Here is a 72,089-nt window from a genome sequence, read left to right as displayed (position 1 = left end):
TCTTATCTCGAAGACAATATGACTTTTAGTTCAATGTATGTATTACGGCTAAGTGTACCAGAAAATTGTTTTTTCTCCCAACGTACTTATGCCTGGTTCTTTAAAGTATACTTATGGCTAATTCTACCAAAAAACCGCCGGTGTTTAAAAACGTTCTCTTTTATCCTCTTTGAATTAACCTGCCAAATTGTATGTTCTCTGTGCAAGAATGTACATTGCAACTGCTGTTTGAACTGTATAAGGAACGCAAGCCTCGTCAAGCCCAAGATGCCTATTTTTCCTGTGCCCTTAGCATATCGCATATCCAATGTTGAAATAAACACTGACTTTTACTTTGACCTTGACTTTAAATTTTACATGTATTTCAAGTATGCAGCCCTTTCGGGGCCCGGCTTGTCGTCGTAGCTCACTCTGGATCATGCTGTCTAGCCATGAGAGAAACGCGCAACGCGGCCTCACGCACCCAAACAGAGGCTTCAAAAAGGTCACCGCTTCCCCTGGTCGGGATCGCAGCTAGGCCCCGCGAGTTACGAAGCCGGATTCATTCTCATTGCGCAACACAGGGACCAGTTAATTATATGCAAAATGTTGGGAATAATCTTCGTGCTGCGCCATTGCGATGGCGTCTGCCGGTGCTAGGCCTCAAGTAAGTATACAGTGATATAAAATGATCCAAAAATCCTGAATAAATGCATTAATTACGAAAAATTACTTACATCTCCACCCAGTGTCTCTCTATAAGCCTCCCCGCACGGGGCACCTTGAGTACTTATGATGACGGTGAGCAGCGACACCTCGGACCCCAAGCTGCCATACATAAGCGGTGTCAAACCGTGGCGAGCTGTTGAAAGGTGAAGGATAGAATCCGCAAACGGTGGCCGTCGGAGCCCTGGCCAAGCTCCGGCCGAATGGCTATCTGTCGTTCTACCAGGCAGGCAGCTCCGGGACATCATAGACTACCAGGGTAAGGTCAATGAAGAAACAACCACCGTTCCATGCTTTATACTATGGCGCATGGTATTTTCAAAACCCCACTCTTCAAATGATCTGGCCCCAAAAAGTGGCCGCACCGAAGCAATTTTCAAGCCTCTTTTAAACCTGCTCTTTACAAATCGCGACAACTTTCCACGCTTTCGGGTAATGCAGGCAGCTGATAAGGCAACGCCGATTACCAGCAGGTCTGTGTTCTTAGTATCAAAGTTAATTGAAAGTCTCGTAGGCAAAAACTACCGAGCGAAAAAAACTAAACTCTGGAGACCTGCTTATCGAAGTGAACAACACGGAGCAATCGAACACGCTCCTGAAGCAAACGAAGTTAGCCGATTTTGATATAACTGTAACCTCCCACCACACCCTCAACAGCTGCCAAGGTGTCATTTCTGAAGCAAAACTAATAAATGAAACTGACTCGAACCTCCTTGAAGGTTTGCGCGAGCAGGGGGTATCCGCTGTTCGACGCATCACAATGAGACGTGACGCAAAGGAAATAAAGACAAGGGATATCATATTAACCTTTGATCGTTGCACGTTGCCAGAGTCCGTCAACGCTGGCTTTATTCACTGCAAGACCTTAGTGTATATACCCAACGCGCGCCGCTGCTTAAGTGCTAACGGTATGGGCATGAAACCAATGGGCGCCAAGTTAAACAAACGTGTGTTAAGTGCGCAGGACACGACCATCTGCCTGACGAGTGCAATTCAACACAATTCAAGTACAGCAACTGTGATGGACCCCACGCAGCATATTCTTGATCTTGCCAGAAATTCAAACAAGAAAAAGAGATCATCAGCCTCAAAGTCACCCAAACTCTGTCATTTCCAGAAGCGCGTAAACGGCATGCACTGCTCTATTGAGGGAGCTACGCCGACGCAGCCCGCCGGGCGGTAGGTCGGCGTCCGCTTTCCGCGGGTACTCAGGTCAGCGAAGCTGACTTGGCCCCGCTTCCGCCACCCGATGCGCTACATTTGGTAGCCCAAAACACTGTTGCAACTCCTGCTGCGGTTGCGGGTGTTGCCCGAGAAAAAAAAACATTAAAACTGGCGTTTCCGTCGCCACTTCCCACACTCCGGTCGCCGAAGCACCGGTGGCAATGGATGTGGAAGCGCGAGGCCACTCTTCCGCAGCCATGTCCAACATAACAAAAAAGGTGGTGGCGGGATCTCCTGCCCTTCCATCAAACATGTTGCGGGGTGGGCGTCGTAAGATGTCAATCTCGTCAACGCCTCAAAACTCCGAAGACGACATAGAGACTACGCCATCTCGGCCTGCATCCCCGTCGTCAAAAGAGCATCGCAGCAGTTTTGGTCGCGGGAATGAACCCTGAGCTCCCCGAGTCACGGGCCCTGATTCACGCTCAGTTACGTAGGTAGCATCACTCAGAAAACCCCATTCACAGCAACGTAATCCTCGTCGTCTTTTATGGTAACCCAAAGTATATTGCAATAAAACTGTAGGGGCCTAATGGAAAACCTTGATGACATCTAGGAAATCCTCCACAAGCACCAGCAAAATATTATGTGCGTACAAGCAAAACACCTAAAACCCACACAAACCAACTTCCTTACTTAAAAAAACAGTATTCAGGAAAGACAGAGACAGGTGCACTCACTCCTCTGGTGGTGTAGTGATTGTCATGCAAAAATCTGTCGCCTGGCAATTCCTTCAGTTACTTACTCCTCTCCAAGCAGTGGCTTTCCAGGCAATAATTTTAATAGGGTATCACAGCCTGCTGCTTGTCATTCCTCCTGACTATTGCCTATCAAGTTCAGATTTCTAGACGAGCTTCCACCAGCTTTTTTGTTAGTACTCGATCCTAATGCTCATTGTGAACTCTGCGGGTCTGAACGTACAGATACCGGGGGCCGGTTGCTGGAAAGGTTTCTTTCATCATCCGGTGCTTGCCTATTCAACAAACAATAGCCGACATACTACTGTCAAATACACCAGACACATTCTCACATCAATCTGGCAATTGGTTCTTCCAATCTTTTTCGCTCGGTTGAATGGGAGTTCGACACTAACCCCTATGAAAGTAACCACTTCCCAGCTACCCTCAGATGTATAGAAACAGGCTCCGGCAGTTCCATCTCACGTAAAAAGTTCAGAGAATCCGGTGCCGACTAGGAAATGTTTAATGAAAAATCAAAACTCTCTTACGCAACCTTCAGTCACTTAAGCATCGATGAATCTTGTAGTTTTCTTACTTGTCATATCCTTGAGACTGCCCGAAGTTCCATTTCCCAGGCATCTTGTGGTACTTCTAATCTGAGGAGTCCTTGGTGGAATGAAGAATGCAGGCTTGCACGACGAACACAAAATAATGCCTGGGGTGTTCTTCGTAGATTCCTCACTCCCCAGAACCTCATATATTTTAGGCACCCCAAAGCCATGGGAAAGGGCATCTGCAAAGAAGCCAAAACCAACAGTTACAGGTCTTTTATATCATCTATTAATTCTTACACTGACACAGCCAAGGTTTAGAATCGAATAACGAACCCCAAAAGACACAAGACAAACAATTTATCCGTTGTCAGCACCAGAGGTAACACGCTTGAGCACCAGGCAAACACGCTTGCAAAACACTTTGAACACGTATCAAGTTCATCACACTACACGAGCACATTTATGCAGTATAAAAAATCCGCTGAGCACAAACCCATACGGGACAACAAGCAATCGAAGGGCTTTTACAACTCCCAATTCTTGCTCCAGGAGTTTCATTCTGCCCTGGCCACATGTAAAAAATGAGCACCTGGCCCAGACCAAATCTCCTACAAAATGATATGAAACCTCGACGCGGAAACAATTGATGCTCCTCTTTACCTCTTTAATAAAATTTGGTCTCTTGGACGCTTTCCACGGGCGTGGATAGAGTCAATAGTGATACCAGTTCTGAAAGAAGGCGAGGATCCTTCCTCCCCATTTAGTTATCGTCCCATTGCCCTTACCAGCTGCCTAAGCAAGTTGTGGAAAAGAATAATACAGGACGACTTATGTACTTAAAATATCACGGAATCCACGATAGCTGCCAGGCACGATTTCGGTCAGGCAGATGCACGACTAACCAGTTGGTGGCCTTGGAGTCGTACATGAATGATGCATTCGTTCACAGGCACCACTGCATGTCTATTTAAAAACGCGTATGACACTGCCTCGCAATGCGGTATCCGGCATGACCTGAAGTCATAGTCTGTATCAGGAAACACGCTGAACACACTAGAAAGCTACCTGTCTGAGCGTATGCATCTTCTGAGTAAGAGTTGGCGCAGCACTTTCGGAAATACACACACAAGAAAACGGAGTTCCACATGGCGGGGTACTCAGCTGTACACTATTTATCATTAAGACGAAGACTCTTCGATAGGCACTGCCGCCAACTATTTATTACTCCGTGTATGTGGATTATATACATATTAGTTTTAAATCATGTAACCTATCCATGTTTGAGCGGCAGGTCCAACTGGGTGTGAACAGGCTTGCCAAGTGGTCTGATGAGAATGGCTTTAAGGTACCACCCGCAAAGAGTACCTGTGTTTTGTTGTCGAGGCAGCGTGGTATGAGGCCTGACCCTGATATTATACTCAATGGGGCGGCCACTCCGTTAAAAAAGAAGCATACATTCCTTGATGTTGTGCTAAACGACAAACTTACGTTTATTCCGCACATTAAACAACTAAAAAATAAATGCATCAGGCCAATAAGCATACAGAAAATCTTGCCCCACCAGTCCTATGGAGCAGATAAAACGTGCCTTCTGCGCCTCTTCAACAGTTTGGTGAGGTCGCTCCTGGACTATGGCTGTGTACTATATGAATCCCCCACTAAAACAGCCTTAAAAATGTTGGATCCAGTCCTCCACCTAGGGCTCCGGCTTGCGTCGGATGCCTTTCGGACAAGTCCCATCCAAAGCTTATATGTTGAGTGTGACCAATGGTGCTTAGAGCACCCGCGGACGTATATAGCAATAACGTATGCTGTCAAGATTGCATCGTTGACTAATCCTCCATGTAATATTATAATCACTGACACGACGGCTCGCAATCTCTATTTTAACCATCCATCAATCACCATGCCATTCCTCTTCCGAACGAGAATGGCGGCTCGGGAACTTGGGGTCTCATTTATTGACTTATACAGGACTGCTCCCACCGACCTCGTAGCTCCTTGGGACCTGCGCTGCGTCCAGTGTCCTGTGATGTATCTTTTAGATAAATCAGCAAAAGAAATGCACAAAGAGAAGCTATTTTACAGCACTTTTTACACTTAAAACACACGTACCCTTACACTACTTTTTACACACATGCTTCGAAGTCTGCTTCTGCTGTCTCATGCGCTGCACATGGCCCCACCTTCACTACTACAAAGACACTGAACGCAAACTGCAGCAGTTTTACAGCAGAAGCATACGAAATTTTCAATATGGTAGAGTACATCACCGAAACAAATGTGCAAGTCAGTTATCTTTACAGATTCTCTCAGTGTCGTGATGGCATTACATTTGGGAAAACCAAGTAAAAGCCGTGTATTAAACCATCTCATTAGGAACATAATGTCGGCTCATGTTTCAGATATGAGGATAGTAGTTTGCTGGGTGCCGTAGCACAGCAGCATACGGGGAACAAAATCGCCGACTGGTATGCTGCGGAAGCTGCTTTTCGCACTCACGTGGATGAACCTGTGGTTCCATATTTGGACATAAAACCAGCTATACGACGGAGACTTCGTGAAATGTGGCAGCAGGAATAGACCAGAGAATCCAACAACAAATTACAAACAGTTAAACCTTACATAGCGAAATATCTCACAGCGAAACAATGCATATTCACAGAGGTATTCATTTGTAGACTGCGAATACGCCACACACACGCCACACACGCACTCCCACAGTTTGTGAGAAGTGTGGGGAACGGCGCTCCGATCTCTACGTGTTAACTCAGTGTACGTCCACGAATGATGCCAGAAAACAACACTTCCCTAAACCCTACACACACAATATTCAACAACACCCTTCACTATTCTTAGGAGACGAGCCGATGTTCTCTTACAATTGTCTTTTTCTTATCTTGCAGATGTTAATTTCTTAAAACTGATTTCATACAGGCCGTGACTTCGCACCTAAGACTCTCTCCGATTTCGGGGAGGTTCTGAAGAATGTTTTGGGTGCACAGGGAGCCTGGCTACGCAGCATGCTCTGAGGCTGCAGGCGTCGTCATGTATCAACCCTTGTTCCTCTCCTCCGCCATTATAAGCATTTTTATGTTTTACTCTACGGGCCCTCAACACCCATATATACATTTTTTAAACAGGGCCATATCCATGCTCATTTCCTACACATTTTATGCACAAACCTGACATAGGCGGATCATTTGACATAGTCTTGGCGCTCGTTGATCGCAGATACCCTTGCGCACTTAAAGACAAATATAATGAAATCTTTATAAGCCTTTCGGTTGCTGCGTCGCCGACTCTGCACTAGTTGCGGCATCAGCACCAGCGTGATACTGAAAAATTACTCCTACCTCCCCTCGCAGGAACCCCTGTGTAAATACGACGCATAGGGGGTTCCGTTGTTGTTTTCGTTAGGTTGATTCTCCCATCGCGTGAAACGTGCCGTGAACCCACTCCGCGGCTATGAAGCAATGTGGCACGGCTATGTCGAAACACAATCCAACACAATCCACTTTAATCCAATCCAATCCAAATCCAACCCAATCCAATCCAATCCAAGCCAAGCCAAGCCAACTCAAGCCAATCCAATCGAATCCAATCCAATGCCGCTCGTGAGAGAGTGGTCGCTATCGGAGAGGAGAGGGGGTGAGCGGCGGAGAGCGCAGCTCGCGCGGCGAGGAGAATGGGGGAGGGGTGTGAATGGACAACAACAACGCCGTATGGAGGGACAAGGCGAGTGAATGAGATGCAGTCGCATCTAAAATAGTCAAAATACGGCGCCCCGGCCGTTTTCGCCGTTTTGGTAAGCCACTGCTCCACACTTGACAGCTTTCACGTTGACTAAAACTACTTTAATGCTCTTATTTAAACTGTACGTAGTGTTTGATTTAGCGCCATTTACGTACGGCACACCGGCATAAGCCGGCAGCCCTATCTGTGTGTGCTTCTTCTTGACTTGTACTTTGTGCTGACGCCAGTCCATGCGTCGAATAAAGCAGTAAGCCACTGCTGCCGTGTCGTCGTGCTCCCGTCATTTCCAAACCCTACAGTGTACATCTAAACCATTACAGAAACGGATTGCGTTAGCATCTACAAGTGTTTATTTTCGAGTAAACACAAGGTTTTGTAAAAATTCTTTGCTACTATTTACCTCTATTTAGGCTACTGTAACGACTAATTATATTAGATCAGCGAGTTGTGAATTTCTGTCCACATGCACGGCTTTGCACAGTTGGCGTACTGCGGGTGCGCGCCAAAGACTTCTGTGCTTAAAAAACTCATTAGCTGAGATTGACTTTGCATACTCTTTACAATAGTCATCAGGTTCTGAATGTAATTTTTTTGGTCTTCTAAAGTTTTAACGGTGATATTCCTTTGGTAGTTTTTTTTTGGGCTACGTGAATACTAACATTCAGATGTACTGTGAACGGGGCGAGTTGATACTGCTTCATTATATACCGTGTCCTTTATTATGTGCTTCTTTCTTCGTACCGGCTTTATCCCGCAGTTATATAAAGGTTGCATAACAACATTCCTACGACCATGAAAGTTTCTTGCATTGATTTGTTCGAAGAAGGTGGAAAAGAAAGTTTTTAAGGTACTTTTGAAATGCAGACAAGCACTAAAGTTTTTTTGTTATTTGAAAACAAAAAATAAATAAATTTTGCAGAGAATTTTGGTTGTTGTTTTATCGGCGAGTACAAGGACAATTGTGCTTTTTGGGCTTACGCCTCCTCTCCCCTGCATTTCACGAAGACAATAAACTTGTCTTTCATTCAAGCCAACTGCGTTATCGTTGACTTTGTTACAATATGCAGTAGGTTTTAGACGCCTTCAGGCGCACTCTCAACCAGGTTAGTTAGGTTTTTGCGGTTTCTAACTTTTTCTAGATACCAAAAAAGCAACCATTGAAGGTTACTAAGTAAATGGTTATTCGCTGTGTGCTTTTTGCCAGAGAAGCCATATGAATTTTATTCGCCATTTAAAGTTACAGGATTGGGAGACCGGTGCATAATCAAAAATTTATTTCGTGGCCTTTAAATGTACGCCTTCCAGCGAGACATATCTAGGTCCCACTCAACAGTCAATATTATTTGATTGAATTAAACGCAAAATATTACTCGTATTTGTGGACAATAAACAACGAGGGCGACAGTATATTTTGGTAAGTATGACGGCTTATGCACCCGGTAGACAGTGACGACAATATATTAACGTAGAGTGTTAGGTTGAGGGATGATTGTTTCCCCTAGAAGTGGTTATTTGCATTGTACCTTTTTCTACGACAGAAAGTTTCTTTGGACACGTCGAACCAAAGTGTGACGTAATTTCTTCAGGTCGGTTGAAAAATTAGTCAACTAATTGCGAGTATGGTTCATGCGAAACAATTCCAGATTGTATGTATTTTTATCGCAAAAAATGACGACAAAAAACGCGTAAATGGTTACGCCATTGATATGACTGAAAATCGTAATTAGCTTTTTAAAGCGACAGCTGTGAAAATTCTGGCAGACAGTGATTTGCATGCGGGAAAAGGCCTAGTTCGCCTCAGTAACGTAAGTCAGATTTCTTATTATTTCTACTGAAATGAGGGAATGAAATTTCGTACATTTTTTACCTTAGTGTTTTGGTCTGCTATGGATCCATTGTTTTTTGTAAATATCTCCTTCTCTGCCACTCCCTCTCTTGTAAGAGTCCTGTTCATAGTGGCGCTGCGTGCAAAGCTTTCTTATGAACCTACTGGAAAAAATCAAGATAGTGAATTCAATTGAATTTCTCGGCGAGTCGTTCGAAACCGTGGGCACATTCGAAACTAACATTCTGTAAATATAAAAACAGCTATAATGGGCTGCAAGCATAACGCAAGTGTGTACTGACTGCGACTAAGGCTTTTACATTTAAATAATGCCAATTGCATTCTTGTGTCCCCGAACTGGCCGTTACAACCATTAAAGCAAACGCTTGCAGCAATAACTATAGCCACTGCCCTCGTTTGCAGCATTGAAAAACAGTTATAGTCCGCTTTTGGCAGAGCAAGTAGACGCTTTGTGGGTGTAAAGTCATCGTACACAGGAACGATGCTTATGTGCAGGAAGAAAGCGTTCGAACAGTATAGACTAATACCAGAACCGTGTTTCACAAAAAAGGCGATTTATGATTTTCGCATCTCTACGCGTAGACGTGTCAGCAATATTGCAGTGGCCATGACATAACTACCATAAACACTTCATATCACTTTCACAGGTGGGCCAAATAAAATGCGCTTTCAATGTGATATGAGCCCAAGGGCTCTCATATGACCTGGGCTAAGGTGAAGTAGAGGGCGGCTGTTTCGGAAATGCCGGATGTGTTGTAGTCAGCCTCGCCTAGAGAGTTGTAGGCAGGGTGTCGAACCGGAATTTTTTCGGGTTCGGTTCGGGTTCGGGTTCAAGCCTTTCGGGTTCGGTTCGGTTTCGGTTCCAGAACACCATTCCGTTCCGGTTCGAACCGGTTCAAACCGGTTCAAACGGGTTCAAACGGGTTCCAAGGAAAAAAAAAGCAGGCGTGTTTTTTTTTTTTTTTTGTTAATTTTTTGTGCTATTTTTTTGTTTCCTTATCAAGTCGGCATAAAAAAAGTCATAATAAAGGTTTCTTTGTGCAAATATTTTGTCTTGGCCAAATAACACTTTTTTCAACTGTTTTTCTAAATCTTGAGTGCTTGCGGAAAGTAGTCAACCAACACATCCTGTACTTAGATTAGGGGGCCGCAAAGTGCCTCAGCCAAAAAATTTTGCTCTCTCCTCATCAGAAAACGTTTAGAAACTTGCTTAAAATATTTTTCACTCCTTCCTGGTCTTGGCGCTCTTCGACCGCTGAATGATGTCATTACAGCGGTGTAGCGGCTATTTGCCGGCTTTCCTTAAGTTGCAGAATAGAACGCATTTGATAGCCACTTTAAAAAGAAGGCCACAAAAGCGAAGAAGAAACGGAAGGTGTACCTGCAGTGCGTTGCTCAGTGCTGACAATAGCTATAGTTTTTGCAGTGCTTCCAGATGCGCAGAAGGGTGAAAGCGTTTATTTATTTATTTATTTATTTATTTATTTATTTATTTATTTATTTATTTATTTATTTATTGTTGGGTTTAACGCGCCGACGCAACGCAGTCGATGAGGCGCGCCGTAGTGGAGGGCTCCAAATTATTTTGACCAGCTGAGGATCTTTAACGTGCGCCGAAATCTCGTACACACGGACGTTTTCGCTTTTCGCTTCCATAAACCCGCGTCTGTGTGCTCAGCAGCGCAACGCCTTAGCCATTGAGCCACCGCGGCGAGTTTATCTAAAGTGTTCAAGAGCTTATTTAACTGTGCAAGCTACTGCAAAATGTTTTCTATGGTAGTGTGACGCGTATGTGCCCCCCCTTCCCCCCCTCCTCCCCAATCTTCGTTGGTCGCTAAGTTCGGTGGCCCTGCCAGGCTAGGTGGGAAACGTTGTGGACGGCTGGCAAATAAACATCGACGAGTACAGTCACTCGCGGTCAGTCACCGTCATCACCAGCACGCTCCGGGTCGTCACTCGGGTGGAGGGTACAACGACCCTCCCACGTTCACGAATGCGGGCCCAATCTACAGGTAGGTCAGCGATTACAACAATAGCTGAAGCGAAATAAATGGTTCGTTGGGACACTTAAAGCTGCCTATTTGTAGGAATGTGAAAGCATTACTCTTTATGTCCGCAAGTTTACCTTAATTAAAGGAGCACTGACATGAAAATTTCATGTTACACTTTTATTGCTTTTATCGATGCTTTGTCTATCGAACCTGAAACAGCACTTAAAATACTTTAGCGCGCGATAGTTAATTACATTGAACGGCCTGAAAATCGTTTGTTTCAAATTCCCGCGCTTTCATTCCGAACGGCGCATATGACAGAGTCCCGGTTTGACCTCACCGCTTTGTGCGGACGTCACCAGTGCCCGCTTGAGAGGGTGTTGCGCCCGCTCGCCGCTCGTGGGGCCGCGCGCGTGAAGTGACTTCACGAGTTTTTGACGAGCGCTGTCGCGTCACTTCTTTTTCCTCTCCTGGAGTGATGTCACGCTGATGTCCATTTGCTGAGTGCCGCTCCGCGCGCTGCTCCGTCGGCGCGATAAATGAGATCCAATTGAACTATGTTCTTCGCGTCGCAGGCCGCTCATATTTCAGCCAGCGTATTCTGTTGAGTGAAGGAAGCGAACTGTGCAATAATATTAACGCCGAAAATTGGTGTCAGTGCTCCTTTAATGTAAGTTCGTTCATTTTCATGATTTATTTTATTTTATTCTCGGCTCATACCACTGCAGTTTTATACCCCACAGTTATTTTTTTGAGGAAACAAAAAATATGCGAGACCATTACGGTAGTCGCTAATTTGAAATTTGAGTGCGGCGTGAACTGTAGTTTTCTCGGCTACGGCGCATAGCTACTGCGTCTTAGGAAGTAGTGATCGCGTCCTCAACAAATGCACGATGGCATGCGGTATACTATGTCGTTATCTCGTCGTGGCTTCCGTGGAGCATGTCTCGCGCTGTCTGGAAATTTCGTCCTCCCCTCCCACTTCTGCCATACTTTTGTCCTCCGGTTTCGTGCTCGCTCTGTCTTCGGTGGCGTCTTCGTTCCCTCGGTTACAACGATGCCGACGCTGAGAAACTACGCGAAACCACAAGAGCGGGCGCTTAAGGGCTGCGCTCTAACGCATGGTTGTTCATAGCCACCGCTGTGCCGCCCTGTGATCCACTCCCTTCGCCGACCAGTGACATCGTCTCCAAATAATGCCTCCTCGCCACAGTTTTCTGGAAAGCAAGCATGTACCCTCGGTGCCTCCGGCGTCTCCCCCATCGGTGCATCTATAACCAGAATCTTCTAACAATGGGCAGCCTCCCTGCAGGCTGCCTTTTGCCTCGTCCTACTAAGTAGAGGACCCGTCCATCCACAATCGTTTTTTGGTGCCCTTGAGTGTCGCCGTGGTGGGGCACTTTGCGTCTCCCCTCCCTTCCCCCCCCCCGCATCCCTAGGGCGGCTCGTGGCGGGCCGCCCCTCGTCCCCAAATCTTCCATCGTCACCAGAATGTTCTGTCTGGCAGGCAGGCAGGCGGACAGGTAGTTTACTGGCAAGCGGGCGGTCTCTTTGGCGGGCAGTTGAGCCTACGCGCCTGCCATCTTTTTTTGGATCCATCAAATGTTACACACGCACGCACGCACGCACGCACGAACACACGCACTCCTATTTTCGAAATATGAGGCAAAAAATTTGCCTTGTAAATAAATCGGCTGGTCTGCTGCGCTTTTCATCTACCTCAAGTTTCAACGGCGCTTTAGCTTTAACGCGAAATCATTAGCAGTGCTAGAAGTAGAAAACAGTCCGGTGTCAGCGTCAATTTCCGACTGCCAAGCGTGGCAGGTGGCATTTAGAGCAATTTCCTTCTGCTCATCTTTTATCTGCTAACAGAGCTGTTAGAACGAAAGAACGGCTATACAGGCTTATTGGACGGCGTTATAGGGCGGCATTGGATAGGGAACCACCGGAGATAGGAACTTGCTAATGGCCCTTCAGCGACCGGTGACAGCGATTGGGCTCTAGGAAAGATGACAGCCAACTGAGGTCAAAAGCAGCAATAATGATCACTTGTAGACAGAGAGAGAAAATAAAGTTTAATTAAATCGAGGCAAGGTTTCAGAGAGGCGTCCTCATTCGAGGGGGCCGAATCGATAGCCGTTTCCATCAAGAGTAACTGATCTTCCAGGCCGGAGCTGGCCATGGCTGTCTCTCAATTGTCTATGGAAATGTGGAGGTTGGATGGATCTACGGCACACTTGTTGCAGCCGCCTACTATGTGTATGAGGTTCTCAGGCTATCCACAGAAGCAACGAAATGGAGAGAGTTGTGTCCTGTCAAAGAGGTGAAGTCTGGTGGTGTTTGGGAAGGTGTATGGTCGCAGGGCACGGAGTAATCTTTCCTGGTGGTTAATCGGTAGCGGTTTGGGAGAGGAGGAATACGTTCTACGGAAGAGGCCATAGTGCTGAGTAACTTTCTGGTCTGTGACTGCAGGATGCATGCACTCGGGCCCGGCTTCATCAGCGCTGGCTAAGCGGGTCAAATCTCGAGCCACGGGGCTGGTGATCTTGTTTTCCGGGGATGCCAGTATGAGCTGGTGCCCACACAATCGTGACTGGTCTCGTTGGTGGCCCCTGATTGATCATTGGAAGTGTTGTAAGATGCAATCGATCGTTGGCAAAGTTGGGCCACGCCTGCTAAGATTCTGTTATGAGAGTTTTGGCGCCGCTTTGGCTAAGCGCACGTTTATCGCCGCTTCCTCAGCTTTGAGGGGGCTGTGTTCGGGGGTTGAGATGCTACACCTGTGGGAGGCTATAGAACGGTAGCACAAAGAAAGAGGAGGTATTGAAGAATGCTATCGAGAGTCTCTTGCATCAAACCAGTTGATCGTTCCTCCCTTTTTTTTTCTGTCAGTTTAGTTTCTTGCCAACTGTCTCCCCTCATATACATACACGTTTTTAAAACCCTTTGATGAATTTGAAATATGCATTAGGCAATCATTTATTAACTTTAGTGCGAGATGTCAATTTTAATATAGAAACAACATAACAGAGCAATACAGGCATAAAGAAAGACCTTTAATAGCACTAACGTGGTCATCACATAACTTTGCGGCTACTTTGTGCGTGGCAAAATTTCCTAATTGGTCGAGAAGGAGAACGCTGCAAAACTCCCAAATACCAAGGACCCCAAATATATCATTTTTGGTCCGACCATGATCCGCCTTAACTGACCCGCTAATTCCTGTAATCCAAATTAATCAACACACCAGTCCCACTAATTCACATTAGCTCATTCACTCACATAAATAATCCAGCCCAGTCTACCGGATAACCAGTATTAATCGACTTTAATTCATTTGCCTCTTAAGTTTCAGGTTCAGCAGGTTCAAGAAAACATAAAAATGCTATCAAATATACTTTGAAAGTGGAAATTGGGATCCTCCATTTTTTATATCTCATGTTCTCTTAGAGCAGTAACCAAAGGACACAACGGCACTGTATACAAGAAAATGTGACGTTAATTTTGAGAACTGCGAGTGTTTGTGTCGCAGTGCTGTTTGTATACAACTGCCCATTCAAACTAAAATGAGTGGAAGATATGGATTTATTGTTTATAGTGTCCCTGAAGGCCTTCACAAGCGGACAGGGATGCATGCAAATTAACAACACATTGAAAACTTTACACGATTTTAAACATCATGCAGATAGAAACCATGAAGAATATTCCATGATATGTTGCCTCGGAATATGCGTTCTAACTTAAGTTATGCTAAATGTAAAAGATAATTGGGAGAGATGGGCAGTACCAAACGCAAACTGATAGCATATACGGACAACTTTACATTAAGTTGAGGGCAATAATTAGATGACAACATGATGGGCCTTGGGAACTGCAGACTATGCAAAATATGTCATGGTGCTGTCTGGCGAGTGGCAAAATGTCTCCAGACGCAAGGTAGGGTACCGAAATGGAAAACTAGAAATCACATTTTTGAGGCCCCGGAACCGGTTCGGAACGGTTCCTTCGATTCGTTCCGGTTCGGGTTCAGTTCCAAAATGGCGGAAAGAATACGGTTCCGGTTCAGTTCCGGTTCCGGGCAAAAATTCGGGTTCAGTTCCGGTTTTCGGTTCGGTTCCGGTTCCGGTTCGACACCCTGGTTGTAGGCTCAGCGATGCTGCGATTCCATTGTGGTTAAATTTCAGCCAAAAACTAGGCATTTACTATTTTGTTTTTGAAAATCTCTACACTGCTAAGACTTGATGAACTATTAAAGTCTACGATAAAATCTATGAAAAGCCTATGTTTGCATTTTCTTCCTTGGTGACTCAGCTTGTTACTCACGCTGGTACTTGTTTAGCAAAATGTTTTGTGCAAGCACTACGCGGTCTGCGACGCTTTTTTTACGTAAACGGCAAGTTGCCCCAAATACGCTCATGCTCCAATTCAGTGTTTGGGGTTGTTGCTTACGGGTGCAATATTTATTGATTTGAAAATTGGTACCCGTGAACTGCTTGTGTTCTAGTTTTAATAAGACCGCAGTCCGAGTTAGTTGGTACATGATCCTCAACCAGCTACAACCGCGGCAATCCAAACTGGACAAATGACTGTAGAAGCCTGTAGAAGCTGGCGGTGACTTTCGTGTAAATAATTTTTTCTGAGTTGGAGTAATTTTTCGCACTAAACGTAACAGGGAATTTTAGGTACGCAAAAAGCGGTTGATATTGGTCACAGTTCAGAGTTACTAGTTAAAAACACGAGAAGAAATTTATCTCACTTCGTAATGGTGGCAGCAACTAATCACTGATACAATTTTCGTTCGCTGTGCGTAATTGGCTCCGACAATATCTCTGTAATTCTTAATAGAGTCCCGTCTACAACAACACTCAAGTGAAAATGTCAACCGTATAGTTTTTTGAATTTCCTAGAGGGGCTCAAATAAATATTCTTTTCACTGATTATCCGTTCGGTAAAGCCTTGCTTTATTTTAAAGGCCGAAAGAAGAAAGATACCATGCGATGTTTTCGGCGGCCACAACATCTACATCAGTGACGCTAAATGAAACGAACCCTTCGTGGGATGTGATTGAAGAATGTTGACGACATAGTGTTGAATTCATACGTACTTACGGCTGCGTCGATGTTATTTTTAAAGAAAAATGGAAGTACTATCGGGAACAGGCACATGTGTCCGAATATAGTTCTTGTGGTTTATGTTTGGCTAGTTGTTCAAGCTAGTTTCGGTCGCGGTCTGGGCTCTTCTTGGATGGGTTCGAACGTTATTTCAGATCGCGCATAAGCCGTACTCTTGGAATATCCACCACCCACTAATATATTGTTGTCTATCAGATATAGGCTCGAAAAACCTACTAGGACAGATTCGAGCGAGCACGTTTAACTCCATGCAGGGATGAAGGACGAGCCCAGCAATCCGCCGAACCGAGCATCCTCCGAGCAACCAGAGATGCTCACGCGGGGAGGCCTTTCTCTTGCACCTTCGGAGCTCCCCTGTCTCACCTCTCTTGTACATGCCGGGTCAAGAATTGCGAGTGGACACAAGACGAACTGTTGTCCAATTAGAGAAAAACTGGCCGCGTAGCTGCTCGCTTCGCTGTAGTTGTCGTCGAAAGGCGATAGTCTTTTACTTCCCTTGCCACGGAACCACCTATCCTTCCTCGCCGCCCATCTCTCACTCTCTCCTCCTTCAATTTCGGTCCTCCAACGATAAACAACGTGGAGATTTCCTCAAGCCAATTCAATTTTCCCACGTTCCAGTGCTCACGTGCCAACTACTGGAACCTTCCGTTACTGTTGAACTTCTTAGAACACTACCACCGGGTCAAGATTCAGGCGTGGTTCCCTTTTTCATTTTTACGTCAAAATATCTTATTCAACTCGTATTTTCAATTATCTCAAACGAGAAGTGTACAATTAGTTTAAATTACAGGACATGGCTTAGAACCAGTTACGTAGTGAAGTTTTGTCTCGAATATTCGTAATGTTTTAGTTTTGCTCAACTGTGTTTACAAGTAAAAAGTATGACACCGGATTGTTTGCTCTGTTCGACCCTAAAGCACCCCCTTATCAATCACGAACTATCGTAACGCGCTCCCTGCCACTGCTGAAGAGGCGGCTTTGCGCTCACTCACCAGGCCACCCCAACAATTTTTATTTCTGATTCGAAAACGCCCATTCGATATTTAGCCCGTGGAAACATTTCCCGGCAGGCTCTCAAAATTCTTCTTTTAAATCCTCCCACTTCCCACGCGGAGCTGATTTGGACTCCAGCCCATGTGGGGCTAGAAGGAAATGAAGCGGCTAACCTAGCAGCTCGAGAGCTAACCGTCCGAGCTGGGCCAAGTCGCACCCCTTCCCAGGCCAATGCTACTTTTTCTAGTTTCGGTTCTATTATTGCGCACCTAGAGGCAGTGGCACTGGGGAAACATTCCTCCTCTTTTTTTTTTTTCTTTCCGCTTCTCTCCGGGGCGCTGGGGGCGCGCATGCGCGATAATGGTCACCGCACTTGCTGCTTCCGCACGGCGAGCAGCGAGGCCGACCCCGAGTGACGCCGACGCGCGTCTCATGTAGTGGGCGATTTCTCGTATGTGCTCCCTCGGACATTACGGTGCTACAAATGGGACGCCAAGAACACCAGGATGAATTGTAACGCGAAGACTCTGAGTGCTGTTAGCAAAAGGTGAGAACGTCGTTCGTATGCCGTACGTGAAGCTGAGCTGAAGGATAGGACTTGTGTTCTGCGTGTGCTGTGCTTGAAGACGGACAACCTTGTCTGTGTTGTATTGGTCATCGGTGTCTCTCGCCGCACGCCGCGTTCGCGCACGTAACGCGAATAAAGTGTTCAAGTGATATTCGAGCTGGCGTTGTTACTGCTCAAACGGCGTGGCTTCGTGCCGGCGGAGCGAGGCCGGCGAGGCTTGCCCGTTGGAGGCAGCGGGGTGGGGGCGGCGGTTGCCGGGTGGGAATGGGGGGGGGGAACATGAGGAGGGGGGAAGGAATTTAACCGGCATGAGAGGGGACAGCGTTACCTCTCCCCCACGCAAGCTGCGCGCCCTCCCATTGTTGCCATGCCAATTATAACGCCTTCAAGGCCAACATGGCGGTGGTGTTGCTAGGGCAACAACAACGCAGTAATGTTCCCCCGGTTCACCAGCGGCGAATATGCCGCTTGAGTCACGATTAGCACGGACGCTGGGTTGAAGGCTAAGAGTCCGCCTCCTGCCCTTCCCATGGAGCGCAATCAGCCCGTGATACCCTGTTAACTTTCCAGGAAATTACCTGCCACTAGCGCCTCTCTCGCAGGGGCTACCCTCCACCCCACTGGTCGCCTTCTATCGCAAAGTAACGATACTGGGGCCTTATCCAAACCAATACCCTCCATTGTCGCACCAGACTACATGCAATTTATCCCTCAATATTTTCTTCTCCCCAATTCCACGACTTCGGAGCGCCCGAAACAGTCTCTAATATCATTTGACAATGCCCCCACAACTCATTCCCTTTGATCTCTTCTGCAGAGCACTGCGAGGCGGCGTTTCGCAGCTCTGAGTCTCAAGTCCAGCAAGGACTTGCTGAACGAGCAGCTCAGGTCACCGGCCCCTTTCAAGCGCTGGTCACCACTCGTCGTTAGACCAAATAGTGCTCAAATAAAGCGTTTTCTGTCTTATCGTTTTGGAACGTTTTCTCCACTGTAAACTTGTTGCTTCAAAATTATATTAGCTTTTGGCCAGATGACTGCATTGTGGGCCAGGCAGATATACAGACAGGCGGACACACGGACACACCAAAGTGTCTGGGTTTTAGAAGGCGAAGAAAGACTGTTGTGTTTAAAATGAACCCCGGGAGAATATTCAAAGACGCACTTTCACATATCACGCATCTGGGTGTTGTGTAATTTAGCCTCAAACACACTGACGCAATCACGCTTACATGCTGTCCTACGAACACCGAGAGCATTGCGACATGCGTAGACAGCCGTCTGGAACACCTATCCTTTGAAGACATGCCTGGTGAGCAGAGCGATATACCTGGCTCAGTTAAATCGCAGACGTTCTAAGGAAGCGTAATATGACTCCAGTCCCTTGCAATTTGCGACGACAAGCAACTCATTTCGACAAGCAACAGGTACCCCTCCGTGCCTTACAAAATGACTGTGATTTAGGACACACTATGCTGCATGTCAGTATGTACCATGTATAAATGTCGCGACATGCGCATGTTGATATGCAACGAAGGGGTTTTTTGATGGAGAACACAATGTGGCAGCACAGAGCGCACTGAGAGCGCGAGACGGGCTCCGAGCACTCGCAGCCCCTTGTCAAGTGTCGTTGGTTCTACTCGGCTTCAACAGTGCACGACTCCTGCCTTTTGCGAGCTGACCGGCACCATAAAAAAACATCTCTGCAATATATATACTGCTCGAAAGTGTAACCGACATAGACATTGCTGTCACTTTGTGAATTGTAGCACTCCCTAAATTTAAGGTTACATAACACTTGCGTACTAAATTTTACCACAGCAGCACGAATATCTGATAACCAGGGACTGAGTTCCTCCAGGCAGAAAATGACCGCCTTCGCGCGGCGTTGTGCAGTAAGTTCTGCTAGTTTGCGCTGCCAAAAAGGGCTTTTCTTACTTTGTTTTAACACCCTACAACACTTTTCAGTCGAGTTTAGTTCCTCCTAGCGTAGACTAACTACGCTGTCTCTTCTCCTGCCTTTAATTTGTTTTAGATACTCTACAAGCGTAGCAGTCGCACGTACATGCACAAAGTGAGGACTTGGGCAATTTGTTGATGCATCTTGAATCGTGCATCGTCTCCCATAAAGCACAGAACGCCCTTGGTTGATTGCGTTGAAGGCGTCATTTACGATCTGCCTTTAAATTGTGGAATGATGTATATTGGTCACGCCGCAAGGTGCCTCAATGACCGCCTGCGGGAGCACCATAATAACCTTAAAAAAGTTGCAGACACACCCACTTTTGAATCCTAAGTTGACAAAGGCGATAGCGATACTTCGACTCCCAGGGATCGTGTCCGTACGCCGCTGCTGCATTTCCGATGTATGCTTCGCGAGCACGAAAGGTTATCGAAAAGAGAAAGACTAGCACCCAGGGTTTTTATTCGCTTTGTCCAAGCAGACAAAAATGCTCTCTGAGAGTCTGTAGCTTAATATGTGAGCGTGAAAGGTCGCAAATGTGAGGGGTAGGATAGTTTAAGCAAGGTCAGTGTAAGTGCATCAAAAGTTCTATTCTATGGTGTAGAAGCCGGGAGGAACAATTTTGCTTTTTTGAGAGTGAGAGAGAGAGAGACAGAAAGAGAGAAGTTCATTCTTCAGGAAAAAATAGTCGTGGTTTCGGAGAATTGGGTAAAGAAATGGCCGGGAACTCAAAGGTGGAACCTAAGTCTACGTCACCAGATGCAGCTGCTTTTCTCTTGCCCTCTCACTCCACTCGCGTTGCTCTTGAGGTAACGAGCTGTTCAAATCTGCCTCCCATTCCTCGAAAAAGTGAAATATGTTACGTTTGAGTTGGTCCCCCACAGCCATACCGTTGAACGTGGCTGTGCTGTGCGCAAGCGGGTGTATGTTTCCCCCATTTTAGCAGATGTCTAAGTTAATGTCTGATGTTCCCACCGAAAACCTTAACGCACATGAATTTTGTGATAACTACTTTGGCTTTTGTCCACAGAGTTTGTGATTCTTCGGCAGTGAGACCTCGTTGTAGAAACGGAAAATATTGTGTTTTTAGGCACATTGTGAGGATTCATTCTTAACGTTTTCCGAAGAAGGCATTGTGGTAGTCCTGGTCGCAAGGATCACGGTATGTGCTCGTGTGCTTCGTGCATATTGCGTCGTTGGTCCGGCTGTCCAGACGCCGTTGTTAACTTCGTCCATTATGGATGGGAATATCTTAACGAAACGCTTCGTATTCTGCCTCGGGAAACTGTATAGTCTGCTTTATGAGTTTGTAATGATGTTATGCTTTTAGTTAGTACTTCCGCTATTCGGATGGCGACGAGGTTGGCTTGATTGTAGGGTCTAACGCGCCGACGCAACGCAGGCGATGAGGCGCACCGTAGTGGAGGAATCCGGATTAATTTTGACCACCTGGGGATCTTACGTGCGCCCAAATCTCGTTCACACGGCCGTTTTTGTTTTTCGCCTCCATCACAAAAGTGGCCGCCGCGGCCGGGAATCGAACCCGCGACCTCGCGCTCATCAGCGCAACGCCTTAGCCACTGAGCCACCGCGGCGGGTGGGAGGATGGCTTGAACTTTCACTTCTTTGTTCATGTGTGTTGGAGGGTCATGCAGTCACAAAGATTGCGAGAGTTGTCAACTATGACCATTCGGACTCCGTGCTTTCATGCATACTGGACTTGGTGTATACTACGTGGTCTCATGATATTGAAACTTTCCTCCAATAAGCTTAAGCCGGCCCTACCGCGTTTTCTGGTGTAGGATTATACCCATATTTCTGGTACCGGAGAGTTTTTATTCGGGGTCGCCTGATTGGTGCCATGTCTAACGTGGTTTGCAGTGGTTTCTTTTCAAGGGGGGGGGGGTGCCTGTCTTTTCTTGTCTGTTAAGGATGCCTGCTTTTTTTATAGGAGGTATGATGGCCCCTCCCGATTTAGCTTTTACATCCGCTTTCTTTGTGCTAGGAGAGTGGTTTCTCCAATTTCTTTAAATGCGTTAGGAAGACACATGTTGAGGACTATTAATCGTCATCATCCTATTTATTAGTGATTCAGCGTCAAGGCCTCTCTCATTGATGATCTTCACTGCTGTTGTCCTGCGCTTGGCGAGTCAATTTTTTGCTCCGAATATTATTTCTTCCCTCCATCGAGTTTGTGTGCCATCCCCTTCTTCTATACCCGCCTACGCATGTTCTTTTTTATTACTCTGGTGCTGCTTTGTTAGTTCGTCTCACGGTCAAAATTGCAAGGTGTAGAACTGCCTTGTATACGGTCCTGATTATGGTTTTCCTGTCAGTTTCTCTGGTGCGTGTAAATTTGTGGTAAGGCCGGCAGGCTCTGCAAGGCTCTCGTCATGACCAGTGGTTGCACGAGTCTTACCGTTTATTTCTGCTTTTTCTTGGTCTTCCCTTGGTTGGACGCTTTGCATGTGGGCTATAACTGGTTAAAGGTTCTCTGTTTTTGGTGATTGTAAGTTGGGGACGACCCCCTTGTCCACAACCCCCGCCAAGCATCCTTACATGGGTGTTCTCTGGAAGGGAATTCGTATCTAGTTTAGGGTGATTTTTGAATTGATAGCGAGACGTCATCTGTCGCTTACTAAATCAAGCTTGCAGCGGAGACATAACCTTGGGAATATTGAAAGTATTTTGAAATGTTCGGTGATTAGGTGCCATAAAGTGTGCTTTATTTTACCTCTTTTAGGCCTATGTTCTATGCCTTCTTTGATTTCTGAGCGACCTCCGTTAAAACCCTTTGGTCCCTGTTCTTGTTAGATCACCCATGGTTGGGGCCGGCATAAGTCCCGGTGGAAAACACAGCGTGGTGGCTCAGTGGCTATGGCGTTGCGCTGCTGAGCCTAAGGACGATGGTTGAATTCCCAGCCCTGGCATCCGTTTTTCTGGTGGAAGCAGAAAACAAAAATGCAGTGTGCCGAAATTTCCGTGCACGTAAAGATTCTAAAGTGGACAGAATTTTCCGGAAGCTTCCACTGCAACATTACGCATAGCCCACGGGTAGCCTCGGAGCATGAATTTCTGGAGATTTCTATTTTTGATCTTCTGGTGCAATCAGGCTCCGGTGTCATGAAGTAAGTTGCCAGGAGACCGTGTCTGCCGAGCTTGCTACCACCGGGTGGGCATAGAACAAATTTCACCACTCAGGCGCCGCACCTTGTGAAAACGCATGTCGTTTTTTTTTTGTATCCGACATTCTATCATTGTCCTTCTTTCCTAACTTCTGTTGCCGTAGCGCCGCATTAGAAGTTCAACGGAGCCCTCGGAAATCGCTGCTTCAGCTGTAGCTTCCGGGTGGTGGTGGTGACGTATTTCCGTGGGCGCCTAATGAGCACAGGTGATACCGGACGGCAAGAAGCCGCGGGGGAATCGGAAAAGTAGCCTAAGAATTCTAAGTAATACGTTTGAAATACGTACGAGTACGCTTGAAGTGCACTTCAAATATGCTTTGTATTTGTAAATGTATTTTAAGTGCATTAAAAATTGCATTTCCTCAATTTTTAGTAAATAACGAAAATACGTATTAAAAATGCGGGAAAAATACAGTGCTTTTAAGTACCCTCCAAATAGATTACAAATGCACTGAACCTCACGAATGTGCACTTAAGACATTCAGAATATATTGAAAATGTATTTCTTCCCGCCAAACGATCACGGTCTAAATGCACTGTAAATATTACAAAAATCCACTGAACTAACTACATTTAGAGCAGCACTTTGAGTATACTTTAAAAGTGTTCTGAAGCATAGAAATATACTCCGAATATATTCGAAATACATTTCAAATGCCTTTTACGTTTGTGGAACGAACATGGTAGAAATGCACTCTGAATGCATCAAAAAAAAACGTAAAGCATATCTGAAGTGCCGGATAAAATAAATCTCAAATGACTAAACTTACTGAGAATTTCTCCGCGATGTTGACTTTTAATAAAAGAAACTGAGGGAGATACTTTAACTTACTGCGCTGTTTAAAGCAGACATAACTCTGCGTATTAGAGAGAAACTCGGCGTACAAATATGTAAGCGGTGGTGTTCCTACGCAATCGGCAAAGCAAAAACATCGAATTCAACGAGTATATATATGTACGAAAACACTTGCAATTTGACAGCGTTGTTACGACGGTATCGCTGTGGAGGCTTTGAAAATTTTCTTTTTCTGAAAAATATTGGCCTTAGATGGACAACCCTGGCTATGCTTGCGAGGGCGAGCAGCTCGGCGCCTTTCACTGCCGCTCACTACCTCCACCTCTGTGCCCGGCACCTGCGGCGCGAGTTAAGCGGCGCACCCCTCCTCCACGTTTTGTCTGCCTTCGCTGCGTTTCTTTTGCCTGTCCTGTGGTTTTTAGACTCCTCAACGCGCTGTCGTCGGGTGGACGCAGTCTCTGCTTGGACGGCGCGTTGCAGTGGCGTTGGCCGTCTAGCCAAGGTAAGCACGATATACCGGCTATTTGCGCGTACGGTGTCGCACTATAATTAATGGACGTATGTTTGCCTTGCGATCGAAGAGCGCTAATGCCCTTTATGAAATCCGCACGTGGTTGTTAAGCTTACATCCACCTGCGAGCAAGATTTTCTACGGTAACTACGCCGTGAAGGGAATGTACTCGCAAATCAACGACAGCAAGAAGACGTAAAAAATATGGATTTTAGTGCTTTCCTTTTTGCCCCTAATTTTTAGCTCGGGCCCTGCTGAGTGGACGGGGGACTGTTGCTACGAGTTTCCTTGTAGATCGAGTTATCCCGTTCTGTAATTATTGACGACTAACACCAGCATTAAACACATAACAGCCAGGAACGTTTTTAGCACAGCCTGTTCACAGAAAGTCCGGCGTCCAAGTTTACGCACTTGAGAAATTTGCGAAGTGTATTCAGGGATGCAGCTTTCTTTTTTTGTTTGGTTTTCTGTTCGCAGCACCCGCTCACAGCTGCGCATGTTCACAGCCGCCGCCGTACGGGGAAGGAACCCAGTTTGTGGCATACATGAATCCGACTAATGCGCATGGCCGGGCCATTCGGCGAGAATACGAGCAGCCTTCGCGATTTTTGTCGGTCGCATGTCGCCATTCAGTCAACTAAAGCCATGAAAGAGTTTATGCCGTCTGTTTCGAAGTGACCAAAAGTGTTAAAAGCGATCCCCGTAATCTTCGGTGCAAGTGGCAGTAGCGAAAGTGGTTCATGCCCAGGGACTACAAATGATTTGTCCATCTAAGGCAAACTCTATGAGAGTAGCCGCTAAGTTACAATCAGTTTCTGTTCCTACCGCTAGCCAGAACCAATAACCAGCAAAGGAAGGAAGGAGATGGAAGGCGGGTGGGGAGGGGGACTTCGAGGGAGGCCCCCAGTTCCCCGCACGAGACCCCTAGGTTCCCGGAACGGGTCCCCCAGGCGGGTTCGTCTCTTCTTGTTCCTTGGATTGCTCCCCCAAAACTTCGCGAAACTTCAAGACGTTGGACCCTTCCTCTTTTGTGTTTCCTAGCAACGTTTTCCCTCCTTGCTGTATTAACTTTGTACCGCATTCACGAACACGTGTGCGCGTTCCGAGAGGCCCTTCGGCCGCTCCTGGTCGAGTGACAGACACGCGGAACGAGACGCGCTACCGCTGGCCCACGCCACCGGAGAATTTCAAAAATGTGCCCAAAGGCACCAAAAACAGCGTGGGCTGCTTGGCGGTTGTGTGTGTTTAGAAGCCGCAATTGCCTATTTGCGTCTAAAGGGTGTACTTAAACGAGTTTCTTTTAGGTGTCAGGAGTATTTATGAAGCAACTACTTTTTACTTGATGGTCCCTGACGCTAGCAGGTGTTTATCTTTTTTTATGGTAAAGACGCGAGCATTTACAATTATTTTCCGCGTTGCTCCCTAATTAAATGATGACGTTGTCTGTGTACAGCAAAAAGTATAAAGTTACCTGCCGGTGATGTGCGGCGGAGAGCAAAAAAATTACATGTGTGTGCAAGCACAAATACACGTTTTCTGGCGTTGCTTGTTTTATCGCTTCGGTTAGGTGCCTACGATATAAGAGCTTGTTATTTTAGGGATGGCGTGAAATTTTTCTTGTTTTTTGAAATAACCTTAGTTTGCCGTTCCTTTGAAAGCATTTTTCAAATTGTTTCGCTCCGCACAATTTTTTTAGAACGCAATCTCCGAAGAAGGTGACGCCGAAATATGGAACACATACAATAATTGTAGTTAATACGATTACTGCTTATCTTATTTTATTAGCGTCCTGTGAGCTCACAGACCAGTTTTATCAAAGTTAGTTGAAAAAATAGAATTGCCACCATTTCAAGTTAACTCAATCGCCTAAGAAAGAGAAGTAGCATAACTCTAAGAACTCTGTTGCATGTTTGGTAACGTTGTTATCTTAGCTCTGTCTTTTTTTCCCTAATTTTTGCTACTTTTTATCCCTAGACAATCTCCAAACATAAGCCTCCCACCCACCATTCTTTCTTAAAAATGGTATTGAAGATCCGATGCCGCATGACAACATAAACTATGCTTACCATTACATAAAGTGTCTTACGTCCTTGAAAGGCGCATTGTTTTCACGGCGGGTTTTTTGTTCTCTCAAGGGGAAACTAAAAAATCCGTGCTCGCGAGGGACGTTGGCACGGCTAGAGAAAAGGCCTGATTGATTTGACATTTATTTGCCTTTAAAAACAGTGTTTCACGAATATTTTCCCGTCTTCTTTTCACTGCAGGTGCTGGTGAAATTTCCCGCGTGGAGAATCCGAAGTACAAAGACTCTGATGCACAACGCTTCATCTGCGCTGGCTACCGAGGTGGCTGAAAGGCATTCATTCCGGTTGCTTAGTAATGGCAAAATTGGCCACTCGACTGGAGGCGTGCAATAAACAACTTTCAAACTGCCAATTTGTGCGCATACATGCTGTTCTTTTCAGTCATTTGCTGGCCCGCATTCCGAGCATGGCCGGTTTACATTTTCACAATGAAGAATATCTTTAGCCTAGTGCCTATTAAACTTTCTGAAACCACAATATGATAGTTTATAGTTGAACGGTAACAATTCCCCCTAAGACACATTGCCATGGCATCTCTCAATGTATTTAGGTTTTATTTAGTATACACTAGTAACACATTTTGAGTATATTTGAAGCAGTATTTTCTGTGCATTTAAAATGCATTGCTAATACATTTTGCACTTATTGAAAATTACATTTCCTGAGCATTTTTAATGCATTTAAAATCTATTAAATATATTTTTCGTGCACTGCTTATGTATTTTTGAGGTACAGCCGTGAGCTGAAGTAAACGGACCACGGGAGCGGTGGCCAAAACTAATCGCTGCGCCGTCTGGTTGCGCGGAGCCTGCTGTCGAGACCGCGCACAGCGCAGGCACGACCAACCAGTTTTGCATGCATGCCACTATCACTTGCTCCTTCGCGACTGATTCTTGCTTCGATAAATCAGCGCCAGGGGAATCACGCCGCGTTGTTAGCAGAACACTGCCGGACACTACCCTATCGTTGAAACCGGTGCGACTCAGCTGATATGCGGCAATGGTTCTACGTTGTCACACACAGCCTGCTGTGGCTGCGTATATGGCCCGTACCCTTTCTGTTCTTCGGTATCGAGGTCGCAGCGGGAAAGCATTGCAGCACATACATGAAAAAAAAAAAGAGAATGATCAACGTGGCTGCTTTCTCTTAGCTCAAGATGGTGTACGGGCTAGTTTGGTGGTTTTGATTGTTTGTTTATTTGCTTTTATGTCAGCTGGGCTGATGTGCGTTGGGGGTGCGGAGCACACGTGTGGGAACGTTTTTCGCCTTCCGTCGATTTTAGGAAAGTCTGGATGTCGCGTATTATGCCCTAAACGGGCGAAGGAGAGCTGGCAAAGTGTAAAACATTTTTACCAGTGTTTTTGTCACCTAAGCGGCACCATTTTTGCCCCGGGTTAGGGAGGCGACGATAATTGTTTTTGATGGTGTTATAAGGGTCATGGTAGATAGAAGCTCCCATTAAAGGCACGAGAACTCTGGGGTCAGTCCATGGGTCAAGAGGTTTAAACGGGTTGAACGCGAAAATGTGTCCACGGGGATTATGCTGTTAAAACTACGTAGTCGCGTTTCGATTCCTCGCGGATCTACGGCTGTAGCCACTACCGCAGAGATATGTTGACGAAGGAGTGAGTGATGGCTCTTTTGTAATGCATGCGCAGCCCGTCTTCTTCGAATACCGGCGCCAGCTATCAAAGAAGGGAATCTTCTGCGCAGAGCTAGGCGTGCATTGCATGGCTGGGAATTCATATGGAGCACCCGAGGTTTGGTTGTTGAGTGGTGGAAGTCTCTCGGTTGAGATTTGTATTCTTGTTGTTTCTTCGGTAGCGTGTTTTCGATAAACACCTTGGAGTTTCCGCATGAGAGTGCGAGCTAGAGTTGGGTCATATGGCTATCTATGTGCACAACAATTGACTGTATTTGTAGCCGATAAGCGGCCTAGAATACGGGTAATTGATAGGTCCTCCTCACTCTCCGTTGTGACGTCTCTTTTGGAGGCGGGACTTTTGTAATTCAACTTAAGTGCATGGCGTTGTGAAGGAAACAGGGCTGGCCGCAGAACTTGGGATTTGTCCGACCTCCGATCTTTTATGTCAGTGGTACTCGGCCGGTAGTGGGCCGACGACTCCTTCTGGACTTGCAAAAGCGGTGGGGTACCCGACGATGAAATATGGTGATACGTGTCGTATTGTCACACCATTAACCCTTGCAGCTCAAGTCGCTCATACACATATCTCTATGCCCGCCTTTTGAGTGTGGCTTTTCTGCATAATAGAAGCGTTGTGCAAAAAGCCAGCTGCAAATATTGTGGTGTGTGGAGAAGTTTTTCTCTGGGATATCATGCGGCAAATCCACTTTTTTTTTAGTTCGCGGCAAGGTTTGAAAAAAAAAAGGAACTTGGGAGTATCGCGGAGGGACCCACGGAGTCCGAAGTGTCTTCACGGACAATTTTTTCTCTGCGAACCCCGATCTGAGAACGACGGCTCTGTGCAATGCTTTGTGAAATAATACATGTTTGCCGTATGCCGTCGACCAGAAGCTGGCAATCTTTTTATCTTAAATATTCGACTGACCGATCCCTCTTTGGATCAAATCCTGCAATTTGAACTCATGTCACAGAAGTGCGCAAGGACTGTAAATACTATTTTCAAGGGCAAATAAATCTAATTGAAAACTGTAGTTTGTATGCGTTTCGATAGTCGCTAGGCGTTCAAAGCGGGGTTCAATAGTACCCCACATCACAACGGAGTTTTTGAACATTAAATGTATGTGTCAGTGCCCCGAACTTGAAAAAACTGCGAAGCTGTATTTCCCCGAGCACTTGCGAAATAACACATATCCCACGTATGGCAAACAAAGTTTCATAAAGCAATGTAGTACATACCTAAACACAGCAGTATTTGTCAAAACCTCATGTAAGCTTACCATCAATAATTTTTCAACTTCGCTGACATTCTCAGGACGCCTATAATTTCGCACCTATCCTCAAAACCGACCAAGATGATGTTTTTTCATATTTTCTTTGACTGCATAGTGATTTTTTCCTGCTTCATTATCTGCTTCAATATATGACGCGGTGGGGTAGGGGATGCGAAAAAAAAAAGCTACAAGCCCGAGATAATCACCAGCGCGCCAACTCTGGCAGCTTGGCCGCCTTGCCGCCGTTTGCCCCAGCGCGGCATTTCCACAGCAGGCAGCCAAAGGGCCGCGCGGTTCCCCTGGCGTCAATTTATCGGGGCGCGAGGCAATCGCGAAGAAGCTAGCGATAGCGGCATGTGTGCTGTGGTGCTAGGCCGCGCCTGCGCTGTTTGCGGTCTCGACAGCAGGCGGCGCGCAACCAGACGGCGCAGCGATTAGTTTTGGCCACCGCTCCTGTGGTCCGTTTACTTCAGCTCACGGCTGTACATTTTAAATACATTGTAAATGTATTAGAAATGCATTTGGAATGTGGGCAAAATAATGCAGAATAAATACAAAGTTCATATATGTATTAAATGCATTCAAAATACATTAAAAATACGGACTATTTTCGCTAAGGGAACGCTATCGCGTAAATGAAGTGGTTTGTCATTTCGCCAGTCACAGCGACACATGGGGCTGCGAGCTGCTGTTTTAAGATTGCCGCGTAATCGACAGAAACGTGAATAGGGTAAATCGGCAAATTATAGAGGCCAGTGAGATTGACGCATGGGTGAGAATTGCGTCAGCATAGCCTTAATTTCACTCACGAAGAAGGAGATAGACTATCTTAACAGGACACAAGCCGATAATTGTTAGTTGTGTATTCTGCTCGGTGTTTTTTCATGCGAGGTTTTTATAGATATTTTGCTTATTTTGTCTACCTTTTTACATTTAAGGACGTTGAAGAAAATAAAATCCATTCCCAAGTCAGCGCTTCGTGTGTCCTCTTGCTATCGCCCTGTGTCTTGTCGTTTGCGCTGTGGTTCAACATATGTATACAGCTTTCAGCTGAAGTGACGCGAAATCTGCGCAGAGTCCTACCGCCAATAAACAGAGTCCATAAGTGCTAATGTTGAGATATTTTGATTTAATCACCTTTACTAGGCTCAATTGCCCTGGAAAATTAATACAAGATGTCACTGCATTTCTCAGGGCACAAATCTTCGTGATCGGCTTCTGAGTACACGTTGGCGGTGCGGCAAGTCCCGACGCAGCCATCAAGCCAATACGCACATGAGTATGCCTGCTAGGAAACGATACGGGTGATCAGCAAGAAACATCTAGAAGAAAAACTGTGCTTTGAATTTTTTTTTCTACTAAATAAATTCACGTAAGCACATCCAGGGTGTCAAAACATGGTCTGTGGACTTTATGTGCACAATTAATCTGACAACGTTTACAAACTGCTTCCGTGTCCATGTCACCACCTTTTTCAAAAATGTTTTTAATTTTAACACCAAAACTTTTATTTTACATTGAACTTATGAAAGACCGTTATAAGTGGTACTTAAAATCAAAAAAGAGTGAAAAAAATTATATTGGCACTTGTTAGTGACGAAAAATTGTTCAACCTTAGCTCTTACGCGAACATTCATAACTTACGAAAGCTGTGTAGAAATTCCGCACAGGGGTACCCAACTATCAAGGCTCTGCAACTAACTAGGATCTTTGCGATCCGATATATGGGAATCAAGTTACAGCAAAAATTCCGAAGAAAGCGAAAAAATTCAGCTTTTTTACGGGATTCTGTAAAATAAAACTTGATTACATAAAAACTTATCATTAGTTTTTAATTATCCTAGTTCATTACATACGATGGTAATAAAGAAATGAGTAGGGAAAGTTTAATTGAAAATGCTGCGATTATCTAGAAGTTACGACTGTTTGCGTAGCAAGAAAGTACAAAAAATAAAGTTTTGAGAAAAACAAGAATAAAGTTTTCCAGTCCATGAACAAACAAGAGAATCATATCGTAGAAAGTTAAAATCCACCAGGTTCATATCTAGCGCCCTCGTTAGTTGCCACACACTCTCGTTTGGCTGTTATAGCTGCGCGTCTTTTTTTTTGCGGAGTTGTTTTTCCTCATCCGTTGAGTGACCCAGGGCCTTCTTCACACCGTACCGGTCACTATTGCGACATGCTAAGAGAGTATGGTGGCCAGGTTCGATGCCTGCTTCTCTCAAAATATCAGCTTTGCTTCTGCTGCCAATATTGAAGTGGCACACAGCGTCATATAAACCAAATAGTAGGACAGGCAAGCCCACGTGGACGTCTTTGGGTACCCGTTGCCAAATCATACTGTTGAAACTCTCATTGGCATTTTGGGTTTTTCCGTGCAGGCAATTGCTTAGGAGCTCCTTCTTAGAAAGGTCAGCATACACTGGCTTCACTTGGTTGAGTACCCCGTCGGAAAGGCCTCCCTTGTGCTTGTAGCGTCCACCACCGAGTGGTTTCTGTCGATTAAACCCGCACCAACTCTCGGGACCCAGGGCACACAGACCATGGAACAGGCTTGCTAATGTTGCTTGCTTCATTGCTCGCAGGTCTCCCACATTCGCTCTGATGGCAATACCATAGTAGTTCGGCAGCCGGTGGATGAGAACGTCGGTTACCTTTCCTTTGCCTCCTAGTCCACGAACAGTTTTTTTTTTCAACTTTCGTAGGCGGCACCCTGTAACAAATATATGCAATGTAAAACGTGCAACATTTAAGAAAGGCGGGTGCAGTAAGCGAAGCAGCAACATAAAAAAAAAGAACGAAGCCGGAAAAGTCGAAAAAAGTGGCTGGACGGGAAGGCGGGAGGGTAACTCCCGCAAAATTAGAATAGGTAATATTTCAAACACTGGTGGGCTGTCTCCTGTTTGTGCGTAAGGGTCACAAGGTTTGTATTTAGGTACAACCGCGCGAAACGGGCGTGTGGTTACGTTCAGTTACAGGAGGGTAAGGGTGGGGGTAGCCTTGGAGGAAATTTCCCCATTTTGTTGGACCACCAGCCGCATCGTAAACATTGGTTTCAGTTAGAGTTTCAACTGCGACTCACCGTTGCGCCGTCAAATGCGTCACGAACACGGCTAGAGGTTTTCTTTCTCTTCCCCAACAAAAAAAAGTATGGACGTCCGCATGCGGAAGTTTATCTTCTTTGCTTGTGGAAAGATTGCCGAGCAAGTAAAATAAATAAACATTTGTCATACCTTTCACCTGAATTCTGTAACCTCTGTGTTTAGAGCTAAAAAGTGTCACTGACCATTCCGCTCCATACAGTGGAATGCCTAATGAAAAAGCACCTATCCCCTTATCCCCCGTCTTCTACCCCTCGTCTTCTCTCAGTTACATTCAGCCCGATGGAACAGCTGAGAGAAGGCCATCTCTCAAACCAGAAGGTCCGACTCAGAACTGTGGTGGGTAACCGCATGCTTCAACAGATTGGCTGGGCAGCCCAGAATGTCACTCCGCTTGACGTACTCCCAGACTCTTGGTGACTAAAACTAAGGATGCTCCCTTTGCTTAGAAATATGAACCCCTCACATGACGAGGGTCACCGAAAAGCACGGGCTCAAGCGCTAAACATGGCCCTCGGTGGGGTTCGTGCAGTTATCTACACAGGCGCTCCAAATATCGAGGGCAGCAATACGCCATCATCGTGGCTACCTCCAGAACCAACCTCCTTGCGTGTACTTCGCTTAGGACCCAAGAAATGACGGCAGCAGAAGAGGCAGCCATCACTTTGGCTCTCACTCAACCAGGGGTTCGGAGGGTAGTCACCGATTTCCAGCAAGCCTACTGGAAATAACAGTCGGGTTGGGTGTCCTGACCTGCAGTGCGCGTGCTAAAAAACCACTCCCCATACGGTTCCATTCAGCTCATCTGGACACCCCCTCACGCTTCAATGGAGGGAAACAAATACGCCCACCCAACAAGCCTGCGCTTTTACCTCCCGTGCTATGGATCTGCACGAGGACAGACACCCGCTTGTCACGTTCAGGGAGATAACCCAGCATTATCGCCTTCACAGACAGACCGTACCTTCGCCTTACCCTGACCTTTCCAGAGAACAATAAACTACCCTACGACTCATACCATACTGGCTCCTTCCTACAGCCTACGCGTCTTCACTTCATGCATCCGAATCGCTACGACGCTGAATGTAAATTTCGCTCAGAAGTAGGAACACTCCGCCCCAAGCTTGGGCTTGGCATGACAATTCGATTCGCAAACGGTTTTGGGAATTTTCTTTCTTCACAATGCATTGATACTTTTACGAGCTACAAGGAAGCCGAAATCCTGCCTTTCTGCGGCAGCCGTGTTCGGTGAAACAGCAGACAATACGTGATCGCACCTGACGTTGCTCACGCCGCAGTCGAAGGACTTATGACTGGGCGGGTAATATGCTCCCGCGAAATTTGTAGCCGACGAAAAGAAGAAACAGAACGTACTTCGACGAAGACAAGATACGACAGATACGGGTGCTCGTATGCGTCCTATCTTGTCATCGTCCACGGCTGTTTAACGCCACGTTTTCTTTTGTCTAGTTAAACTAGTTGGCGGTAGGTGCACCGGCTCACCACGAAGGCAACGTGTGAATAGGCACGCTCAAAAAACTTTCTGAACTCTTCAAGCAACTTATTATTTGCAATAATGGTAAAATAACAAAATCAGTTTCCTTAATGAGTTCTCTCTTCCCCCCCCCCCCACCCCCCCGCCAAATATTAACCTTGTTTGTAACTACAACCCTGGCCTGCGGAATAGCAGGTACAACTGTTCCGGCAAAAATACGCTTTACTTTCTTTTTCCTTAGTTTTAAAACTGCCTGTTTTTATTTTCCGCATACATAATTGCGCACTATTCTTATACGCTTTACTTTCTTTTTCCTTAGTTTTAAAACTGCCTGTTTTTATTTTCCGCATACATAATTGCGCACTATTCTTATCGTTTTTGTGTCACTTTGTTTAAACTTCGGTCAGCGTTTCAATGCAAGCCAATGATGAAACTAAGGGGAGCGCAATGTATAATGGCGGTCCATGACGACACAGACGGCCTTGACGTGAGCTGCATAGACACTAGCACCACATTTTTCTCTAGTGTATAGTGTAATAAACACTATGGTGCAGCAGCCAGTGTAGTTTCAGGCGGGCATCTTGATTAGGAGGGTCGATAACATAGCACCGACGACCTTTCACCTTGATATCAGTGAGCGCCGAAATCTTTTTCACATCCTTCTCCGACTTGAACGTCACTGCCTAGACGTGACTCATCTGGTACTCCCTCGACTCCACGACATCGGGGAGCAGTTCCAGACGAGCCAAAACATCCCGAAAGTCCTCAACACGGCAAGGCCGGGCACCAATGGCGGCATGAAGAAAAACCGTGTTTAAAACCGAGTGACCTGAAGAAAACTGTGGAAAAAGTACTTGATAATCATCCTCAACTTGGGCAAAAAACCTGTTACCATGGCCCAAAAGGCCCACTGAAGCTGATCCTTGGGCGAAGCTTCATATTCTGCGAACGCACGCTGGCGCAATTGGAAGCAGAATCATTGGGCTACTACCGTGAGATAGCACGCGAGAGTCAAATGGCTTACTCCCTCGCCCGAAACGGTGCAGAGAACCTTAGGACATGCCAATGTCCGTCCGCGTTCATCTATGCGCACACAACTATTAATTCAAAATCAAGCAAAATTCCATTTGACCCGTCAGTGTCAGTTTCATTTAGGGAACAGTCAATGTGCAACTCACTGCTCAAATCGAATTACGGTCGGGGCGCAAATCGGATGTCCCTGGGGGGAAACTTGGATATCATTTCGAGTCCCCGTACACCGCACCCTCGCCATCACCCATGCATTGAAGATGCTGGAATTTTAATCTTGCACAGCAGTATGAGTTTTAGCACCGAGCGACCAGTTTACTCTGTTCGGCTACGTCACAGTGCCGCAGCGTAGAACTGTGGTTACGGAGCATCATGCTGCCACCGCCTCCATAGATATCGCTATGGTGTGCAGCGTTGAAGTTCGCGATCAGCGTGTGTGGAATAACAACGTGTCTACAAGGATGCCTTGTGGGGTGTAAGCCTGTAGCCTTGGCCGCAGTTGAAGAATTTCAAAAAGAGGGTTTAAATGCCTCACCAATGGCATCGGGCGCCGGTAAAAGCCCGTTACACGAAAAACCAACTTTATTTAGGGACCTCAAGAAAAAAATTGCTTCCCGTGGTCAGAGTGGAACCTGGATTCCTGGTTTTACGAAGACGCTGAAACTGCTATTAGTGAGCCGTTCAGCGGGAAACGTATATCCCACAATGCCTCCGTTGTTCCCGGTGCGGTTCGACTGGGCTCTGTTGGTCTACTTGTTGGCGCCGCCTCATGTTGGTCAAACACCCACAGGCGCAGTGACTTCGCTGCGTTTTCCGAGAAAGAAAGCCGTTTGCGTGACGCTGACACCACAGAAACTAAGTTCCCTACCCTCTGTTCACGCCACGTAAACGGGGCCTATAAAGCCAAAACTGAGATTGATGTCTTGCACTTTGCCCTTTATTCTGGATGTACTAATTGAATATAAACCAAGGGATATGCTATTAGAAATGGCATACCGTGTGGTCTATTTGGTCGCGTGAAAGATGATGATGACTGAGTTAAGGATTTTGTGCTCCGAGTTTTCAGATGTCGTGGGAACCCTGCTTCGTCGGGCGACGGACATTGCTCCAAACGACCTCAAATCGGTGCGCAAGTTTATGTTTGAAAATCTTTCACAGACAGCTTAAGCCGTTCGAACAAGCTTATTACCAAAACGCGAACGCATTGCATTTGGCACGCGAAATATGCAACCCAAGTTTTTTAACAATAAAACTGCACCGTCATTTGAAAAAATTCCTAAGGTGGAAACCAAAAATAGAAGTAAGAATTGTTTTTGGTGAAGTGCTCTGTAATTTCTTCAATACCAACTATGATGAGTTTCATCGCTGCTTCTTCTGAGTCACTCATGGCATTGATTTCACTATACGTGTACAATTATCAGCCGGTACAGATACTTCAATAGTTCCCTTTGGTATGGCAGTGGACTAGCTTCAGACGTAATACCCGCTGCAGACTTCTAAATCGATTCTACAACCGGTAGACTGAAGAAGTCTTTTTCCACAGGATATTGGGTAGCAGCGCTGAATAAGTCTGTTTCACAAGATATTTAGTTGGAGCGCCCAAAGTGTGAGTAAACCGAATTTCACAATATAAGATAAAGACATTGCAGACACGTTTTTTTTTCACGTTGTGATAGCCCGATCCTGTAGAGGCACTTAGTCAGGAATGTAGAAGCGTCATTTTTGGTGGCACAGACGCAGATATCCGAACTAATAACCTACTAGTGGACCTTACGGAGGTACAAACACGTTTCATTTTAAGACGTCGTTTAAACCAGCTTCACCTGTGTACTAAATATGCAACGAAAGAAGGTTTATTCAATTACAGTAACAAATTATTGTTACTTTTATGGCCATGAAGTATAGTTGACGCATGGCGTCGCCACCTATGTGACCATTGTTTTGTTCACCCTCAAAACTACACCACATGTGCTCGAGCGCCCACTTCAGTAAGTCACCTTTTTGCATAAATTGAACCAATCCTTGTCTTGTATGCATACCAGGTCTTGTTCTTTAGGCCTTGGATACATTTACCGCCTGCAAAAGGTTCAGGTATTGCGAACAAAATCAGTTCCGGCAGAAACGTACATGACAGGAACCCGGTGTTTAGAACTGTTTGTGAGCTTATGCGCATCACTCGGCTCGGTATATGTGCCACAGCGTAGTGTATAACTAAATAACCAAAGGCTCCTGGATTTGAAACAAAATGGTGCACATATATAATTTCGATACAATATCGTACTCTTCTGAAATAGCCGAAAAGAGCAATTCTGCACAAAATTAAGAAACCGAGAGTTCGCATAGTCTGTCTATAAAGAAAGAGCTGCGCCCTCAGAAAAAGTAAATACAACCACGATAATATCTTTATTTCTTCGGAAAACGCTACAATATTTAATGCGGCATTGCCCTTCTTGAAGAATCGGTTGTGAACTTTTTTCGGGGCGTATTTTGTATTGCTGAATCGCTCAAGCAGAAACAAGCTTCTTTTTCTTTTTCGTCTTACAGCAAACATCTGTCAAATACATTTTTGCGGTCACTTAACCCTCCACGGCCATATCAATCAAGATATACATACTTTGAAAGAATTACAATGTTGGGGAAGAAGTTATATTCCGCCGCACACATGATCTGTCTGTCAGGGAATGTTAACGTCTTTCCACAAATTCATGACGTCACTTCCACATGTCTTCAGCGTTATGTACTTTCGCATGTTGGTCACTTGTTCCATGGAGAAGTGGTTCTTCCAATCACCCACGATGCCTTTGCGTGTGTGATTTTGTTTAACTTTTTTAAGGATGTCTTCATTCTTTCCCGTACCTGTCGACGTTGAGGCTTCATCATGGCAAACGTTGGTCCCTACAGTGTTGTCGGTAGAAGTGTCATCTCTAGTATAAAGGATTTTTGACTGTTCAAAAGAGCTTAGTTCGAACACCTTCTCCAGAGCTACAGGGTCTTCCTTCAGCGGACGCCCATACTGTTCGATTCCAAGAAAGTCGGCTATTTTTAAAATCCACCCACGGGTGTCCCTCTTCAGCTCCTCGTACGTTACAAACATCACGTTGTCGTCATCCCGGTGTCGGTACCAGGAGAGCAGGTGATCAAAGTAATCACCATATGTGACTTTCCCGCGAACGAACATGTCGACAAACTCATCGAAGGTACCGTTCTCGAAAAAGTAAAAAGGAACGACCTTTTTGTGATAGTAGTTAGACACACACACGTCGTATGGGTTTCGGGCGACATAGATGTACTTGGCCTTTGCAGAGAACGGCAGCAACTGCAACGGCAAGTGGCTTTTTATAATTCTCGGTCGCGCCGTAGCACTAACAACGTCAGCTCCTACCCATTCTAGGAAAGGCATTGTTTTTCTTCGCTCGTCTAACGTTGGCAAGTTCTTGCTTCCGTGGGTGATAATTCCATACACGATGTGCTGCATCCACATGGTGCCACACTTGGGGTAGGTAACAATGAACACATCGTCATCAGCAGGATTGTAGGAGAGAACCGAGCGCACGTTTGTCTCTTTCACGACTCGGCATAACGGAATGCCGTCGATATCCCAGTAGACTTTTTGGTAATACTGTTCCTGCAATAACAGAAGGAAAAGGACAGGTTTTTAGTTTTGGTGCGCACTCCGCGCTTAACAACATTTCAATTTTTAATTATGGTTTTTTACATTTCGAATAATTACCTGAATAAAGGTGGTATGTATGACGAGAATATGAAAGCTTGCGCTTTCGACATAACACCAAAACTCACACTATGTTCAAAAGAAGTTTTGTATTATGAGTAAAAAGAAGCAAACACTCGCTAAAAAAGCTGCATTTTTGGTAAGACTTTACTCGGTGTGCACTTTCGCTTCAACTCAAAACGACAATTATGCATGGCCGAAAAATAAAATCTGAGCTTTCTTTGATGCTGGGAGATTTCTCTACAGCTGTCGGTGCTCTTCTCTAAAGGACCCTTGCTGCTTGTATTACTGTCAACCATCGTTTCAATTATAATACGAATACGTACACTACAGTTATTCTCACAGGTTTTTTCGCTATTGGGGTGGAAGAGAGGCCATGGACTGCATGTTGACTAACCTTATACCAACCTTCACCTACGGCGTGTTAAAGGAGTTAATATTTTTTGAAACTTCACTGAGACCATTAGTACGCTTTTTTGCGACTTCTGCCGAATGGTGGTATTCCCCAAAAGCATTGAAACTGACATATCAACGGTAAAAATTAGTTTCAGCTCCAAAATGTACACCAGCATCTGCACACAGCACGTCCATGACAGAATATAATGCGCATAAAAATACGAAGCCATTTCGAAATGTGTTGGCGTACTGATGCCCCGACCAGATTTCTGTGAACGCTGTAGCATAAAAAGCTGAGCATCAAATAAATGTGCGTTGGTGCATTATACACGCATGGTCTGCAACAGTGAACAACACAGAAAATTACGCCCATCTTCCCGCGAGGGAACCATGGTGTGACACGACGCATCGGGGGGTTACATTGGTGTTTCCGTTGGGTTGATTCTCTAACTCGGGTTAAACGTGTTGTGAACGCGTATGATGCATTTCCATCACATGCGAGTGTTCCGATACGCGGGAAGATGGGCGTAAAAGCAAGGTCACGTCAGTGTGACTGCGAGCGCTTATCTGAACCGCCGCGGCGCGATACCCGCTTTATATTCACAGGGATTGAAGGAGAGGAGACAACCGAGGAGGGTCGCGCATGCGCGCACTTGCGCGCGCCGGAGCAGTTTTTAACGCAGTGAAGCGCGCCCAAACAAGCGCGCCAGCTGTAGTATGCTAATGAGCCGGACTGACAGTGTTGCACACAGCTGTGGGAGAGAAGAACGGAGGAGGGCTGCGGACGGACGGCACGGCGACGCTGCAGGAGGGACAAGCCGGAGAGCAAGAGATGCGTCGCATCTAAAAACGCAGAACCATCCTTGTACTTGTCACATCAGTTTGCCATCAAGTCATGAAGTCGGGCTTTCTTATTGCTCCGTATTCCATATTCGCCAAGCGTCATATTTCCCATCTACCAGAAGTGCTATTACAGGCACCTTACACCGTGCCTCATCACGTGATTATTCAATAAGCAAATGAACTATCCATCACATTACGTTAATGCTCGGGAATCTCAATGTTTTTCTACGAGCAACCCGCTTTCGCCGGGCTGGTCTTCTGCCGTAAAAGTCCTGCCCCGCAGCGTCTGTCCACTACTTACACCAAGCGATTAATAATCCCTGTATATTAGCAGTCGCAAAACCAATTCGCAGGCCACAATACTTGGTTGGTATTATTGGCGGGTATCGTAGGTTACACAGCAGATATTGCTAACTAAAGCAATTTATGACGACATAGGTCACAATACTTAACCAGATGCTCGGCAGTTAGAATGTGTCACCTTAGAATGTTTGCATATATGGAGTAGCAGTACAAGTGCAATTCTTGCCACAAGGCCAATGCTGCATCAGGTGGGAATATAAGAGGTTCGTCCCTCCATTTAATAGAAACAAATTGCGCATATACGTACAGATAAATAATTGCTTGAAACATATGTATTTAAGCATTTTAGCGAGGAGTTGTTTATGTGTCACTGATTGCGTATGTTGCATCAAAAATGCACTCCAGAAAACTCACTGCCTGTGAAGATGACAACAATCTTGACTGGAGCGGAAGAAAAAAAAGTTTCCCGTGGTCGGAATCGAACCCGGGTCTCTTAAGGTACAAATCGCGTGCCTATCCGACTACGTCATTCCAACATGTTCAAAGCAGTTTTAATTTGGAGGAAGGTGCATGAACGTCCAACATTAGACTGATGTTTTTTATTTTCATTTTTACAACCCTAAGGGCTCTCGCGGGCATTACATAGGGGGGGGGGGGGGGACAACAGATTTGCACGATGCACTCTAAGCAACAGAAAGTACATTCACTAAAGTTGCTAAAACATTCAGAAGAAAATCATTAAACAGGTAAAGCCACATACAAAACATGTGGAAACACAAAAACAAGCGGTAGTGTTGCAACTCTGATTAAAAGAACTAATGCCAAACTGTGTATACTGCGTAGGTCCGGTCAAAAATAGGACATAGGCAACAAACGGGAATGATCTATTGCTAATCCACCCAATAATACAGTTGAACAACTTCCTGGGTACATCTTTCGTGGTTTGTAATTGTGGCAATACGCTCTGGGAGAGCTTTCCATTCAGAAATGGATAAGGGGACGAAAGAAAGGCGGTGCGCGTCGGCAGGCGAAAATTCGGTCTGCACTTTTTTGTGGGGTGCTGAACACACTAAACAAGCGCTGAAATATGTTGCGCTGGTTTTATTCTTGAGGCAGTGATATCGTTAGGGTGATGGTAGACCTGATGAAAAAATGAAATACGGGAAATTTTGCGTCTTGTATCCAGTGATTGAAGACGGACATTCCTATTTATCAATGCAATGCTTGAATGGGGTGAGTAGTGTCCTGTTATGAACCGAGCGCTCTTGTTTTGCAACGATTTTATTTTTGCGGCCAACTGTGCTTGATAAGGATTCCAGAATATTCCAGCATATTCAACTTTTGATCTTATAGGGAAGGTTAAAAATTATTCTCCCTATTGTGTAAAAAACACGGTGGTGGCAAAGGAAGATTTTATTTAGTGCGAAATCAAATGGCGAGCGGTGAAAGTGAAAATGAAAGTTCATAGGTCGAACCTGTGTGAGGGCTAAAGCCCAGACTCGGACCACAACGAAGAAATCCCCAACCATTGTCGTCGTTAGACGGAGTGGTGAATAATTTTTGGGCTTCCAACACTTTTCATGCCGTTTCGTGAGGGATATGTGTGAAAAAAGAAGAATAGGCACGTGACCCGCAGCGGTGGCTCAGTGGCTAAGGCGTTCTGCTGCTGAGCACAAGTGTGCGGGTTTGATTCCCGGCCATGGCGGCCGCTTTTCTGAAGGAGGCGAACCGCAAAAATGCCCGTGTGTACCACATTTTGGCACACGGTAAAGATCCCCAGGTGGTCGAACTTAATCTGGAGCCTCCCACTACGGCGCGTCTCAACGCCTGCGTTGCGTCGGTGCGTTAAACCGCAAGATCAATCAATCAAGAACAGACACATGCCTGAACAGTGAGAACAGCAACCGTCACGGCAAACTTGGCAAACATCAAGCAAACACAGGCCAGGGAGCTGAATTGGAATCTTTACTGCTGCGAATGCAATCTGAATACCCGTTAGATGGGGCGACAGTGGAATAGAATGGCATTTGATGACAGAGGGTACATTCGGGTCATAGCTCCCTGGGATGCTGAATACTATTTTTTACTTCGGTGCACCACCCACAGCAATATTTTGAGGAACTAAGACTACATTTTGACCCACTCATTTTGAATTGAGTGGGCGCAAGGCAGCGGCCCAGAAGTTAATTACGTAAATCAGGGGAGCTTTCCATGCACAATTTACGATTTCTCTACTGGTGCTCTGGCGGCCGCACCCACTACATCTTACCACATGCCTAGGACAGTATCAATGACGGAAAACTCAAGAAGAGCTGACATGAGAATGCGGCAGCAGTTACTGGTGTATTACAGAGTGGCGGCTTGATTTCAGGCTGCGTATCATGGTTCCTTTCTTGGAGTATATTAGGCAGACGAAAGAAACACGAATAAGTAGAACACCATACCAGCGGAGAGTAGTAATTGAACACACCATCTTCCGCGTTAGGTTAAGTGCTTCGCGTGTTTCTGTGGCTTGTAGTAAGACTGCGGCGTTTAGAGCTTTTATCTTCGTTTTGGAATAAAAGTTCGCTTTGACTGTAAAAACTGGTCCTGTTTCTTCTCTCATTCGCTTCTCATACGCGCTTTATTACAAACTGAGATTTTTTTCACACTGGAACTGTATTTGGTTAGGTTTCCATACATTTTTTGACACCGCAATGTCAAACTAGCTGAGGCAAAGCCAAACTAATCTGCGTGTCTTTGAAGCAGGGGGCGCTCTACGGATCCAGATGTTTATGTTTGAGCGCGCATAAGTTTTTAAAGCAAAGCTTTGTATTCTGGTTGAGTGGTTTCGCCGTCACGGTAAATGTGGCTTTCATTACACCGCAGCTGCGCCGCACCTTGGCAACGCGTCACGTAACTCCCCGGGTGGACCTGCGCCGACTGCCGCGTTCGCCGCTGTCAATGCCGCTGACGGCCTGCCGCATGCGCTATCACCAGTTGTTTTGTGCCTGAGCACGTGCCTTGCCGCGTGCATACGAGCTTGGACATGGATGAGAGCGAATCCGTACCATCTCCTGTGAGCACTGCGCGGCATCTGGAGGCTTTATTCCATCGTCGGCAAGTGGCACCTGACCACTCCGCGGGATCTGGAGGCTTTAATCCATCGTCGGCCAGTGTCACCTGACCACTCCTCGGACATAGCGCGGCGAGCCGTTCGGCTCGAAAATCATCGGAAGTGGGACGGCAACCGGACACAAAGGCAGGCTTTAGACAAATAGTATAATAGTGAAAGCTAAATATAAAGGGTAACCAAGTGAAATTGAGACTAACCATGCTAAGCCAAGCTTTCGTGTGGCGTATCCAGGGTTAGCTCAGCTAAGCCGCAGCTAGTTTCTTGTTTATATCCTTGCGTGCTTGCTTACAGAGAACTACTGCTGAAGGAGGGGTCCGCTTAGGCAGAAACTTTATCGGAGCCGTCGGAAGACGCGACAAAACCATGGCGCCGTTTGCACTAGTGTTGCAGGGCTGCAGAAACGGCAGAGCTAGCTTCCCCCTCTCCCATTGTTGGAGGCCCGGGTGTTGCACCTTACAAGGATTTCCGAACTTGCCGGTGAAAGGTATCCATGACTGCCAGGTTCGGATCATTTTTTTCCACAGCCTTTAACATCTCTCTCAATGTGGACCGTCTTAGCATAGCACGCTCCAGAACCCGCGGCAACCGGCTCCGAAAATTCGGCGACTATAGCACGAACTCGGCGTCTGTGGTCCTCACTTCAGGTGTGAACGCACGTGACCTGGCGAGGAGACGAGCACGCGAGAGATCAGGCCATGAACAATGAAAAGGGTGTTCTCAAAGGTCGGGGTGGCCGCCGCAGGGCGTTTCTCATGCGAAGTACGCTCACTTCCGCTCGGTATTGTTTATTGGTATTTTTTTGCGAACTCCCCACGTTGCGGGAGCCAACGCGCAAGCCTGGACGACGCCTGGTGGTCCTTAGGACACGCGTGCTCACGTTCGCTGGGTATTTTTTTGTATTATTTCTGGTAAGGCCGGACGGTGGAACGGAAAGCTTCAGCAGCTCTGTTAGTAAACCCGTAAGACGTCGCTTTTCTCTTTGTATTTCGGTTATTTATGCCGGGGATCACAGGCCGGGGCGTATGCCGAAAATTCCATGTACGGAGCGATTGAGGGGCCCAGCTTTTCATCGTAGCTCGTCTGGAGTCACAGTATATAGCCACCGTAGTCACGCGGTGCCACCCACCTAAACGGAGGCTCCGAAAAGATCACCGGTTCCACTGGATGTGAAAAAAGCTGGGTACATAGTGGTAGAACGCCGATGTGAATATCACTGCGCCACTAACACCCACGTTCCTTGCATGAACAGAAGTCGACTGGACCAGTTTTGAGTGAAAAAATGACGCGCACACTCTTTAAGCTAAGAAAGTGTGGCGTGCACTTTTTACCAGTTTCAGAATACCACAATTACCACCTCACGTTGATAACATCACGTCGTGGCACAATTTACATGTATTTTGAAATTTGTTCTTTCACTTACATTAGCTTACTTACAATATAGCATGCATTCTGCTAATCGCTTCGCATGCTAGACAGTGATAATTCAAAGTAAAACTACTTAATACACAAATCACAAATCATAAAGAATTCCCTCAAAACACAGGTCGTTTTACATGCTTTGAAACTGGAAGCCTGTGTAAAAATGCGATAGGTGGGTCTATATAGTGGTCCGCCCGCCGACAACGCGGCCGCGCTTTCTTTTGCTGTCCGCATTTTATAATAATCGGTGCGATTTTCTGCTTTAAAGTAGTTCAATCTTCATGAATCTATCATTATTCACATTAATACACCCTAATTCATGCTAATCTACCTTTAATAACAAATCATTGTTTTTTTTATTTGTTTATTCATTTATTTTTTTATTTATTTAGTTGTATACATTTATTTATTTATTTTTAGGGCAAAAGGTGCGCCCATTTAGAGTATGCTTTTAGACACTGCGAAGGACGCACTATGCCCCGTGTGGGTATCCTCTCACACGGTGGCCATGGGCAATAATGGGTGTGTAGTGAATGGGGACAGTGAACACGACAAGGAGATAGCACCGGCCTCGTGGAGAACGCGGCAAGATCTCTGATAGCTCGCTGCATTGTGATCATCGCTCCGGCTAATACTGTCGGTGCCTACCTGAATACCGTCAACTGGAAGGTTACCATTCCATGCCAATAAACACCTTTTACAATTTATCTATGTATTTTTTTAATTATTTTCATTTATTTATTCTGTCAGGCCAATTAGGCGATAACAGAATTGGGAGGATATACTATGATTTCAGGTGGAAAAATCAAATACAATTCTCGAAATGCGAACGCAAAATATAGTCGAAAAATGCCACATAAAGTCAACTGCAACATTTGACACAAACACAGGTGATGACGCTGTCGACATTTGGCCGGATGGTTTGGTGCTCACATATGTGCTCTTGATAACTTCAACAAATTCTTTCATAGATGGCATGCGTATTGTGGCATCTGATAACATGTTTCATTGTTTTATTGCTCTCGGAAAGAAGCTGTATATAAAACAGTCATTATCCATCTTAATTCACTTGAAATCAGTCTAATCCCACCGGACTTATCCTATCAGTTCCTCACTTATGTTAATCCAGTTCATTTTTACCATAGTAGGCATAACTATCAAATAACTGTTGATCATTCATTTGCTTGTCCTTAGCTGCTGTTAGGTGTCGTTTAGTGTATTACTGTGATCCTGCAAATATTCATCAATAAACACACCACGTAACCCTTGTTCCCCGTCTTCCAGGGGGCCGAGTAGGCGCCGTGGCACAGCCCTCGGTTCCGGCTCCGTAAGCACAAGTTTTAATCGCGCATGAACCAAAACGTGCTTTCATTTTCTTTTTTTAGCGGCGGCTATTTTCGTGCCACTAGTGGCGACGACGACAACGGTCAAGTTTCGCGCTTAAGAGATATTATTGCTTTGGCATCTACATTATATTGCCGAGAACCATGCATTGGATTTGTTTATTTGCTTTTGCTTTTACCGCCTGGCTGTGGCGGCCTGTGTTATCTGTGACCCGAGTGAAGCGCATGTTTCATTCTCTTTCTTATGACGCACGGTTTATCTCATTTGATAGGGAGAATGTTTCGCCCTAACGTCGCTAGCCTGGAATAGTTTTTATTTATCTATAGCGGTCTCAATGTAATTACACGGCATGAGAAACACCCGGGCCGAAAGATATTAGTCCGCAGAGCAGACGCCACGGCATTCGATTTGCCGACAATCGCCTGCGCAAGTCACTTTGTTTACCGCTGCATCGCCACCTGTGTATTTGCTTAGTTGTTAGAGGAGCACAAGTTCGCTACAAAAACAACTGCTCTTTGGCTTCGTAACACCTGGTTGAGGTGCGGGTACAAGCGATCTAATCCCTCTGCTAGCCGCCAGCAAGCCCACTCGCACCAGCCGCCGAGAGCCTAGTAGCCGAGCTCGGTCTACTTCCGGGAAAGTGAACACGGCAGACGTGGCGACGAGCACCGTGGTCAACCAAGCCAACCCTCCCGTCGTTCTGCAGCAACCTCGTTAGCCTCCATCGTTCCGACGATCCGCTAGTGAAGACCCGGAAGAGTGGCTGGAGAAGCTAGAGCGCGTTCGAAGTTTCAACCTGATGAAACCTGAGAGCCTCTACTGAAGTGTCGTTCGAAAATCACGAGAGCTCGCTAACATCATGGGAGCATGTTCAAAGCTATTTTAGAAAACGTTCACAACTGTCATGCATAAAGAACGGGAAGAGCTGCTTTGCAGACGTGACTTCAGCGCCCTAACAAAGGTATTGTAGTGTTTGTTAAGGAGATGAAGATGCTGTTCCGACCAGCGGACCCTGGTATGGCAGATGAAAAGATGCGCTTTCTGATGCGGGGAGTTCAACAAGATTTCTATGCTGGACTCATTTGCAACCCCCCAAAAAACCATCTCTGAGTTCGTGACCGAGGATTCCATGATTGAGAGGACCCTGGACATGCGTTCAAGGAAGTACGATGGACCACTCAACGCGTTTTTGCAAACCTTGTCAACGCCCCAGGTTTCGTTACGGAAGATTTACGGGAAACAGTCCGTGCCGTCGTTCGCGAAGAGCTGAGGAAACTTTCCCCAACAACGCCGCAACCCAAAGTCGCCTCCCTGACTGACGTGATCCGAAAAGTTGAACACGCACTGGGAACTTGTACGAGGTCGGAAGCACCCCGTGAGCCAGAAGCAATGGCCTACGCCTAAGCTCTTCATCGACCCCGCCCAGCTACAACCAGTCGTCAAGAGACCCCGCCGTACCGCCGCCCACTGTCGCCTGGCCGACCCCGTCTAGTCAAATACAAGACGCCGAGGAAGACGACGGACGTATGGCGAACCTTCGACACTTATCCTGTCTGCTACCACTGCAGAGACGCCGACCACATCTATCGCCGCTTTCCGTACAGGAGACTCGTACTTCGTGTTTTATACGTCGTCGCCCCTCGCCCTCTCCCTGGCTAACGACCACGTGCGATCGACGAATACCTATCTCAAACCAGCCGTGGTCCAGCTCGTTTCAACCGTTCGTCTTCACCCTACCCATGCCAGTCGCCGAACCGCCGTAGCAATGCTGATTTCGCACGTAGAGCTCCCCCAGCCGACGCAGTGGGAACTAAAAGCAGCAACTTCGGGTAAAGTTGCACATCGTCGGAAAAATGAAAACCCTCCTACGACGCAGAGAATCGCTGACGACCATAATTCACGACAGCCCGATGAACCGATGTAACCCTGACACGACTCCCGAACAGGAAGTAGGCCACACCGTGCGACGCGTACCCGACATTTTGGAGCCTGCAGCTGAGAAACGATAACTACGACGCGTAGTGCCCGACCGTCTACACGCTGAAGCAGAGACAGGACGCCCCGACGCACCATAAACTCGAGGAAAGCGGCTTCTGTGGTTCAGCTGTCCATCGACGGCTTTGATGCAGTCACCCTCATAGATACGGTATCCGACTACTCAGTAAGAAGCGGGTAATTCGCTTCCACGCTGAATACATTCGTTACGAACAAATGGGACCGTCCGTACATACGCACAGCAGGATACCATCTCGTAACGCCCAGTAGAACATGCATATCGCGCGTCCCCATAGACGGCACGGCGTACCCTGATGCGTTCGTTATTTTGACTAACTGCTCGCGCGACAAAATTCTCGGGATGGAATTTTAACGAAAAACGGTGCAATAACTTCTTTATAGACCAAAGCGATATTTTTTCTTCCGTTCTCTGCATGACGCTAGAACCGAACCCCGAAAAACGTGCTGCTGTAAGGATCGCCGACGATCACGTTACCGTGCCACCCCGCGCAAGATTACCAATTACGGTATACTGTGAAGATGCTGCTCCTGACGTCGACGCTATCGTAGAGAGTGACGAATGGTTGCTTCTCGACGGCGTTGATCCCGACTCAACCCGAACAATTATGACATGATTACGGTGTAAAGGCATGATATAGTCGCTAACGGTAGCAATAAATAACATACGTGCATTTATTACAAGAATCGAAACCGATGAGTATTTACAAGCAGCTCTTTATTATTTTCCAACCCTTCCAGGCCTAAAGAACAATACCTGGTCTACTAGAAATGGTGTTCTAAGATTTGAAGAAAATCACTGCTACTGCCTTGTCCTGGACTGAGGACCCGGCCCACTAATCAGCTCGATTTTACTGTTAAATAAGGTTTTCTCTTCCTCTTGAGTGCAGTTTTCTTGCAACAAAAATCTGAATATTGTGGAAAATGAACCAAATACCCCTTCAGGTCTGAACAAACGTAGTGTTACTGTATCTATATGTACAAGTGAGTCGTTTTGCTCAATAAATCTCCATACTGGTTAGAAGCTTGGTATAAAACCAGCACGTGTCTAGACACACAGCGGGTTATTTGGTACTCAACCTATAGTTTTTGAAGCCCATAGTGCATGTCAGCATAGGTTCGTGCCATAAAAGCGTAAAGTTGTGGGATACAGTACTTTCGAGCATTCGGCAAGGTTGCAAACACTGTTTTACCTTAGATAATTTTACGGGGAATAGTAATGCCTTCTGCCAGAGTCGACTGCACAGAAGGCGTGGAATTTGTATTGGGCTTTTATTTTTACTGTTGTCGATTACTAGCACATGGTTGCTCCCTTTGTTCTAAAGATTTCTCAATAGAGAAGCGGACGCCTAGCTCCGGCTCTTCGTGCTCCGCACAGGACCGGCTTCGCAAGGAATGGGGTGACGCGGCAAGATTTGTTCCGTAGCGGTATCCAAAAATATATTTTTGCTCATGCCTTGAGCTAATGCATGCGATTATAATCCTATTGTTATGAAAAAGTTGCGCACACGCAAAATGTGGTGCAAACAAGCATCAAAAGTCAACCGAGCGCAAAGAAACAGCAGGCAGAGGGAATCCGAGTGAAGCCGATGACAAATGCGAGAATCCCTAAACCGACGTCATGGAGGGGCGCTTCGCAGCGCCGCCCGTGGTCGCGCTCACCGCCAATACAATACTCAGCACAGAGCAACCCATCGCTTACCTGGTCGACGTCTTAAATCCGTAAGCCCTGCAGGAATGAATGTTAAACTACATCGCCTAATACCGCCTGCAAACAGTGCCCTTTCGCTTTTTCTTCGTATTTTTAGAAAAGAAAACGAACTTGTAAAATAAAAAGAAAATGATTTTAGCCTTGTTTTTTTTTGTCGTCAAAGAAACTAAGCGTTTTGTTGATTTGCGTGATTTTGCAAGGAATACTATCGTCATGGACATCGATCGGCGTTTTTGGTGCCTACGTTAAAAAGTTATGAAATAACTCATTTCGTCGTCTAGCTTACACCCTCACCTCGACTTTTTCTCTTTTAGAACAAATGACCACCATTGTCTCCAGTAGCTGGCCAGCGGGCCGAGTTGTAGGGCTACGTCCGCACTTCGATGACCAGTTGTGGATGTTTAACGTGGGCCGAAATGTCAGACACAGGCGTTCTTTTTTGCTTGGGAAAACTCCGGGGAGAACAAGTCAAAGCTCTCAATGAAATTGTGACACGCCAATGTTCTGAAGACCCACATTGGTACTAATATTTCAAGTAAATGATGCATGCCTCGAATAAATGGACATGATAGACACTGAAACTCTTACAATATTTCAACGCGAAAATGTTTTTAGACAATTTACGTACATTCTTCTGTTTATCTTACAAATGTAAATCAGAGTTAAAGGCCAAATGTTTTGGGCTTTCGCTCACCTGTTCAATTCGTTGCTGCTCCATGATGTCATAAAACTCGCGTGCGATGCTGGAGAAAATCTGCGAAAATATCAAAGGAACTTTATAAAAATGGAATGACCAAACAGAACTATTATGTGGTGGGCTCTACACACAGTGCTAATACTGTCGCTGGACCCTTTCTTCATTTTAAGCTTATGGACTATGGAAATACAGACAAAGCTCAATTAAGGAACAAAAGGTAAAATAGCTTCATGTTTGAGCTATGTTATTGCAGCTGAAGCATAAGGTGAAGAACTGGCGTTCGCAGCAGCAAATGGCACCCAAATGTATACGTACACAGTAATACGTGCGCTCACCGAAAAACATTCCAATTTAAGTTTACAAGGCGGCAGAATCAACCCCAAAAGACGAAAGTATCGCAAGGACGTCCTGCTTCCCTGCGATCACACGACTTGTGGCTCCATTACACAAGTGCAGCTGTCAGTTCACCTGGTGTTCATCGAAAGCATCGGAGGGAGTGGCACCGTTCCCGAAATAAAAGCTGATTCGACGTCCCGTTTTCCCGTCTTGTAGGTGCGGTCGCACTCCAAAGTACGAACTGTAAACCGCGTAGTTGCGTCCCACGTACCTTGCTGCCCCGCACGGGAAATATCTCGGCAGCCGTTACCAACGTGTTCACGCATATTACCGGGCTGCAGAGAAACCAAGATTCAGCACCACATCCTCTAGACTACCTCAATTGTAGTATGAAATCCAGCCGATATATTTTCGTCGTTCCTGTCGTGCGTTTTCCAGTTCCTTCGTATTCGTTATATTTTTTAAAGCCGGTTCCAATATAGTCCACAAATATAAACATTGCATTATATAGGCGACAGCGACCACCCACTCAAAACACTTCTGATTTCAATTTATTAGAACTACTTCTCTCCTATTTTTCTGTTAAAGAGTCAAACCACTTTTCATTTATTTTCGACTCGATACCGTAGCAGAGTGGACAAAGCATTATCATTAGAGCCAGATTTGGAGGCAGAGGACGGTGATGAATTTATCGTGTGCGTGCCATGTATATTGAAATTGTTTCAGACAGTCACGTTATCACTGCAAAAATGTTTCGTGTTTTCCATTATGTCTTAAAAGTCTATTAATAATTTCCCAGGCTCAAACTTTTTTTCTTCCTTCGGGGGTACACATCATACCCTCTGTCCAACACCTCCCTCCCCTCATCTGTCCTCTTTCTCTCTCGTCTTCTTCTAAGCCGGCCACTCGTGTGAAACGTTACGAAAGGTTGCTCAACTAAAAAGCCACACATTGCAGATTCGCAAGCTCGAAAATGCGATTTCAAGAACAACGGATGAAGGGTAACACATGGATGTGGACGTTGTGCAACTTGTACCGGAATTTCAAACACATTTCGTGCTTTTGCTGCCATTTGATTAATTCCAGAAAGGCGTGGTAGATCTCGCCGTATTCAATCTTCCGTGCCTTACACAATTAGTTCGTTTTTGATGAACGACAAATTTTTTTTTTGTGACTAACTAGAGCTATATTTTACGTTCACCGTTTAGTTAGGTTTCCCTTGCATAAAAAAGTATACCCTAGCAACGTTTAATAATTTCTACTTGAGCACCAGTAGTGAGTAAAATATTTTCTGCCCGCCACCCAGAGATAGAGGAATGTGCTGGGAACAAAATACATCTAAGGGAATCTTGCAGTGAGTCACCAATTGTGTACCAAGGAAGAGCACCATAGTCATTTACCTATTAAATATAGAGAGTCAAAATTAGGTTCCGCTAAACTCGTGGTGAAGCTACACACATGTTGCAGAATACCACTCAGTTTGCGCAGTTTGCTTTGATATTTAAATAGAACAACAGCAGGAATGTGTATGCTTACCAAAAGTGTGAAGAAAGCCTAAAAATGCTTCGTGTAGCTCTCTTATTGGGCCAAGCTCGCGGTCACCTGTGTGGCGTTGTACGCAGTACTTTCGTGATCCTCGTAGTAACAGCTGTTGTAAACGTCCATGTAGAGACAGCTGGAGTGAATCCGCCGAGGGCACCTGAGGTGAAGGTTGAAAGTATGCGGTGCCAACAGCTGTTATATTCCAGTTCGTGCACATGCAGGATGTGGAACTAGCGCTCGAGCTTTGCGACAACTTCCGGAGGTAATATAACGGGGATATTAGCGTTATTCACCTCTATAGAAGTTACAGGTTTCCGTTATTAAAACATATCGATTCTACTAGCGCAAAGTGAGGTTAAAAACATCGCCTTTTTACGGTTCACATAAACTTGGTGGAAATTGTAGCATATTCAGTACGCGAGAACATTTGCTTTTGTGCAACATCCCAGATACCGCAAATGTATTGCCAATCAAGTGTTTTTGAAGTTAAATAAAGCAAAGGAAGAATCCCACATTTGCTTGAGAAAACCATCGTTGAGGCTGTAAGGCCAGTCACAAAAAAATGGAGTGAGCTCACGCAGGAGCCATTATACTCACTTCTGAAAAATATAAACTTCTCCCAAAAGTTACGCCTTTCAAGGTTCAACAGTATACTCGCCAGATATTTTTATGACGCCTTTTGCTGCTCCACAATGCTGAGCGCCTCGGCGCCAAAATAAGAATTAAAAAGCTTATCAAAGTTGAAGTTTGCGCCGATGTTTGCGCGATCGTTTTTGTACTCTCTTACCTTGTGAAATCTTAATGTCAAGCCAAATATTCAAGCCAATCTGGCTCCTAACAAGCGGAGTCATAGTGTTGTTCACTAGTGAGACGAAGCGGAAAAAGAAAGAGGACGTGTACAATGACTTTAAACACGGCATGGTTCAAGTAATGTGCTGTTTTAAACCCTTTCTTGTGGTGACCGCAATACGGGCAGCAGCAAAAAATAAAATAAAAGACCGAAAGTCTGACATAAATGGCCTGAATGTTCGAGGGACCAATAAGCATAGCACCACGCGGCAGAGAAGCCTACTACCTAAAAATTCACCACTTCCGCAGAATAGGAGCTCCTACAATTTGTGAGTTGAGGAAGAAAATTTTTTTCGACATAGCGTAGAACCACTCTACACTTTGGTGCTTTTTTTTGCGAGATGAAAGCAAAGCCATTCGACTCGAATGACACCTGATGGAATATTTGCCTATGCAGGCACGTGGTATGGCTTGTTGAAGGGTCAAGTTTGTGTCCTTTGATTATCTTTTCATGGGTGAGAAAAAGTGCATCACTCAGTCTTCTCTCGTCTATAATACGCCATAATGCGTAACGTGTGCCTTTAACTGGTGGCCCCGTGTGCTGCCACCATGCTTTCTTTAATTTTGAAAGCCTAATTCCACATTAGCCATAAACATGGTGCGTGCTGTGATATGCACCGTGTACACGGTCTAGTTACACAGTGCTTCAGTTTGGAGTCCTTGAACCATGGCAATGGAGCTTGGCTTACAATTCAACCGCACGCTTGCATTTTTCTCTTGTTATCTTCCCTCTACAACAACACCCTACCACCCGTATGTTAACAACTCAAACTTCCAGATTGCCAATTCCTGTCCTTCCAGTTCTGCCATAGAACGGCAGCGCTGACCGCTAGCAAATTATAAGTTTTGACAGCCCGAAGCCGAAGGCAAGCAGAAAAATTACGTCGCATTGACAAAAGTAGGGACAACAAAATCATTTTTTTGGCAAAGCCAGCGTTTTTGAAATGTTCTGTACACTACAATTTAAAGTACTGATCTTGAAATGAAATAGTGAAATTGACCGCTGGAATGATTCCATCATCACATCGATTTTCTACAAGGTGCTTGTTTTGGGCAATTGCTTGTCGCCCCCAGCTCCGTCGGTAATCCTTCTTCACGGAATGGAAGGGAACTAAATTTTTGTACGACCATGTAGGGTCGAGGTGCAGCTAATATTCCCTAGTACGAATAGTATGCCATGTGAAATCGACGATAATCATCCGCTGTTAAGTTATACTTGTTTCCGGGCATTGCAGGTTTATTGAATGCACTGGTGGAAATAAGTGTTCGTAAAGAAGGGGATCATTTTATTTGAACGGTTAAAAATATTGCGCCAGTTAAAGAGACACAAATGGTTGATTGAGTGGCGTATTGGATCAGCGAGCTTGAAACTATAGCGGGAAAATACGGGAGCAAAGTACAAACTGCCAAAGAATGCTTTTGGCATGTGGGTGCTAGAGGCACCACCACATAAAATCATTATTGTTGTTCTGCCGTATCGTGTGAACGTGTCAATAAGCCAGGATTGCTATCTGTGAAAGATGGAGCGTACGCATTCAGGGCAATTGGCCAGGACTAAATAATTTTGTTTAAGCAGTAAAATGATTGACGAAGGGCAATCTCTGTGTGTAACAGTAGCTCCAAACTGCCCAAAAGAACCATAAAGACGTAATATTCAGTCCGATGCCCACACGAATGAAAACACATAAAAATACATTTTCGGCACCGATAAATACATACACCGATAAATATGTACACCGATAAATACACCGATACGCCCAAATACACCGATAAATACATACATTTCGGCACCGATAAACCAAAAGCGGTGTGCTTGGGCAACTGGAACACATGGTTCCCCAGACGGTCCCCTACGTCATTATGAGATAGTTAGATGCTTACTTCGTAAAATCAGCTCCATATTCTGAAATATAACGTAGCTCTCGTAAGGGAGAACGCATTATTCGACTGATGTGCGCTGTCACCTCATGCTCTTTAGGCCTCGAATAAGATAACCTCATTCAGCTACGCCATGTTCTTATCATCACGAGCATGTGATGTCAATTGCCGAACGTCGTCCTCCCGCGTATTTCGAAGAGGAAGCGTGGCGCTGTTATCCGAAATGTAATATATTACAAGCATAATAATCAATCAATCAATCAATCAATCAATCAATCAATCAATCAATCAATCAATCAATCAATCGTTTAATAACGTGCCCAGGAACAGCCGCATTGCCTTCGTACTGGCGCACAAAAAAAGAAAAAACAGGCAATGTAAGATGCCCACACCTCACAGGTAATGCAATTAAAGGACCGGGATACTGACACACGCGAACAAAAATTACACACTTTCGCACGCCAGAATATACTCTCACCCACAGAAAACACAAACACACACATACACACAAAAAGAAGTACAGTGCCTTGCAGTAAGGCATGTGACATCACACCACTGGTCGTCATACACAGATAATTTCCAAATATATATAAATGTTAGCAAAGTTTAGTTGCACGGAAACGGAGTGAATCAAGATAACTTATATGTAAGAAAAGGAGCATGGAAGGAATGAACATGTAAAGAAAACCAGACATGGAATAAGGGGAATATACAAAAAAGAAAGTCTTGTGTTGTCATCACTTTATGCTCAACTGACGCCGTGTGAACAGGGGATAAAAAGGCGCACTTACATGGCATGCTCACAGACGTGTTTGCGGAACTGCGTGGAGGAATAATTAAATATGTCTACATATTCGTTGTACTGATTGTAGGTACACTGGAGGCGAAACATGGGGCACAATCCTAGCAAACAGCTCGGATTTAGAAATGTGTCGTGTCTTTTGGTGGATTTTTGCGGCACATGGAGTGTAACATGTTGCAGCACTTCACCGCAAGACACTGTGCCGTGAATTATTTTGAACAGGAAAAGATCAGCCTTAATACGTCTGGAGTTTAAGCACTCTAGCATCGGTACAGAGAATGACCCAAAACGGTTATGGCTTTCAATATGCATCAACACTTTCAACACTTTCAATATGCATACCGACTGTTTTGCATGCGCTATTCCATACCAAAGAAGCATACTCGAGCTGCGGACGACAAATAGTCGTGTATAGCTTGAGAAAACACCCTGGCTCCTTGAACCCTTTTGATAGGCGACATATAACGCCAAGAGATCGGAGGGCCCGCCTACTGACTTCCCGGATGTGCAGGAGAAGCTCAATTTACTCTCGAAATTAACACCAAGATGCTTAACCTCCCCAACACGTGGTAGGGCTTTACCGTTAATTTTATAGGAGAACAATATGCTGTCAGTTTTTCTAATGTAGGTCACTACCTTAGTTTTTGATGTAATAATAGGCAGCTTGTTGCGTGAGCACCAATCTGAAAAAGACGTCATCGCTAGCTGGAGAGCGGAACAGCTTGCGGTGTTTGAAACAGCCTTAAACATTTTGACATCATCAGCATACAAGAGAAAGTGACAATCATGAATTACTGAAGAAACATAATTAATGAAAATTTGAAAAAGAAGTGGCCCCAGATCAGCTCCCTCAGGGACACCACTTGTGGCATCGTAGGAGAGGGAAGACTGCCCGTTTGCATGCACGAAGCATGACCTATCCGATAAATAGGTACGTAAAAGGGATGTGATGTATGGTTGTAAATGCAGTTGAAACAGCTTTCTAAATATTATATCATTGCAGACGACATCAAAAGACTTGCTCAAATCGAAATACACGACATCGAGTTGTCCTCTTCCCAGCACAGCTTCCGAAGCTAGCAGCATAAAATTTACAAGATTAGTGGGGGTTGATCTCACAGCGAGAAAGCCGTGTTGCTGAGGTAATAATATAGTTTTTACGATGAAAGAGAGTAGTGTATGAAGTACAATCTTGAAGAGTTTTGAAGCAGCGCAGAGAATAAAAATCGGGCGTGAGAGTCTTTATGGATGCCCGTTCTACGTCAACTCAGGTCCTCGATGCCAGCAACACGCCAAGTCTCTACAAAGAATCACCACACTGAAGGTAATGTTTTTCTACCAGAATATGTCAAAGAGACTCTTATTATATGTCCGAAGTACGCTGTGAAACCTAGAATGTCGGCGTCAGAACTCTTAAATATGGTACAAACTGTTGCTGGGAGAGCTGCTGATGAAAGTTCTCGTTGTATCTCAGCGGGTGTCGATGTTTTGTTACGAAATAAGCAAGTACCGAGCAGTGTGCCTGTAAAGAGGGTTGCTAGCTTTATAAAATAAACCAACTTGTGTCTCTTACCGGCAGATAAATAGGGACGTTTTATGGTCCTTCGGGCTGACAGTTTCGAACAAAAAGCCCAGGAAGCCGTAAAAAGCGTGTTCACTTGCCGTAACGATGTATCGCTTTCCAAGGTGAGATCTGAAGCCAAGAAACTGTGCAAGAAGCTCAACCTAGAGAACCTGACTAAGCCGGTTGAAAAGAGTAGAGGTTGCAGTTTACAAATGTTTTTTTGGGCCAAAACTCACAAAGTGGGCAGGCCTCTCCGTATAATAGTCTCTGAGGAGGGAACCTGCAGAAATAGATTGCGCGCTTTCTCCAAAAGAAGCTCGCAATGCTCGATGTAAACTACCCGTTTTAGACGAAGAGATCAGCGGAAGTAGTCGACGTCTAAAAGGACAACTATGACCAGACATTTACAGTTTTTCAGTAGACATTAAGGACTTATATTACAGCTTACATCATTACCAATTGTTAGAATGTATAGAAGAAAGCATCGATCAGTACGGGGTTGTCAAGTTCCAAAATGCTGCTGGTGTGACCGCGAAGGGGTTCATTAAACTGCATTCACTCTAGTTGCAGTCCACCTTCGTGAACTGGAATGACAGTGTCTATCGGTGAACGAGTGGTGCGTGCATCGGGTCCTGTGTGGCCCCACTTCTCAGTGATTTATTTCTTGGACCGTTTGGACCGAATACTGGCGCCGTTACAGCAAAGCCTGAACATTGTTGGAATTTGTCGCTTTGTTGATGATTAGCTTGTTGTATTTATTGGCGCCGTTCCCTATCAACCCAGTGTTTCTGCCACACTAACTGCTTTCACTGAACACTTGCGGCCTCCAGGATTAACCCATGAAAATTTGGAGGATAATGCGATAAAATTCCTTGACCTACAGTTCTCTCATATCCCCACCTGTTGGCAATACAAGCCCCGGACATGCAAGCCATTGCTTCCTTTCCCGTCAGGACACTCCAAGGTGAAGTGAAGTGAAGTGAAGTGAAGTTAATTTCTTTTCATAGAAAAGAAGGGACCGAGGCTAAAGGCGGTTAAGCCTGACGAGGCCTCGGTACCGGTACCCTAAGTAGTACAGATGCAAACGCAAAAACACTTAATTCATAGAAGGGGCCACAATCAAAATACAAAAGTAATATATAAGCAGTAACACTTACTAGAATACAAAACATGTGCACAATCACGGGCAAATACAAATTGATACTTGTACGAGTACAATTTTGTACATACGGATGAAGAAAAGTAAATCATTCGACTTAATTACTTGTGTGAAAAAGATAGAAATATAGAGCGAATCAGAAAATTGGGAAAGGAGGGTGTCCGTGAAATAAGACAGAAAATAAGGTTTGGCAGTCAAGAAAACCTCGGAAAGCAAAGGGGAGGTTGTGGTGGGTCATAGAAAGAGATGAAGAATTTTTTGAGTCGAAAAGAAAGTGGTGAAAAAATGCCCGCCGGGTGGGATCCGAACCCAGGACCTCCAGAATACCGGTCTGGTGCGATAACCACTACGCTACCGGCGGGGTTGTTTCCCCAGCACTTTCTCGGGTATTTATGTTAAGGTATTTTTTGTTTCCTGCACTTGGGGGTGGTAGCAAGCGCCACTCGGACTACTCGGGGTAAAGGGGACCTTCTTTTTAACCCCCGGGCCGTGACTCGAGTGTCTACGACATGTCGAGAGTGGTCGACCAGCGTTGAACCCTCTTAAGCTCCCTTTGGCACCAAGGCTGCCAGAACAGAGGCCCTCGCTAAGCAAGTAGCGAATCAGAAAATTGGGAAATGAGCACTTTCCCAGCACCCGAGAAAGTGCTGGGGAAACAACCCCGCCGGTAGCGTAGTGGTTATCGCACCAGACCGGTATTCTGGAGGTCGTGGGTTCGGATCCCACCCGGCGGGCATTTTTTCACTACTTTCTTTTCGACTCAAAAAATTCTTCATCTCTTTCTATGACCCATCACAACCTCCCCTTTGCTTTCCGAGGTTTTCTTGACTGCCAAACCTTATAGAAATATGGATATATACACTTACATCCATGTACACACATACATACACATACGCATATACATCGAAGACGGTAAGCTGCATTTTTACATTAAAATTTCACCTTCAATCAGATGTTGTTTGGTATTTTTTTTTTGAACATGTTTTCAGATAGAAAAAACTCATCGGGAAAGGGGAATTTGTTTAGCGCGTTGGGTACTTGACAACTCAGTTTTTGTTCACCATAATTTTTTCGCGTTCGCGGAACTCTTAGTTTTACCACGCGAAGATTGTAACCTATGTTGCTATCAGGAACAGAGTACAAGCGATTCTGGTGAATGTATTGAAGAAGCCGCAGATAATACACTTGGTCGGCTTTTAATATGGAGTGTTTTACAAACAATGGTTGCGTACGTAAGCTTCGTGGTGCACCATAATACCCTCAATAGCCCGCAAGGCTCTTTTTTGCAGGACAAGTAATTTTTGGTAATTGGAAGACGTGGTCGTACCCCAAACAAGATTACAATAAGAAAGTCTTGAAAAAAAAACAGGGCATTACACATAGACACTTTTAACCAAACAGGCAGTAGATTAGAAATCCTATAAAATAGGCCAACAATTTTACTTAGTTCAGGAGCAAGTTTGGAAATATGAACAAACCACGAAAGATTTTCATTAAACCACACACCAAGAAATTTTTGGGAAGAAACTTGATTGATTGTTATACTGTCATAATGAATATGTATACAATTAGTTTCCACGGTGTTGATGGGCTTGAAAATAATATATTTCGTTTTACTTATATTTAAACTAAGCTTATTCTTGTGTAACCTATCACGAAGGTTGATTAAATAAGAATTGACCATATTTTGGAGCGCCGGTAATGAACAGGAAGAGAAGAAAAGATTAGTGTCATCAGCGTACATCACCAGATCGGGAGAGTTATGTATGCCGGCTAGGTCATTGATATATGTAATGAATAATAACGGCCCTAGTACTGATCCCTGTGGGACACAATGCTTAACCACCTGTATATCAGAGGATATGTTATTTGTTCGAACATATTGGGACCTATTGCTCAGATAATTCCGCAACAGGTTCAACGCAATACCTCGAACCCCACAGTTACAAAGTTTCTTAGGAAGGGTCTCATGGTGTACGCAATCAAATGCCTTGCGAAAATCAAAAAATAGGCCAAGGGTACATTTTTTGTTTTCAATATTATCAATTATTTTGTCTTTAACAACTAACAGTGCTTGCTCTGTGGTCTTTTTTTTCGTGAACCCATATTGTGAATCGCCAATCACATCATATTTGTGCAGAAAATCGGCTATCCTAGAATTGATAATACCTTCAAAAATTTTTGACAACAGAGGCAGACAAGAAATTGGTCGGTAATTCGACAGTTTATTTATATTGCCTCCCTTATGTACTGGAACGACTCGGGCCAATTTGAGATTATCAGGAAAAACACCAGTTGACAGCATTAGATTTGCAATGTGTGACAAGACATGGCATATAACGGCGCAAACGAGTTTTAACGGAACCACTTTTATATCATCGTACCCCGCCGATATGTCATTTTTTAAAGAAAGGATCAATGTAGCTACTTCCTGAGGAGTTGTGGGTGCGAGTACTATAGAATTGAGTATGGGAGTGGTGAGGCTCAGTGAGCTATTTTCAGGAGTTTGCGTAACAGAATTTGGAGAAGCAACATTAATAAAGTAGTCATTTAGGGCATTTGATAGCTCGTGACCAGTTAATTTACCATTTGCTGTGAATATTTCATCAAGTTGCATACATTTCGTTTTATTGGTCAAGTTGTTGGCCTCTCGCCAAACGTTACGACTATCATTTTGAATGCGGGAGAAATTTCTTACATAGTAGTCCGATTTCGCGTTTTTTAGGTCTTTGTTGAGTTTATTTCGATATTTTTTATACTCAGCAAGTAGAGTTAGATTTCTGCTGTTGAGAAAACCGTGATACATGGTATTTTTCTTCCTGATCCTTGAGTAAAGTGATTGGTTCATCCAAGGCTTCTTAAACTTCTTAGGAATAATTTTTCTTTCTATTTGTGGGAAGGCGGTGTTATATTGGGTTATGAACATGTCTATGAAACCAGAATATGCTGCCTTGACTTCCGTGATCTTGTATATGGGCTCCCAATTAGTATCTTCGATTCGTTTGTGAAAGTCGTTGAGCGCAAGATCATTGAAATCTCAGAAAATGTGGGTAACAGTATTTGTTATGGCGTTTATTTTGAGAGGTATAAAGCAAAATATCGGCGAATGGTCACTAATATCGGGAGATATTACGCAAGAATCAGTGTGCGGAAGCTGTACATTGGAGATACACACGTTTAATAAAGTGGCCGTGTTGCAAGTTCTTCTAGTCGGTAAAGTGATATAATTAATACATGCATACGAGGAAAGGAGACTCTGCAATTCCCTTGCATGAGTGGCGTCCAATAATAGGTCAATGTTTAGGTCACCCATTAAAATGAAGGGTAGCTTAGTGGAGTCGAGGAGGAGGAAGAGGCTTTCCAAAAAATCGAAGAATTGTGATTTGTTACCCTGTTAAAGGTTATTCAACAATGGACCATACTCACACGATCAATCAGGTGATAGAGAAGTGCGCTGAGTATACTGAACCCCTATATATAGCCTTCATAGATTATGAGAAAGCATTTGACTCGGTCGAAACCCTAGCAGTCATTCAGGCATTACGGAACCAGGGGGTAGATGAGCATTATGTAAGAATACTAGAGGATATCTACAATGGGTCTACAGCTACCATCATTCTCCATAGAGAGAGCAGTAAAATACCTATAAGGAAGGATGTCAGACAAGGGGGCACAATATCTCCAATGTTATTCACAGCATGCTTACAAGAAGTATTCAGAACGTTGGATTGGGAACAGGTGGGAGTCAGGGTTAATGGAGAATACCTCAGTAACCTCAGATTTGCTGATGACGTTGCCTTGCTAAGTAACGGGGGGGACGAATTGCAAAGCATGCTTTCCGCACTGGGCGAACAGAGTAGAACCGTGGGCCTGAAAATTAATATGCAGAAAACTAAAGTAATAATCAATCACCTCGGGACAGCACAGCCGTTTGAGATAGGTGGCGAGGCAGTGGAAGCGGTAAGCGAATATATCTACTTAGGCCAAGTTGTGACCCCAGATCCCATCCATGAGGCAGAGATAATTCGAAGGATCAGAATAGGGTGGGGTGCATATGGCAGACATTCTCAGATAATGAATAGCAGCCTACCATTGTCGCTGAAGAAGAAAGTGTATGACAGCTGCATCTTACCGGTACTCACCTACGGGTCAGAAACATGGAGGCTCACTTAGAGGGTTCAACTTAAATTGAGAACGAGTCAGCGAGCAATGGAGCGGAAAATGATAGGTGTAACATTAAGGGACAAGAAGAGAGCGGAGTGGGTCAGGGAGCAAACTGGAGTTAAAGACATATTATTAGAAATTAAGAAGAAGAAATGGACGTGGGCAGGGCATGTAATGCGAAGGCAAGATAACCGCTGGTCATTAAGGGTAACAGAGTGGATCCCTAGAGAAGGCAATTTTTGCAGGGGGCGGCAGAAAGTTAGATGGGCAGATGAGATCAAGAAGTTTGCGGGGAAAAATTGGTCACAGTTGGCACAGGACCTAGGTAATTGGAGAATAATGGGAGAGGCCTTTGCCCTGCAGTGGGCGTAGATAGGCTGGTGATGATGGTGGTGATGATGATGATGATGACCCTGAGGGGGGTCTGTACATAGCAACAACGATTATATTCTTGAGAGATGTAGCTAAACATTCAACATTGGGATTTGTGATTGTAACATCGCCAATCTCAGAATGTGAGTGACATTTTTTAACATATACAGCAAGTCCACCCCCTCTTCCATGGGGCCTGGATAAACCATTGTAAACATAGTTATCGAAGGAACACACATCGCTGGCAGTGCCAAACCATGTTTCTGAGAAAAGCATAACATCGAACTCAACCGACAGTGACCCAAGTAAGAAATCGACCTCGTCTCGCTTGTTTTTCATGCTACGAATATTACATTGAAGGCTGAAAACGTTTTTTTGTTGACGTTGCTAAAGCTAGAATTAAAGTGATCGGTTTTGTATCTAATACAGGCAGGTGGAAAATGCATGGTAACAATTCAGGGGTGACGAGCATGCTGCAAACGTCTCATTCTTATTTCGTCATCTTGGTCAGATCAGACAAGTCCTGTATCCTCACAGCGTCCATATGTTCGTCTTTGCGCGCAAAAACCTTTCCTCCGCTCGTCCAGACAAATTTCCATGCCACTTCCTTTTTGCGGGCAATAGCGGCACCAAGCAGCTGTTTGTTGGCCTCAGTAAGATGCTCGTTGACGTACACTGCGTTGGCCTGAGATACGCCGAGCTTCTTAGTTGTGAGCTTCTGCTTCCTAGCCTTAGCAAGAAGCGCGTGGCGCTTATCTCTCCGGACGAAGCGAACCACGATATTGGTATCGCCTGGCTTCCGCGTTGGGATTCGGTGGCACGTGTCAATGTCATGGCTAGAAACGGGCTCTTTGAGAACGTCGGCGATTTTTTTGACAACGTCAACAGGATCCTCGTCTGAGCTGATGCCCTTTATTTCCAAGTTATTTAGCCTTGTGTACTGCTCCAGCTCGTCAACTCTCCGCGTTAAGCGCTTGTTTTCGTCTTGAAGAGGTTCATTAGCTTCGAGCAGATGAGCTTTTTTCTGTCGAAGTGCCTTCAGGCCGGCACCGATCGCTTTTGTTTCGTCACATGTATCACTGCAAAACTTAACACTATCTTTCACACTCCGCAACTCGGTTCTCATTTCTGGTTTGAAGTCTTCAAGAGCCTTCATAATCTCCTTAGCATTGCCAGCCATGCTCGAAGGTTACATGCACGGTCACTATCAAAGTAAAAGTTTGGCAGCAGTGCGCAGCAATTTAACAAGGGGATACTGTTTCAACAACGCCAAAGTCTTACTTGCACAAAACAGGTAGGTTAGCGAACTTGGAGTCCGCTTTCGCACCTTTACCAAACTGAGCAGCCGCCCGTGATGCCGTCCCTTACAAAGGTAGCCGATGCTATAGCCTCCCACGTTGATTGGTGGGCGATGCGGCGATGCTCAAAGTAGCGTTGGAAGCCACGCCGTTGAATCAACAATCTTGGATCCGGCCGGATGCGTGAGCGGCTGCTATTCCAAAGGGCGCTGTCAACCCACTGCACCTGAGAGGAACACGGGAGTGATCCAATCGACTGGCGCGCGCTGCACCACTCTTGCGAAGTGAACTAGCTGCGATGCCCAGTTGTCATAGCCAGGCGTTGCGCTGCTCGCTGAAGGCACATAAACCACACCTTCACTTCAGTGTCGCGAATCCACTTCTCACTGGAGCCCGGAGCAAGGGAAGTTGTTTTTCCGGCAGATTTCAACGCTTCCAGGGGCTCCTGAGGAATAATCTTGTTTTGTCCAGGGTCCAGGATGCTTCATGAGTTTCTGGCGAGCCTTTTCGATCACTGTACTACTTGTATTCCCTTGAAAGACTTGTTCTTGGCCAGACCCCAAGTGGGAGCCCTCCGCAACTGCTTGGCTTGGCTTGGCTTGGCCAAGCAAAGCCAAGCCAAGAGAGGTGTCGCCAAGTTATGTTTTATAAATAGCCTCAAAAAATCGTGCCCACACAAAATGGATGACAGCCTGGGGGTACAATTAAACCGACTGGAATAAGCAAGGGTTCCCGAACCATCAGTTGACATCAGTTCCGCATGACGTGCTCAATCACAGTAAGCAGGGCTTTGGCGTATTGGCGTACGAAAACAGGAAGAAAAACGCAAAAGGAAATATGCCGTCATTTCCTACAAGTACGGTGTTTCCCACCGTCTCAAAAGTTTTGGGGAAAATGCTGACGTAAACGTCATCTTTTCAGCGCCGCCGAAACTTGGCGCTTTATGCAAGAAAAGTTTCGCAACTCTGTCAAACGTGCATGTGATATTGAGCACAAGGTCAACTGCGTTGATTGCAGTAAGAGCGTCATCTATGTTATCCCATTGGGTTGTGGCAAAAAGTATATTGGGCAGACTGCGCGGTTCCTCAACAAAATATTGCGTGAACACGCCAATAACGTGCGAAACGGCACAACTGGACATTTTGCCGTCCACTGTCGCGACCATCGTTGTGCACCTTTGTTTGACAAGAGCAGCATTATCGCCAACCACAGGAGTCGACGGACTCGCGAATGTATTGAGGCCCATGATATCACACGTGCCGGTGATAATTCCGTGAGCTAGCCCTTCCTCACGTTCACCGCAAAAGAAGTTTATTTTGTAAACCAAGGTGTTGCTGTGTAATCAATGATCAGTCTGAAAAGGTTCCCCAGTACTATCGTGTGGCAGATTGTGCAAGGTGGAGTGAATATTTGGTGTATATAAAAACGCGTTTCTTAGTAATAAAGTTAGTTGCAAGTTTGCGCATTGTCTCGTATTCTTCCCTCATCCTTGTGTCGTTTGCGCTTTGAATATTTAAGACTGATAATTTCACTACCTCATGTTTTTAAGTGCCAATGCACTTCTTAAGCGAGCCTGAATCATCCGCCGCCGTAGTCCGCATAGCAACAGCTGCGGGTGCGCGCGCTCCTCGTCTTCCTTAGCGACGGGGGGAGATGGGCGCGCGCTGCCTGGCCGCTGACATGGCACATACCCACGTGGGGTATTGGCCAGGAATCGGGCGTGAGAAGGGCTAATGCACGCGCCTAAAGGAGTACTGACACGAAATTTCAAAGCTGAGATCCGCTCTAGCAATCAAGTACAACGACAACACAAATAGGTGTCTGTGAATAAATGCATCTTTCTTTCTTTGTAGTTGTGTGTGTGTGTGTGATCTCTCTTTCGCGAACATTACCGAACCGCGCAAATTCAACTCGTGCATTCGCACTTTCACATTCTTCCCCTCGGAGAAATGCGGGGAATTTTTTTCGGTCAAGAATTCTAGGTGTGTACGTACCTTAATATTGTTATCGTATTTTTCGGACAACAATCGCGTTTTTCGTTGTTTTTAGTGTCGACATGGATCCGAGTCTGGTTTCTGTGTGTTTTCTTTTGCATTTTTTGCGTGTTCTATTGAACCCCGCACTGTACCTCGTCATTTGCCTTCCCGTATGTAATGCAATTGGCTCTTTAATGTTGAAATAAATGAATTGAAGTTACACCATTTGAAACCAGTATGTAATGACAGATTGAAATGCCGTATTGGCCAATGCTTTCAGACACCACAGAACAAAACGGTTTTGGGTGATCCAATGCTTCCGTGCCCACCGTCGCCGTGTTTCGGCCGCTTCCGCCACGGGAAAATTATGCATAAAAAACATTAAAACGTAACGCAAACGCAACGTGGACGAATAAGTGAAAAGAAAACAGTTACCTTCGCAAACTGAAATCTGTTTATTTAAAGGAAGCCACACCAATTTATGTATGACCTATTTAAACAGATAACAACAACAACAAGAATAACAACCAAAGTATAATCATGATAACAATTGTAGATGGTTGTGACAATGGCCAGAACGAATAATGTCCCGCTCCTGGTTACAAAATGATATTTTCTAATGCCTATATCGTCGTTCTGATCCGACAGTACACCCAATTTGTCATCGAGCACAGGCATAATTTCTTCGGCCATAGCCTCTATGGAGTGCAGGATAGAATCCCGCCGTTTTACCGGGTTTATTGATTCTCAGCCAGTTGCCGAGAAATACGGCCTCTGAATCACATTTATACGCGTGTTTTTTATTCCGCCAATAATTCAACATATTGTATGATGTGTGCAGTAGCGCCAAGAAAAAGTCAATTTCGCCTGTTGTTCCACCATTTAGAATTTTTATTTCCATTTCATAATAGTGCTTTTATAAAAGAGAGCACTCTTCATTCAAATGTGATATATTTCCCCAGCGAAGTGGCCATGCGCTTCGCCGTAGTACAGTGCACGGGACCGGGCCGGCCCGTAAATTGCGGCCCGTGCACTGCTCTACTTCGCCCCTTCTGAGATATTAATCCAAATTTTGCGTGAGCACGCTACCCTAGTTGTTGTTTCCCTACTATTGCGTCGAACGCACATGATGTTTGAGAAATGAAATTATCAGGAATTTATTGATTACCATCAATCAATTCGTAAAGACTACATGCAGTTTCTTCATCACTGGTGGACATAGGTGCGGTAATCTGGGTCACTTGAATCCCGTGCATTTTGATGTTCCTAAGTACAATAAATGCTGCACACCTCGTCGTTGCTGAAAAATTCTTTCACTTTCAATGGTATGGCCCCTAAACCGGGACATCAATCACTACCTGGCTCTTTCAGGATTTCCGGGATAATAAAAAAAAACATCCAAGAGAAAGCGCTGTAAACCGTTTACCGACCCCTTCAAACTTGCTCAACCATCTTGTGCTACAAATAATATTGAAAAGCTCCCCTAAACGGACAGATAAATTAACTTCTTTCTACATTGTGTCTGCACTGAACGTATTATGTATATTGGTGGCCTGCGCCGACTCAGAGGTACTTAGCTCCAACACTGCACAGTTAAACCTGGATACAAAAAAGTTGGCAGAGATTCTCAATTTTTTGTTGCAAGCAGATATTTCATACATACAGGTTTCAAGTTAATGCTCGCCTGAATAGAACATAAACAAAAGTAGAATCTTACACGTCAGTGAAAATGAACTCGCTTTTGAAAGATTTATTTCACAGTACGAAACTGTTTTGATAGGTTGGCAAGGTAAATCAGCTCACAACGAGCAGTTTTGGTAAAGTTGCAGCCAACATTTGAAATTCCAGTCTTAATCGGCGAAGTTGCTGGTCAATATCGCGCTAGTAATTCACCCGGGTAGACATTTAAGAGTTCAAACTGGGTAAAAAAGTATTCCGCCGAATGACACAGAAACAATAAATAACCAAATAGTAACAGCGCTCATCGAAACGGGATGTCAAGAAACTGCAGATACTTCAAGGCGAAACGGCCCACCCCCCGGGACAATTTTTAAAAGAAAAAGAATATTTTTTAGAAAGGGGTCAAATAAAGTTGGAGATGCTTGAGAACACCTTCCGCAGCATCGGAAGCAGAGTTAGAAAAGAAAAAAAAACTCGTAATAGGTTGCGCTATGTCAGACACGCGGTTCATATACCTTGCGAGAATAGAGAGTGGACCCAGGGTGACAAAATTGCATGGCTGATAACGCAACTAGCTTTGGGGCGCAGAGAAATTTACAACCACTTGTTCTGACTGCCTGAGAGAGGTCTACCTAGATATGAAGAGTATTTTAAGTAGAAAACGTGGAAATACTGTCTTTGCATGCCGGTTGTAGCCTAACTTTTGAAGCGGCTTTATTTGCACACTTCCGTAAAATAGGCTATTGGTCTCGCCGCTTCCAGAAGTCTACTGAAAGTAAAACTGAACGTACTGCAGTACAATCGCAGCTTCATCGTGATTCGACCAATGCGGATATAATTCACCACCACTCTTGTGCCCACTATTCATGCAGGGGAAAATGTGTACAAAAGCTGGAAGGCTGTTGATTCATTGCATGCCTATTCAGTACGAGCCACCTCTCCGGATTTCTGGGCGCAGTTGAACCCTGACTTTGATAGAAGGCGGACGGTTTCAGTACTGGTTCGATATTTGCCCAAAAGAACAACCAGTGAGCCACAATCCCAATCACGTATATTCCGGGCGACATCGCGGTCATTTTTCAACCGCGGACGACAATTTGATTTTCACCCGCTTTCTGAAAGACAGCCAGTAAAGTACGTACCCTTGTTATTGTGCGCATTTCTAAAGACGTTGATTTAGCTTAGTCGAGCCAATATTTTTTGTAGGACTGCAACTTGCCAGAAGAGCGTCTGATTTATTTTGATGACATGGTACTTCAGTCTGTAATGGCACTACCGACTTTAGAAACAAATATTTCATTTCATTTCGTTTATTTCGCCCTCTAGCGCAGTCGCATAACACAGGGGAGTGGGAAACAAAAAAAATGCAAATATAAGGCACGATGCAATCAATACAAACACATGAACAGATACGTTACCACTCCTTTGACATGCCATAACGCGAAACAAGAGCTGCCAGCGCCGTAAATACATTAAATGGATAAAAAAAGCAAATACAGTGGCGTAAGGGTTCTAATACACGCAACCGAGAAACATAAATAAAGCAACGGACAAACGGCATAATTACAGTTTACAGATCTTGGTGAAGAACAAAATTGGTGATGTCGGCATGAAACAATACGTTATCCACTATTGAGACCAAATCTGAGGGGAGGCAGTTCCACTCAGAAGCAGTACGTGGTACAAAGGAATTAAAAAAATGAGTCATGATTACATGTGGTCACGTAGACTTTGTGGCAATGATTACGGCGAGACGAAACGTAGAAGGGGCAGCTGATAAACTGATGGCTCAAGGATTGGCGGTGGTAAATTTCATGAAATAGGCAAAGTCGAGCTATTTTCCTGCGCATGACCAAGGACGGGAGGGACAAAGTTTTTTTCATTGATGTAATACTTCTAGTGCGATGATAGTTTTTACATAATGAAGCGTGCAGAGTTATTTTGTACTAATTCAAGAAAAGCTATTAGCTTCGAAAGTCCGGGGTCCCAGACAGATGACGCATACTCTAGCTTTGAGCGAACCAAGGATTTGTATAAAATTAATTTGTAGCAAGAGGGGCTTTAGAAAAGTTCCGCCGTCAGTAGCCGAGTGAGCGGTTGGCATTGTTAATTATGTAATCAATATGGCATTGCCAACTGAGATTGGAGGCGATATATACACCGAGATATTTATAACTGCTTACTGAAGATAAACTGGTATTATTAAGAAGGTAATCAGCTGGGGCAGAGTTGACGCGCTGCACAATATGACGCGCTGCACAAGGTTTAGCCCTCTAAAATGCTTTTACTTGAAAAAGATCGGAAGAACACACTGCCACCTCTGATGAGAACATCCCAAAAATAGTGTTTCTGATAGCAACCGGCACTGTCAATGTTATTTCTTTCATCTCGCAAGTGCCTGCAATGTTTGCCTTAGCGACAAATGTGCCACAGAAATGCTTACTGATAGCTGTGATATTATTTCTCAGATAACAGCAGCTCCAGGATATGTCCCAGGAATGGTATTGTCCATGTGCTGCAGGTAGAACCTCACAGACCGCTCCGTCTCTGGGACTCATATATAGTTTTATATTTGGCATTAAAACTTGGGATAACCCAATAGGAAAATGTTTCAAAGGATTAACACATGCCGGAAGAATTTTCAATGGTAATGCTATGTCACGCTTCTTACATTTCTGTTGCCTAGCTGTAAACGCAGCAGTAGTTCATCGTAACGTATTGCTTCACAATATCCATTTTTTGTATCCTAATAGATGTCGGTTTAAGCATGGGTAATCAATGTAAATAAAAAAAATAACAGACAAAGCTACCACTCCAGTAAGGAATTCGCTTTTAAAGAAGTGTTTCCAACAAATATTATTTGCATTATATTACTTTATGTACGTCACCCGTAGGCGTGTACAGTGTTATCAAGCAGCACACCTTAAAATTAGGACGACGTGAGTGTTTAGAACGCAATATATTAACAAAGACTTCAAGAGAGCCAAGAGAAAACGGTCTTTGCTTGTCGCATGGTTCCCTGCCCGAAGTAGCTCTGTTTGGGCTCTTCTGCTTCAGATAATTAGGCACGGGATTGATGATTTCTAATAAAAGCAGTGACTTAGTTTTTTTTAATTCCCAGTGTGACCTGGTAACCAAGTGACCATTTTTATGTTTATCGTGATCCTGATGTGACACCGCTGAAAATTTTGTCGAGAGGAGTATGGTAAACTCTTCAGCCGTAGTCAAGTCTACTTTGTGCTAGTACCCCACCGTTATACCGGATTTATTCGGTCTCAGCCGAAATCCAGAGAGAGGCGAATCCTGACCGCCCTTTATTCGCTCATTTTTACACCGCGAAATTCTGAAAACTTGTATCAAGCATAAACTGCCATTATTGAGAAACCAATGTCGTTTGTTTCATCAATGGTACTTTCCATTTGGGTTTTGTAATAGTGCTTTCATGGGAAAACGTATTCCTTATTTGAAGGAGATGTCTTTCCCAGAGGCGCAGTGTCACTGCAGCCCGTTGATTCCGAGGGGTTATTGAAAATTTTACCTTGTCATGTTCCCTTTGCTGTTATTCCCTCACTATTGTCATGAAGCCTGCATGATGATTGAGAAAAGAGTTTTTAATTCATTTCATAATAATTAGATGTCTGCCTAAAGATTACACACTGTTTCATCTTCATCGATGTACACAATTCCAGAAATCTGTGTCAACTTTAACCAGTGCTTTTCCATGATCGTAATGGCAAGGGACACTACATGCGCAATTATGATGCAAAGATCTCCTCATTATATGCAATACCCTTATGAACCAGGAAATACCCCACTAGATACCTTTTTCACGATACTTGTGAGGGCGAAAAAATCTCCAATAGGAAGCGCTATGAATTATTCCCCCACCGTTTTCATATGGTTCAAACCTACGACGCCCAGCTGGTTCAGGAGAGCTTCTATAAAAGAACAGACAAATGAACTTGTTTCGAAAGTGTTTCGGCTCTGAGCGTAGCAATGATGGCCAGGCGCGACCCAGAGATTGTTATACCTTTCCATGTATTGCTCTTATGCAAAAAACCAGTTCATATTCGGGAGCACTACCACTTCTGTGCTCGCACTATTTTAGAAACAACCTGACAAACTGTCGCATGGGACTACAACCGCTTTGCTTTACCTGTAATTTGGTTTGAGTTGAATGGTAGAGCTTTGCATTCTAAGTATAACCAAGAAACTGTTGCACGAACGCGGCAGAATTCTGTCGTTTCCCAAATAGGGTATAAGCGAAAACCTACTGCACCACTGTCTTAGTGTCCATGTTCGCCAAATAACCACTAAACCAGCATTAACGCAATGGGTTCGGCGAGACCACCGGAAAAGATGAAAGTAC

General features: G+C 45.1%; 2 protein-coding genes across 2 annotated transcripts; both read right to left on the bottom strand.

Annotated features, from left to right (window-relative positions):
- Positions 1-36,917: 36,917 nt before the first annotated feature.
- LOC144141962 (sulfotransferase 1C2-like) lies at positions 36,918-50,766 on the bottom strand. Its single transcript, XM_077673397.1, has 3 exons — positions 50,708-50,766; positions 50,098-50,157; positions 36,918-38,154 (listed from the first exon to the last, which is right to left on the bottom strand). Exons 2-3 carry the CDS (start codon positions 50,119-50,121, stop codon positions 37,204-37,206), a joined length of 975 nt encoding a protein of 324 aa, XP_077529523.1. The 5' UTR covers positions 50,122-50,157; positions 50,708-50,766; the 3' UTR covers positions 36,918-37,203.
- Positions 50,767-63,256: 12,490 nt separating this feature from the next.
- LOC144143269 (uncharacterized) lies at positions 63,257-63,946 on the bottom strand. The gene has a single exon (XM_077675045.1). The coding sequence runs from the start codon at positions 63,944-63,946 to the stop codon at positions 63,257-63,259; it is 690 nt and encodes a 229-aa protein (XP_077531171.1).
- Between the last annotated feature and the right edge of the window lie 8,143 nt (positions 63,947-72,089).

Source organism: Haemaphysalis longicornis, unplaced genomic scaffold (genome assembly GCF_048455015.1).
Source record: "Haemaphysalis longicornis isolate Haplotype H1 unplaced genomic scaffold, Haemaphysalis longicornis Haplotype H1 scaffold_6, whole genome shotgun sequence".
Lineage (NCBI taxonomy): Eukaryota > Metazoa > Arthropoda > Arachnida > Ixodida > Ixodidae > Haemaphysalis > Haemaphysalis longicornis.
This window is presented reverse-complemented; position numbering and strand designations above follow the sequence as displayed.

Excerpts from the sequence above, each read along its gene's own strand:
- LOC144141962 (XM_077673397.1), bottom strand. The coding sequence starts at position 50,121 with ATGGAGCAGCAACGAATTGAACAG. Across the intron at positions 38,155-50,097 it reads AGCAGCAACGAATTGAACAG|GAACAGTATTACCAAAAAGT; the intron begins GTGAGCGAAAGC and ends CTGTTATTGCAG.
- LOC144143269 (XM_077675045.1), bottom strand. The coding sequence starts at position 63,946 with ATGGCTGGCAATGCTAAGGAGATTATGAAGGCTCTTGAAGACTTCAAA.